Source organism: Dermacentor silvarum, chromosome 1 (genome assembly GCF_013339745.2).
Source record: "Dermacentor silvarum isolate Dsil-2018 chromosome 1, BIME_Dsil_1.4, whole genome shotgun sequence".
In the NCBI taxonomy this organism is placed as follows: domain Eukaryota; kingdom Metazoa; phylum Arthropoda; class Arachnida; order Ixodida; family Ixodidae; genus Dermacentor; species Dermacentor silvarum.
This window is the reverse complement of record NC_051154.1, coordinates 328,760,964-328,833,052: the sequence shown is the minus strand read 5'-3', so window position 1 is coordinate 328,833,052 and position 72,089 is coordinate 328,760,964. Positions and strand designations below refer to the sequence as shown.

At 45.3% G+C, this 72,089-nt stretch overlaps 2 protein-coding genes across 3 annotated transcripts; both read right to left on the bottom strand.

The window, feature by feature from the left end:
- Window positions 1-36,628: 36,628 nt before the first annotated feature.
- Window positions 36,629-51,454, bottom strand: LOC125942293 (uncharacterized). 2 transcript variants are annotated; one of them, XM_049660462.1, is made up of 8 exons: window positions 50,707-51,454; window positions 50,066-50,195; window positions 48,284-48,416; window positions 47,516-48,204; window positions 39,878-40,084; window positions 39,269-39,331; window positions 38,487-38,648; window positions 36,629-36,836 (listed from the first exon to the last, which is right to left on the bottom strand). In XM_049660462.1, exons 2-7 carry the CDS (start codon window positions 50,186-50,188, stop codon window positions 38,520-38,522), a joined length of 1,344 nt encoding a protein of 447 aa, XP_049516419.1. In that variant the 5' UTR covers window positions 50,189-50,195; window positions 50,707-51,454; the 3' UTR covers window positions 36,629-36,836; window positions 38,487-38,519. The 2 variants fall into 2 exon arrangements, with proteins under 2 accessions (XP_049516419.1, XP_049516418.1); XM_049660461.1 differs by having other exon boundaries at window positions 50,066-51,454.
- Window positions 51,455-52,233: 779 nt separating this feature from the next.
- Window positions 52,234-55,806, bottom strand: LOC125943242 (uncharacterized). Its single transcript, XM_049662019.1, has 2 exons — window positions 55,671-55,806; window positions 52,234-54,640 (listed from the first exon to the last, which is right to left on the bottom strand). Exon 2 carries the CDS (start codon window positions 53,983-53,985, stop codon window positions 52,234-52,236), a length of 1,752 nt encoding a protein of 583 aa, XP_049517976.1. The 5' UTR covers window positions 53,986-54,640; window positions 55,671-55,806.
- Window positions 55,807-72,089: the final 16,283 nt, after the last annotated feature.

Sequence of the window (72,089 nt, the reverse complement as noted above, 5' to 3'; positions counted from 1 at the left end):
GCACTTTGCAGAACAACAGCCACACGCGTGCGTGTTCCCTCTAATAGTGGTACCTAATCTGACCTACGTCCTTGTGCCAACACTGCTTGTATATACAAGGCAGGGTACTTGAAAAACGACACAGCCGGAGGTGGCTAATGGCAGAATAATAGCCGACTTCCTAGGGAGCACATTTTATCAGGGTCCTGTTCATTACCCAAGAGAGAGTTGGTAAACCTGCACCTTCCTGCACCATTACGAAGTTAGCACGTGGGACATACACCGTCGCACCCATAATTAAATTCAATATATATAGAGCAACACAGTCCTTTTTTGTGCTACATCTTAATCAGTGAACTGGCTTTGCGCAAGAGTGGTAATCTCACATTTGCCTTCCTATGCCCTATGTATGTTTCTTGTGAAAGTGACACTTGTTCTGTCGTTGGTATCTCTAGAAGATAAAATTTCTTATTTGTTTCCTCTTTCAGATGAACCTGGAAAACCTGAACAGCCCTTCCACGAATGTCAACAGTGTTTAATCGAGCGAGAATGAAGCTGATAATCCTAGGCGAATCAACTCTAACCTTGCTTTAGAAATGTATGCTTGTGCATGCACGAGTGCACATGTCAGCGACGTAGAAGGCATTAACCAAACTGCAAGTGAAATAGGCACTGCGTATGAAGATACAGTAAAGTTTAGTTGCGACGAATTCAGTTCTGCCTTTGAGTTGAGCGATGATGGTTCGGAAGTAGATGGATGAAGGGCACATGGGTGATGCAGACAGTGAACCAGAGAATGGTGCTGAAGAAAGTGAGCATGCAGCCCTTCAAGATGATGACTTTGACATGTACTTCACAAAGCTCTCGGAGGAGTACCTTCAAAACCAGAAAACAACAAGGGCACAGGCTCTGCTGCTCAAACTGGCGCATGTTGTTACTTCACGTGTTACGTGGGCACAACTACAAGGACTTCTCACTTTAACAAATGCTCTGTTTGGGGAGAAAGTTGTGCCATGCACTACATATGCTGTGAGGAGGCTCCGGAAAAACAGAAAAGCACTCAGGATCCATTTATACTGCCAGACCTGTCATCAATATCTGGGAAGATAAAATGATGCCAAAGACGAAGACACCATCAATTGTGCTTCTTGAGGCAGTGAGAAGTAGAAGCTGGAACATTTAATTATTACTCCAAGTTGTTTCTGATATTTAACATTAAGCAGCAGCTTCTGGTACTGCTAAAACAGGTTGGCAGTACCTTGCTTTCCAATTTGCAGAAGATTGCATCTGCTCCTCATGTGTCAGGTGTTTTTGCTGACATGACGGATGGCATTTTCGACCGCAGTGTTAGAAAGCAGAGGAACATGACATGGAGCGACATCACTTTAACCATGAACACAGATGGAGCACCTGTGTTCAATGCGAGCAAAAACTCCATATGGCCAATTCAAGTGATGATTATTGAACTTCCAGTTTTAACTCTGTGGAAAATGTGCTAGCTTCAGGTGTGTGGTATTCAAATGTTCTCCCTGAAGCAGTTTGTCGAAGAGATCAACAGCGTTGGAAAGCTGGTGTGGTCACACACTGGAAGAACTGTTCAGTCAGCAGTGCACGTTGTTGTCTGTTGTGTTGACTCCCCAGCAAGAGCAGCTATCCTAAACAGGAAGCAGTATAATGGGTACTTTGGATGCAGCTGGTGCTTGGAGCAAGGTATGACTATAGATGGTAAGTGAGCTCAGTTAAACAGCATTTTGCCATTAATTGTAATGGCTATTGTCTATGAGAGAAGGAATGTGGACTCTTTGCTTATGCATGCTGGTATTCTTTGAATGTGATGTGCACACACTAAAGCACAGGCTGCCAAAAAAGCATTATGTCTCATGTTTCTGTGATCCGTGTTTTAGTGTATGCGCGGCAGATTTGAAGGATACAAAATAACTTGTCAAACCTATTTACTCGATTTTACATACAAAGGAAAGTTTGTAGTGATTAACAATTAAAGCTATCCACTTACTGTTTTTTGTTTTAATTGTTTGGTGCATCAGCAGCTCTGGTTGACCATGCCTGATGTATTTTTATATTGACTGCACACTTTCCACACTATTTCATGATGCAATTATGTAATAACTTTCAGTGGCCTGCCAATTAATTGTTTTAACATTTGTTGCAAATCTGACAAAACATGTAATACCTTAATTATATCGTGTTTGGCATTGGCAGACAGCAGCCTATGATCGTATTTAAGTAATGTGCCTGGATGTAACGACACAGATTTGTGCAGAAAGTGCCCCTAGCTAGCAGCTGATACTGTAGAAGAAGCGCAGAATTAGCTTTTGCACTTTCCAGTTTGGCCGACTGCTGTATTTCCGAATCTAAGAAACAGCAATACAAAGCTGAAAACCAGCAAAACTATTTCAAGCACTATTAATTATGGCAGTTTAGCTCACGCGCATCACTTTTTTGTGTAATTTTTTCTATCGCTAGAAAACTTGCAAGAAAAGTTTCTGCTGTATGGTGGGAAGGAAAAAAATGGAAAAAGTGATTTTAGTGTCGCCATGAGGTGAGTGATGTTTCTCATCCAGGGCCAGTAGCATAAAGACGTATGAATTCAGGATACAGTACACACAGCAGCTGCATTGCACTAACTTGTTTTCCATTCTTCTTGGAATTTGACAATTAGCATTTTTTTACTATTCAGACGTGTGGTTTATAAGTAGCATTTGGCCCAAGACACAGAAGCTGACATCTTAGTTGCTCGTCTAACAGAAACTGCATGGCAATGCCGCTATAGACCTTACGCAAAATGCGTGCACCATATTATAGGACTGTATTCGTCACAAAGCTTAAAGAACCTGACTAGGACCGTCCAAGACGTGCAGTATTTGTGAGCCATGCGAAATAACCTTAACAACTCCACTTGCACTGGAGTGATTGTGTTTGTTGAAAATTGAAATTATTTTAATCAATGCTCACGAGCCACTCAAAACATTACAGTGCACTGATGTGGACATTGTAATTCACACCTCAATTAAGTGTAGTTCAGGATGTCGTGCAACTGTAAGTTTCAAAGATACTTGTCAGAATCACAAATGGAAAAAATAGCAAGCATTCACTTCCTTGCATAAAATGCATAATGTAGTTAAATTATACCTATTTTACTTCAACAGCAACTATACTTCTAGAAAATTTGGAAAAATAGGCTGTGATAAATTGCTGCTCATGCTGGTTGTCTTGTGGCGTATATGCGCAAGAAAAAATACTTGTCCTTCGTTTCTAGCTGGTATCTGAAATTTCTCTTTCGTTGCCCTTTTTGTCGCGGTAAAAAAAGGGCTAATGGCAGAATAATAGGAATAGGAATGTTAGAAATATTTTGCATGGCTCATGCAAAACTGCACGTCTTGGACGCTCCTAGGCAGGTTCTTTCTCTTTGTGGTGGGTGCAGTCTTGCAACATTGCGCCTTTTCCCCACTTGTGCTGTGCCGTCGAGAGATGCCATCAATTTTGCATGAGGGCCATCTGTGAAATGTTTGACTACTGGAAGTGTTTTAAAATCTTGCATATTTTCACTGCAGTGTCCATCTGAACATTCTAAATGCAGATATCATCCTGATGTTTAGTACAATTGATGCTTTGCCTGCAGGCACAATGAAGTACCCTTTCAACAGCCAGAATGCACCTGACAGGACACACAGTGTTGGGCTCAAAGGAATGGTTCAAGCAGCTCAGCTTAAGGAACCTGTTTGTGGCATCAAGGTACCATCAACTCATATCAAGTTGCAAGGCCTTGATCTTGTTTGAGGGCTGCCACCTGACTGCCTTCCCAAACACAATTCCCATTGTGTTTGGGAAGGCATTACAAATAAATGACTGAATTGCGGCTATCATGTACTGGTTCTTCGTGGTACATAGGCAGGCACTTGAAGCTTAAATGTGGATGCAAGATTACGTTCAGTAAGGCCACCCATAATTTTGTCAAGGTCGGGACGGCCCTTGTCAGATCGGTCATGTTGGAAGGCTGCTGTATGGCGCTCTCGGCTTTTATTTTATTGTCGGCCATGATGCATACTTCGTCCAGCACACGTGGCACATTTTGTGCTACTTACACAAGCAGTCTTTTTTTTGTTGAAAGATATTGTCACAGAAGCTCAAATCTGTGCCGCTGAAAAGTTGCTCTTAGCATTTGTTCAGCAGACTGCATAGCTGTACGGAGAAAGTGCAGTGACATTTAACATGCATCACTTGTTGCATCTTACAAAGTCAGCACAGATGTTTTATCCCTCTTTGGGGTACCTCAACATTTCCATTTGAAGATGGCATTGGTAAGGCACTCCAGCTTGTAACAGCTGCCAAGCATGTGCCTGTTCAAATTGCTGAACGGTGCATCATGCGCCAGGCCTACCGAACTGCTTCAGAACAAGTGGAACTTTCCTCTTGTCTGTTTGTCTACAAAAAAAGAGCTGGAGCACATGTATAAGAGGTGCTTTCAAAATGTGCTCTTGGACAAGCACGGCCAATTCATGATATTCCACAAAATGTTAAAAGGCTTTTCGTATCACGATTTGGAACCCTCCAACAAATGTGCAAGTATTTGAGGTGCCAGGTTGCCCCGATTGTCTTCACAGTTATGAGTACAGTGTTCCAAGAAAAACGTGCTCTTCCTATGTAAAAATGTCCAATGGCATGTACTGTTATATCTTAGCCATTTATGTTGTTTCGGGCACTATGTACTTTCACCGCCAACAGCTGCTCACTGCACCCAGTGCATTTGATGTGCCACCGTCATCTGCCTCCATCTGAGAACCACGTCTTGTATTGTGTTGGTGACATAAGATTGCAGTGTGTTTTCTTAAATGTTGGTAACGTATAATATTTGTGTGAGTTACCTAATAAGGTGCAAAAGCAAAAGAACTAATCGAAATTTGAATGTTTATTTCATATTTCAAGATTGCAGGTACAATTGACTCTGAAAAGTGAGTTATAGAGTCAATATTAAGGTAGAGCAGTTGCGTTTATAAATTCCGCATTGTGTCATCCGTCAAACTGTAGCAGGCTGCCACAATTTAACCGTATGTACTTTCTTCAAAATATAGGCTTGTAACTGAAAAATTATGGTCCATCTTTCCGGGGCAACTGCTTTATGTCTGAGTGAAATGCATAGCTATCACCAAAAGTGTTGCAGTGGACTGAAGCTCAAACTCATTCATCAAGTCACAAAGACTAATGCATCAGTTGATCTAATTCTGTTGTTGAGCACATGAGAGGTGTTCAAGTCAAGCTTGGACTTCTTATTTTTTATGATTATGAAACATGTTTACGTGCATGGAAGTGATCTCATTTTTCGAGGTAATCTTTTTTTCATTATGGCAGTACAAAGATGCCAGCCGCGTAGGAAGATTTCTTTTATGTTGCAGCCATGCAGGGACAGCCTACTATATTTCGTTATCCTAGTGGCCCAAAGAAATGAGCCTTGGAGTGAAGTTGGGCTTTTATAGCAGATGCGGCAGCACCTCTCATCCAAGAAAATTTGTAAAGTGCCCATTGTGTGGTGCACTGTATGTGCACACATATTTTCATGGATGAAGAGAACCCCCATGGTATTTAAGCAGGGCCGTTACTTCCTAAGTGCACTGTGTACACGTTGGAGAACCTCACAGCTCACTACTAGTGTACTTGCTCAGCTGTCTCCTACTAGGGAGGAAATCAAAATGATGCTGCATCTATCCGCGCAAAAAACCCATGACCATGAGTTCACCTGCCGACTGAGTTGCTCGAAAGTCCTTGTGATGGGAGGCTTGCATATGTGTTAATTGTATAAACAAGTGTAACTTTTATAAATGATTCACCCACATCTTGTCATAGGTGATGACCTGGCAAAGAAACCTCTCAGAAAACCTTTCCTGTCACAACATTTTTCAAGCTTTATTCTAGTTTGCAGTCTACTGTGCCAATCAAAGACTGCCAGTTGTCTTGAAATGCAGTGTGCACTGACATTTCGGAACATCAGGTGTTTGTGAATGATAGTATTCAGTGTCCCTTAAGAGAGATACATCTGTTCTACAGTTGAAGCGTCAGTTGGCGGTTTTCAAGGATTTGACACTTCACTTCACAGATCCTCACAGGATTTTTGGAACTTGACTCGGGCTGGGGTCGCTTCCCGTTTCTGGTGCACTGTGAAGCTTCCTCCAGCTGAGGAGCAGTGGTGCGTTGCTTGTACACACTTCCCTTCCTTCTCGGATGGAGTCGCTGGAGTGATTTCGAGGGCGTCATTCCCGCTGTGGGCATAACGCTGCAGTCGTGTTCCGCTCTGTATCCACAATTGCAGGATAAGGGACAGTACCGATGTCTAGCACGGTCACTGGTGTTCCAGCTTCCTGAGAGGCTCCAGTGTTCCTGAGTGGCTTCCAATGGCGTCGGGTTATCTGCTCGTATCCCAAATGTAGATGGGAGTGGCACGCTGCTCATGGTTAGGGTACAGCTGTTATCCTATATCGCTAAATCTTCTATGTTGTGTCTCAAAGTGCTGGGCTTTATGTGATGGCAATGTTCTACTAACCTGTTAGGACCTTTAATGAGCCGCACTCTGTGCCCTAGCTTTCTCAAAATTGTTTCCTCCGTCCAGATAAGGTTCCCTCTTAAGTTTCAAAGGAAACTGCTTGTCCGACAGTGAGTGCTCTCTACACTGTGTCCCTGTGGCAGTTTGTATGGGTTTTGTTCTTGCTTTGGGCTGAATGTGCAGCTGGTGTTTGACCACGGTGTGAAAGGAACGGTGTGAAAGGGTTAAGTGGCCTTAGCTCTTGATTTATGTCTACTGGTCGTTCTACTCATTGGTTGCTAACCACGTGCCACTTGTGCTCTCAGCCTTGGCAAAGACGGCATAGCTTTGTTGCATTGGTGGACAAAAGCAGCTGCTTGAAACAAAATTCAAGATGCCTTTTGTCAGTTTTGCTGCTGTTGTGGTATGAAAGTTTATACCCCATGACTGGATGCTGTGTAAATGAGGGAGGGATAATATTAAAAATAAATATTAAGAAAATAGTACTGCTTCATTCTTGTAACATGCATTTGTGAGCCTCGACTTGCTTAGAGCACGCATGGCAGAAAACCAAGAGAGTTGACTCCTATTAGAAGCGTTTGTATTGTTAGAAAGGGGGCTGCAGCAGCGATCCAAATTCACTTCCGTTAGTCAGTTATTTTAATGTTCGCTTCCTGTACACAATGCATTTTTTCTGTTTGTTTTTCATCGTGCCGTCAACTGTGTCTTGCACACTAGCAGAACGGGAACATTTACTGCAAATATGTATGGTTGTAATACTAAGTCATGCAAGTCTTAGCACTGTGCTTCACTTGGTGGCTATTGTGCACAGTGCTAGGAAGTGCCATTTTCATTTTACAAGTTCTTTTTTCTATGCATTCACTTTTGTGCAATGTGGTCAAACTTTTTCATGTCTGTAATTAACGAGGAACATTTATGGCATAAATCTATACTGTTCCAGCAGCAAACATTTGGGCAGTGTTTTGTGATGCTTTCTACAGCTGCTTCTACATGTTGCAGTCTTGTACTTTGGGACCCTGGTGTAAATAACCTATGATGCAACAATAAAGTGATTGATTGATTAATTGATAAAAGAATGAAATTAAATTTGTATTCATTCTTACAAGAGGGAGAATATCCACACACAAAAAGGTATGTGTAAAAAAGCTTGAATGCGCTGCCACAGTACACGCAGACTTGGCACGAGAGATGCGCACGAAGTGAAAGTTAAGCATAGTACAATCTCCCTGCGGTGATCGACTTGCACCGAACGAAACATTGATACGCTCCCGATAACATCGAGCGCGCATACGATCAGCTGTTTTAGCTGAGCGCTTGCTGTCCACCCCACTCACACCGGCATTTGCCAGCAAATGCAACACAACCGCTTAGCGGGAATGATATAATTGCGCTTGCGCACGACGCTCATACCGGCAGCGGAACGAAGACCGCATCCCTCGCTCCGCTCCAAAGCCCACTGAGCGGAGCGTGATAGCGTGTCTACTTGGCCTCTTCGTCGTTTTGCAGCCGAGTTGATAGCGCGTCGCTCGCGTCTCGGCAAGACGCGCTTAACAAATGCGAAATCTACACAGTTCCCTGCAGTATCTCAGAGCGTGAAATCTTAGCGGCGCGGAGCGTAAGCAGCGCTCTTCTAAAACTGCCTATAGTCTCTACCGGTGCTCGCATATAGTTGCCGCGCGCGCAGCTTTAATCTTCTGAAATACGCCGGCATGCAGGCCAACTGAAAAGACAACTTTGGTCATATGCGCATGTACCCGTAGACTCGCCAAGGTCGATCTAAATGGTCGCGAAGCTTCGGGCGAAAAGCGGTTCAGAACGAATTGTCACCGACATCAGCAAGGGTGGTTAGTGGGAGCAGCGATTGAAGCGCGACTGTGCTTGGAGGGAACAAACATCTGGAAAGAAAAAAGCGTTTTTTAATTAAAGCGACACATTCGATGAATATAAAATTCCTAATAAATTTTATGCACGCATGGCGAAAAAAGAACAACTCTATTTTACTTGATCATTATCAATAAATACCTTTTTTCAGCGCCAACCAAAGTGAATGGATGCTTTAGGTTCTTGCACTCAGTGTTCCTGTTTCCAGGTAAACATGGCCAGCTGAGCAATCTCTTTCATAGAAGCTAGCTTCAACAATATCCTGATGTTTCAGAAAGGAAAAATACTCAAGCTTTCCGTTTTTTAACTTGACAATTCATGTCTTGCATGGCAGACATTGTTGGTACCTACATTTACCGTTATGTGTATATATTGTTACGGTGAGGAAAACAGACCAGTTCCCGATGGTGATTACATCTCCGCTCCAATAACTGCCATCGTTCTCAGCCATAACGTTACTGTCCCGCATACAATACTGAGAGTCAAAGACAATCGCACCTATCTCCCTGTGGTGAATTTCGGGCTTACGAAGCAAATTCTGCCTAAAGATATTACCCTGGCTACGATCATTGCTTTAGAAGTTCACTGCGTTGAAACTTTTGCCGTCGACACGTCCTGTGAACCTTTCCGGTCTACCAATTGTACTGACCACGACATTACGAAAATGATCGCCCCGGGTCTTACGCATGTGGAGGCTCAACAGCTCTGCAGTTTATTGCTTTCGTTCAAGGATATATTCGACCTAAACAACCGTCCCTTAGGCCAAACGTCTCTTGTCAAACACCGTATACATACAGGCGATAATCCTCACATCCATCGGCGACCCTACCGAGTTTCAGCTTCGGAGCGCCAAGTCATCAAAACGGAAGTGGACAAGATGCTCGCGGAAGAGATCATTGAGCCATCGTCAAGTCCCTGGGCGTCACCTGTTGTGCTAGTAAAGAAGAAGGACGGCACATGGAGATTCTGCGTCGACTACAGGCACCTCAACCGCATCACGACGAAAGACGTCTACCCACTACCTCATATAGATGACGCCCTTGATTGCCTATACGGGGCACAGCATTTTTCATCCATCGACCTACGGTCCGGATATTGGCAAATCGCTGTGGATGCTCTCGATCGTGAAAAGACCGCCTTTATAACGCCTGATGGTCTTTACCACTTCAAAGTTATGCCTTTTGGGCTCTGCAACGCTCCGGCTACCTTTGAGCGTATGATGGACTCATTACTCCAAGGATTCAAGTGGTCGACTTGCCTCTGCTACCTAGATGATGTTATTGTGTTCTCGCCCACTTTCAGCACACACCTTGAGCACCTTTCAGCTGTACTTGCTGTTTTTCGCAAGGCCGGTCTGCAGCTCAACTCGAAGAAATGTAACTTCGGCCACCGTGAAATTACAGTCCTTGGCCATGTTGTCAATGTGTCTGGCATCCGACCGGACCCGGAGAAAATTCGAGCCGTGAAAGATTTTCCTGTCGCACAGTCCGAAAAAGATGTCCGCAGTTTCGTGGGCCTTTGCTCCTACTTCCGTCGCTTTGTTAAAGATTTCGCCACCATAGCACGCCCTCTGACGGATATTCTGAAGAAAAATGTGCCGTTTTCATGGGGAGACTCTCAGGCCGCCGCCTTTTCTCGCCTTACCGCCATACTCACCACCCCACCGATTCCAGGACACTTCGATACGTCAGGCCCTGCAGAGGTGCGCACCGATGCCAGTGGCCACGGCGTCGGTGCCGTCTTGGCACAAGTTCAGCACGGCCGTGAACGTGTTATCGCGTACGCTAGCCGTCTTTTGTCACCTGCGGAGCAGAATTACTTTATTACCGAGCGCGAATGTTTGGCACTTGTGTGGGCAGTAGCAAAATTCCGCCCCTATTTATACGGCAGGCCCTTTTCTGTTGTAACGGACCACCACGCCCTCTGTTGGCTTTCCTCCTTAAAAGATCCCACAGGGAGGCTTGGACGATGGGCTTTGCGGCTACAGGAGTATTCCTATTCTGTGGTGTACAAGTCTGGTCGCCTACACAATGACGCTGACTGCTTGTCCCGTTACCCTGTACCCACGCCCGCCAACGCCGACACGGATGCTTCCGCAAGTGTTCTTTCCATTTCCCAGCTTTTGGACATGGCCCACGAGCAACGCCATGCCGCTACCTTGAGGACCCTCATTGACCGAGTGCAATCTGCTCCCACTGATCCATCGTTACGGTGGTTCGTCCTCAAAGACGGGATATTGTACCACCTCAATTTTCACCCTGACGGTCCTCCCCTTCTATTTGTCGTTCCCCAACACCTCCGCTTAACCGTGCTTCAGGAGCTGCATGATGCACCTACTGCCGGACACCTTGGGGTTGCTCGCACGTACGACCGCGTGCGCCGCCGCTTCTACTGGCCCGGCCTCCCGCGCTCCGTACGGCGATACGTAGCTGCTTGCAAGTCCTGCCAACAACGGAAAAAGCCAGCAGTGCTTCCTGCCGGGTACTTACAGCCGATCGAGATTCCAACTGAGCCATTCTTCCGCGTGGGTTTGGATCTCCTTGGCCCTTTTCCTGAGTCCAGCTCCGGCAACAGGTGGATCGCTGTGGCTACTGATTACGCGACGCGCTACGCCATCACTCGAGCGCTTCCCACGAGCTGCGCAACTGACGTGGCCGATTTCCTACTCCGGGATGTCATTTTAGTCCATGGCGCCCCGCGACAGCTCCTTACCGACCGTGGCCGCACTTTCCTCTCCCAAGTCATCGCCGATATCCTACGCCCCTGTTCTACCAAGCACAAACTCGCTACGTCCTATCATCCCCAGACCAACGGCCTTACTGAGCGACTTAATCGGACCATCACTGACATGCTATCCAAATACGTCTCACCCGACCACAAGGACTGGGATATTGCGCTACCCTATGTCACGTTCGCCTATAATTCGTCACGCCACGATACTGCTGGGTATTCCCCCTTTTACTTGATCTTCGGTCGTGACCCTGTATTACCATTGGATGCTTCGCTCCCCTTGGTACGGAACTCACAGACCGAGTATGCCCGCGATGCCATCGCCCGCGCTGACCATGCGCGCCAGCTTGCCCGTACTCGTTTGTTAGCATCGCAGGAAACTCAAAAGCACACTTACAATTGCCGCCATCGTGAGCCATACTTTGCACCAGGCTCTCTCGTACACCTTTGGTCCCCTTGCCGACGTGTGGGGCTCTCTGAGAAACTCCTTCCGTGCTACAAAGGTCCTTACCGCGTTCTACGTCAAGTGACCAATGTCAACTATGAAATATTCCCAGTGACATCCGTCGTGCCAACCGGTTCCACATCACCCGACATCGTACACGTCTCTCGGCTTAAGCCCTATTATGCCCTTCCCGATGGCCCCATCTGAAGCACCGGGACGGTGCTTTTTCCGCCGGGGGTTGTGTTACGGTGAGGAAAAGAGACACGGTCGACGAAGGCGAAGAGGACGAAGTGGCAACAGCCTCTCTGTGTTCTCAGCTGCTGTCTATCTCCTGTAAATACATTCTGTAAATAGTTTATACCCGTGACAATATTAAGACTTTTTTTTCATGGCAACGGGTACTGCAAACGACGAAAACGAAGAAAGAAACACTGGATCAGCACTGAACTTCGACTACATTTTATTCAAAGGCATCGCTTCCTTGAAAAGTAGCGAAAATTGTACTCCCAGCTTTTGCATGTCCTAATATCAGAAAAAGAGTAGACCGAGAGAGAAAGAATAAAAATAAGATTAAACGGATCACAGGAATAAGCTAAATATAACAACCTTATACGAAGACATTATTGGGGACATGGTACTTACAAATCAATTGTGGAACGCTGTGCGCCTGCCTAGCCCTTTTCTAACCGGGTTAACTTTCCATAAGTAACACAGCTATTAGGCTACTGCACGCATTCCCTGGTTTCTAGCTGTGGTATGCTTCTACCAGCTAACGTGCTCTCTGATTTTCATGCTGGAAAGCACATCAGCATCATTAAAAACCAGCGCGCAACGACAACTCTTGCAATGCAAGGCCAAAGTGAGAGGGATGGAGTGCATGCTCCAGCCAGACATCTCTGTCACTCTTGGATAGTGAAATAACGTTAGAAAAAGCTAAGCATGTGCACAGTGTTGCATAATTGATTTTTAAGTAGGATGTCACGATAATGTCAGCAATAAGGTACTAATTTTTAGCTTATTTCCTTGATCCATTTTTGGGGATCCATCTTTTTAAAATTCTTTCTCAGTGTACTCTTTTTCTGTTATGTGTGAAAACCGGAAGCACGGTTTTTGTTACTTTTCAAGGAAACGATTTCTGTGAGTAAAATGTAGCAGTAGTTTAGCACTCTTCCTGTGCATTTCTTTCTCTGCCTTTATCGTTGCCGCCACCTGTTGCAATGAATCGAAACCAACTCGCCCAATTTTCCCCGTTCTCTTTACTTTTTTCCCCAGAACTTGACAGGCCTTCTCCTCACCTTGTATTCCAGTACTGTCGGCATTGCCCTTACACCCTTACATGGCTTTCGTAGACTTGCATGTATAAGTGCAAAATCCAGTGTCATTGTAATGTCTATGTCATGGTTTCAATTTCAAAATGTTGAAAATCTGCAGTTGCTTATCACCACAGTTATTAGGCCTTGAAAGAGCCACAAGTGCACATGCCCGCTGTGGCTGGCTATGCTGGTAGAAAGTTTTGTCATTTCGCTTTAGTTTGGAAAACGATGAAGAGCAAAGCAAGGAATACAGCCATGCACCTTTACACTGTGGCATTCTCTTGTTGTTCTCATTGTTCGTGCATGCGTACTCATTTTTTGGAGGGGTGCAGAACAGAACAGTGCTGTTGGTCAAAGTGCGCAAGTCCTTTTTCTTCCATGTTTCTCAGCCACGTTGTGAACTCACCTCCGAGACGGATGCATTACAACAGTGGTTGATACCATAGCTTTAGAAGTACTGCCAACAGTTAACAGCGCGCACCTAATAATGCTGCACGTATACACAACCGTACTCCTAGTAAGCACTCCGATCTGTCAAAGTTATTTTTCACCTTTACAGCAGAAAAATAGTTTACCTGTGTAAAGAATTTTAATATTGCAAAAAGCAGCATCACCTTAAACATCATTCTCTATAGAATAGGAGACAAGTACTAGTACACTTTTCATGGTAACATATCATTAAGGCAGCCCCATCTACCAAGCTTCTTACCTGCTTAAGGTCACATTTTCCAATACAATGATGACACCCTACGGCATCGATGTCTATGTTTAACAGGCTTTAGCTACAAGAGCCACTCTTGAAAAGTAAAACGACAAAATTAAAAGATGCATGTAAAAGCTAGTGCAATAGACATGAAATGTATTTGACGTAAAAAGATTTTAATGGTTATTCAACGGGGGTAGAAATATAAATAACAAGAGTTTAAAATGTTGCAAGATGATGTACAAGCTGTCGCCATAGGAAACCTAATATAAAACGTAGCATATTAATTGAGGGCTCATTCTGAATAAACGAATTTTGCTAGTAGAAGCGCTATACATCAGAGGTTTAGAGACAATTTTTTGTCTTACAAAATTACATACCGACTAACACGAAAATATTGAAAATATGGCTACAGAAAAGTTGCTATTATTACAAAATAACAACGACGTTACATTTGCATTTGGTGAACTGCAGACTTCTTTTTCTTTTGCCTGAACAAGCACCTCTGCTGAAGTGGTAGCTTGGGCCACCTTTTTCGCCACTTCATCGCCACTCCAAATTTTAAAAAGTGGCATAGTGGACTGTTTCCTGCAGTGCAGTGGCGAGAAGCTTGTTGAGGAGCATCAAGAAACACTTTTGTGTAGCGAAGAAACTACATTATTCACTGCACTGGTCAGTGATAACACTTCTGCGAGCTGCCACACCAAATAACTAGAACTTTCAGAACTTGTAAGTACCATCTAACAGTATAAATCACAAAACACCAGGTAAAAGACAAATTCAAATGTGTTGCAAAGCAAACAATGCAACTACATGCTCCAAGCCCAGAGGCATGGCAAAGAGCACAGACTGTACAGTACATCTAACATCACTTACCGAGCAGCTGATATCAATATTGCCTTCTTGGGCAAGCAAGTTTCACATATGGCAATTCACACAACAAATTAAACTTGGCTTAACATAGTAATTGAAAACAGTTTTTTACGTAATAACAAGCCTGCCACAAAGCTCGCTTTGCTTGAATACAGCACTATATCAAAGTTTTCAGGCTTCAATTTATATTTGAGGCTGACAGAGCAACTATAAACTGATACAAATATTGGAACATTGACAACAGTGGCTGTCTTTCTAGTATGATACAGCAGAATCTTGATACAGCAAAGCCGCATATAGGGAACAACTGTATTGAAGAGAAAGAGAGGTTTATCTGCAGAAAGGCAGAGAGGTCGGCTTAAGCGTTAGTTTGCTCTGGCCTCCTACTCTACACTGGGGAAGGGGGGGATAAAAAGAGCGATGAATGATAATGATAAGATTAGGAGGTGCGTATATACATGTCCATCACGTTGAGGTCATACTAGAGTCGTGCATCGAGTCCAGTGGCTTGAAGGAAGGCTATAGTCGCTTCGATTACGACAGCTGCGCTGTTGGCGTCAGGCCAAGAAACTACTACAATCTCGTCAGATATTGGTCTTTTAGTCACTCGTTGAATAGTAGACATGAGGCTCTGCCGTTCTCGCGCGTACGCTGGGCATGAGCAAAATATGTGCTCAAGTGCTTCTGGCACTGGGCAGTGATCGCAGTTCGCACCAATGTCACTGCAGCCGATGATATGCGTATAACGCTTCGTGAGTGCAACACCAAGACGAATCCAGTGTAACATACTTGTTATGCTCCTCTTCAGTTTATGAGGCATGCGGAACTTCATTTCTGGATCCCATTTGTGCAGTCGCCTCTGTCGTCGATCAGGATTGGTCCAGCACTCAAGTGCAGAGTTCCGCATAACGCACCGAAGCAGGGCATTCGTGTCTGTTCGTGATATCGCAATGCTTACTTCTGGCGCATTATTTACACCTATTTTAGCTTCAGCGTCTGCTTGTTCATTTCCTATCACGCCACAGTGTGCAGGTATCCACTGAAAGGTGACGTGGTGGCCGTTTTTGGTCGCAATGTCGAGAAGCTCTGCGATTTATAGAGCTAAAATATAATAAGGGCCTTGTCTCATCACGCACTCAATGGCTTGAAGAACGGGTTTGGCGTCGCAAAATAAAATTCATATGCGAGGAGGCTCTCGTGCAACGAATCGTATTGCCTCGTGGATAGCAACAAGTTCTGCGGCAGTTGAAGTGGACTTGTGGTCTAATTTAAACCGTCGAGCGATGGACATTTGCGGGATGACAAATGCTGCGGCGGAGGCACATGGGGTAACAGAACCATCGGTATACACGTGTGAAATACCACTGTATGCTGTAAAATATGCGATAGGGTAAGTTGATTAAGGCCAATGGATGAAACACAGGGCTTCCTCGTAATATCAGGGATTTGAAGTTTAACAAGCGGTGTAGGCAGGACCCACGGACATGCTCTAGGAATGCATGGGGAAGAGAATCAAAACGGCAGAATGTTCTCATGAAGCAATATAGTTCTTGAAAAACTGCAGTTTGAGTGTGTGGCAGGAAGTGCTGATTGCGGATGATGCCTATGTCAGGTCAACAAGCGTAGGTGCACTCGAAGAGGTTCGCAGAGCATATATATGTTGATGGGACAAGCCCGAGCTTCCGCGACGGTTCCATTGGTTGAGGTGCAGCGTGGTAGGCCCAAGCACGTGCGCAATCCTTGAGCTTGTATGCTCTCTAACGTCCGCACACAGCAGGGTCTCATGTTCGAGAGCACCGGCATGCTGTATCTTATATAGCCTACGAACAGGGTTTGGTACAGTTGAAGAAGAGACGATTCCGACAGGCCCCATCTTGCTCCTGCCACCACCCGAAGCACAAGGACAAAACTCTTCAGTTTTGACTTCAGTGCAGTGACGTGCCTTGACCAGGATAGTTCATGGTCGATGGTTATACCAAGGAACTTGTGGTGTGTGACGTAAGATATCGATGTTCCTTTAACGAATATCGGGTATTTAGTCATTTTTTTGCGCTTGAAGGCAAGCACTGCACATTTTACAATTGAAAGTGTGAAGCCATGACGTCGTAAGTACGTGGCTGTAATTGTCACTGCACGTTGCAGACGCGCACGCAGTTGCGGTCGCGTAGCTCCAGATGCCCGTATGCATATGTCGTTGGCATATGCGCTAATCTTTACTGTGTTGGGAAGCGCAGACGCAATTCCAATCAATGTCACATTCAAGACAGTCGGACTCACATTCAAGACAGCCGGAACTCCTCCTTGGAGGTGCACCGCGGTGAATGTTGTAGTGACCGGTGTCTCCATCGCTTGTCGACATAGATACGGTACGGCCATTGATATAACTAACGATCCAGTTATATATTCGGCCACCAATGCCTAAATCGTCTAGCGCATCAAGGATCGCGTAATGCAGAACATTTTCATAGGCGCCCTTAATGTCAAGGAATACTGCCCCCACTAATCTGCGTCGACTTCTTTCTTGTTCAGTATCGGAGATCAAGTTGACCATACCGTCAATGGCAGATCGGCCTCTTCTAAACCCATGCATAAATTGGGCCAAGCAGTTATAGTTATTGCTTTCTAAGAACCGCTCTAATCTAGACAGTACCATTCTTTCCATTACTTTGCCGACGCAGCTGGCTACGGCATTCGGTCTGTAGGATAAAAGTTCATTAGGGCCCTTCCCTGGTTTGAAAAGTGCAATAATGCGGCTGCATTTCCAATTGGCAGGGACATTTCCTGATTCCCACGAGATGTTATAATAGGACAACAGGATTTGTCGTGTTTCTGTGCCAAGATGACGGAGTGCGGCGTACATGATTCCGTCTGGACCAGGAGCCAATGAGCGTCGGGAGACAGAAATGGCAGCGTCAAGTTCTTGCATCGTAAAAGGCATCTCGAGACGCTCATCAGGTCACGGGAGCGCAATGGTGGCAAGAGCTTCAATTTCGGTATTAGAGGTAGCCAACACAAATTTACAGTAGTCATTGGCCACCTCCAATTCGCTCCGGCCTTGATGTAGAGCCACGGCACGGAATGGGTGGCTTTGTTGTGGACTCGTCTGCAGACTTCGTACTACCCACCAGATCTTAGATAAAGGCTGTCTTGGGTCCAGAGAGCCGCAGAACATCCGCCACCGCTGCCTGTCAAGCTTGTCGAGATGTCTAAGAACGTGTCGTTGCGTTCGGCGACTGGCTGAAAGGTCTGACGGAGAAATACTGTGTTGCTTAAGCACGAGTAAGCACATATCTACAAACAGAAACTTATTTATATAGAAACGTTGCGAGGCGAAAAGGTGGTGCCATTGCTGGTGCTGCTACAACTGCTTGGGATTACACTCGGACAGGTGCCCATTTATTTTTTAATTGATACAGTGAAGATGGTCATAATGAATAAACTGATATATGAAAACGTTGGTAGTTGTGCCATAGACAAAAGTACAGTTTTCAGTATTCCAGCGCACTATTTGAATTTGAATTTACAATTTATGCCTGAATTCACACACTGGCTGCTTTGAACTTTGAAGTCTTATCAGAGTGGTAACTATGCTTTCCTATGACAGAAATGGTGGCAGAATCCATACATACAATGATAGCCTCCAAATATGGGGCTGAGAAAGCTTTCCTTTTGCAAGTGATTTTTTCTATTGTCTGGTCACCTTGAATAACGATTTGTGCATTAACAGGATTGCTTAGAATTAGCATTAACAATTCTTTCTACAGTAAGAACTTTCTGTAAATATGGGCACTACGTTTCAACAAATAGGAAACTTGCGCTCCTTTAGAACTCACTGTGTAGCATAGAAAAGCTTTATCGTAGTCACAGAAAAGCGAAATGGTGAACTAAAGCTGTAGTGAAGATACCGATATAGTGAAGGTCTTCCCTGTATTAACAACTGCACTGTAACAAGGTTTTACTGTATAAAGTACCATACTGTGTGGCTTTGCTGTATATCGAGTGACTGCAGTAAAACAATGTAGGACTAAACTACTATATGAAGCCTTATCAATAAGGTAAACTTTTTTTGCTATCGCAAGGCATGCTTTTTCATTCAACTTTTATAACAAACTTCACACTAAGGTATAACAGAATTTCGATACACAATTGAGCATGCAAAACCAGCCTGTTAGTGCTCACCGCTTTTCAAGGAATGAAAAGTTCAGTCTAATAACAGTGGCACCATTGAAAGGGTAGGGCTGGTAAGCTGTCCTGTCTAGCAGCTCAAAAGAGCATAGGAGTTTTGTTGTGCAAGCTGAACTTTGCAACACTTACAAAGAGAGACCTGGCAAGCATGCTGAACGAACACACTTGACTAACACAAATGTTTCTACAGAGATGTTTTTCGCAATGGCAATTATTAAACCAAACACAGGATCAAATCTTGTTCCCGACACAAGAACATAGTCATCGACTGCATACATGCAACCATCCACAGTGGCTTTCTTTAGCAGGACACTAAGCTCACGATTCTGACAATGCTCAACCTCACTCTGAATCCTTGTTTGCTCATCCTGGCTTATGTCTGTGAACACTGGAGAAGTACGGAATAAACCTCGGGCCGCCAGGAATTATTGATAAAGTTGGTGTCGTTCGCTCAATGTCTTTGTGACATTCTTGAAGTTTCGTGAACTGCGCATGCATTGTTTAAAATGTTAATGTTTGCCTTGAAATTTCATAGTCCAAATGTGGCAGAGTGGGCCTAACTCCTGAAGTGAATAAGTTCACTGAAATGTAGCATGTAGTGATGCTTTGGCCGTAGTTTGGCACTGGGAAACAGGATACTTCGAGACACTATGTAGTCTTCAGTCAAAACTTTCACATATGCAACTTGAGCTGCAGTTATGTTTGGTGCCATAAGGAGATCAGTTACCTCCATGAGTTTGACCATGAGTTCCCAAGTGGGGTCATTTGTATCGGCCACTTTTGTGCCTATATACAAAGGAAGCACTCTTTAACAGCATCCAATTTTGAATTGCATGGCCCCCAAGCTTGTCACTTTGGCTGGGTACTTTGGCTGGCTTGTTTCGCAAGTCATGAGTGCTGCATTTCGAATTAGAAATCCTGTTCCTCAGATATTAATATGTAAATGACAATTTCTTGGTGAAAAAATACCGAATGTATAACGGCAAGTCATGTCGAACTACACCTTCAAAAAGATCATGTCCAATACAAGGAGGTAATCCTGACCGGCACACATGAAAGTGCCTCAGTACATGAAATGGGGAGTTATTTACAATGCCATAGTCGCTCTGTTAATTACTGCTTTGCAGCAGTGTTGCCAGGTCCGACAAGGCGGCGTAGCCAAAAGCTAGAGAAGTTGTAGCCCAAATGTAGCCAACACAAAAAGTGCAAAAAATTTCGTAGCCAAATATAAGCCTTTTTATTTGCAGTTTTATTTGTTTATACATTTTCACATTCTTCTACAGCAATCCTTTTTTGCACAACCCGTCGTAGCAAAATGTCCGTGTCGCCGTGACGGTTGGTCCTTGACATCAACAACAGCGACATTATGCTTGCACAGAACACTTTTTGGTTGGCCTCGGAAGCTTTTAAGTTCCAGCCGTCGCTGCAGAGGGCGAAATTAGTGCTTTTATTTTATGACAGATAGTACTACGTTATTATTTTGAGTTATTTACAGTAATATCAACTACGAACTCTGCTTTTTAGCTGTCGTGAACGCAAAATAATGTTTAGCATCACCAATCTCTCACGTCATCTCTGCCTAAGGCGTATAAGTACAGCTGCCCAGCGATCTGCGACGGCGACGTGCTCACAGCTTCTTTTTTTTATGAGCTAAAACAAATTTTTCGCGCTGTGATATCTTGTGTTCATTGTCTCATCGTCCTATCTTGTTTTCTCGTTTTTTTTTCAGTTAGCTTAGCCCAGGTTAGCTGGTACATGCTCTACATACTGTCCATTTATATCAACCTGGCCGCCATCTTAGGTCTCTAGCAGGGGACGAACATGCGTTAAAATAAAGTGACAGGCAGCAGATGCCACTCACTGTGTGAATCGGTGTAAGCGAAGCTTTAAAGGATTACTGTGCAAAACGGCACACCAGTGTAAGAAGCGCGCAGCCGTTTTGGGTGACGAGCACGTCCCGAACCGTAACTCGCTCGAAATGGTAAAAGCCGCGATGGCGCACAAAGAGCAAAGGTAAACAACAAATTGATAACTGCGGTTATGCTGTCAAAATCGGTTACTGTCAAAAAGCAAACCATGCTGATGTACTAATAGTGTTTTAGAATAGATGCCTCCACAGTTTGGTACCCCAAAGAGCTTTGCGGGTGTTAGTGTTTGGGCATGCAGGAGTGAAGAGTTTTAGAACAGGCGTTTTGCGTAAAGCGTGCTGCGCTTGCAGCGTCACTACGGCGTCAAAGAAAAGCTGTTATAAATATTAAAATAAATATACCATTTTATGATAAGAATAATAATTTAGATTTTCGTGTTCTCGCGTTTAATTACGATTTAGAACTTATTCTATTAGCAGCAAGCAACTTGTTGCGCTTAGTTTTGAGTAACCGCCTTTACGTACTTTCACCCAGCCAAGTCAATCCGTGTTAGGCCTACGAGTCATGAAATCGACAATTTATTTCGGAATCAGCGGCGTCTAATGAATCAATCTTCATTGCATATGTTAGTTGAGAGAAAGAGATAACTGCATTCATTTCTCCTATAGCTTACGAACTTTACGTGTTACACGAATCAAGCCCAGTTTGGTGCTAGGTTACAGCCGTCGCTTCGATGGGCGCCGCCATGTTTGTTAACGAAAGCTTTTGGGGCTCCCGCTAAACCCAAACACAGTTTGCGTCTTGCGCTTGCGCAGTGGCTCGACGCTATTTCTTTGGGGCCCCAAAACGTTTGAGCCCCTATTCTAAAACTCTCTAATAATTGCTGGGGTTTTACGTGCCAAAACCACGATATGATTGGGAGGCATAATGCGGTGGGAGACTCCGGATTATTTTGGTCACTTCGGGTCCTTTAACGTACACATAAATCAAAGTACACGGGTGTTCCTGCATTTCGCCTTGATCGAAATGCGGCCGCCGTGGCCGGGAACCAAACCCGCGTCCTCGAGCCGGCAGTGCCACACCTCAGAAGCTGAGCTAACACGGTGGGTGAAGTTCATGTGACGCGGTGGACTGATATCATCATGGCAAACATGTTTCGATATTAGAAGAATGAGTATCTGCATCCGTGACGTTACGGGCAAACCATCTATAAGTAAAAGCACCAGAACCCACCTTTGGCTCGGGGTCTTGCTCCCATTCTTTTTTATGTGTTCTCGCATACTTGACCCACTTCCCCTTGTTTGTATTCTCCTCTCGGAGGAGAATCCGATCTTACGTCCAACCGATCGAAATGAATCTCGAATGTAAGCATGAACAAAAATTCATCTAGCAGGAGAAGAAAAATGGCAGTAAATCTTCGCGCGAGAAACGTGGAGTAGGTCGAAAGCTGTGCCCAGCGCGATACTTCACCCAGAAGACATGGTCATGAACACATTGGAGCGTGTCATCCACCCGTGCTTCCCTTGTTTCATGTCGACGCTACGATCGCCCTACAGCCCCAACCCTATGTTATGGCTCTCTCTTCCTGAGCATAGCCATGTTAGTACAGAGTACTGTGAAAAACCGACTACTTCCAGGTTCATCCCGATGCCCGGGGATCGGGTGCATATATAACGGTCAAGCGGGGTGTAAGTTTAAGTGCATCAGAGATGAAAGCCACCGGCTCAGACAACGGCGCAGACAGGGAAGGGGAGGCGCGGTCATTTCGCACACGTACACACGCACAGCCACGCGGCCGGCTCAGCCAGCTAAAATATAGCCTTCGAGATTTGCTTCTACCCGATCAGAGCCACGTCTGAAGCGTACTGGAGCGTGGATTAGGGTGCCACTTATAGCCCAAACAAACCCAAGTCGCAGATTTTCAGTACCCCAAATATAGCCACATAGCCAACTCGTCCAAGTCAACGCCAAAATGTTTTTCCTGTAGCCCAATTTGGCTATATATAGCCAAACCTGGCAACACTGCTTTCAAGCCGTTCAAGTGACTACATATGCTTCTCTGGGGTCCGCCTTTCCCCAACAACTAGAAGTGGTTTCTCATGAAATTCTGAACGAGTCAAAAGGCATAAACGGCAAATAAATGCGGATGTGCTGAAGTTCTGGGTGAAGCCGCCAATCATGTGACTTCCAAGGTTATCACCCACTGTGAATTCCAACCATACATGGTGGTTCACTCCATTAATTGGCAGTCCTTTCTGTTCCAGCATCACTAAAGTTTCGATTAATGGCTGCAAAACCTTCTGGAGCCCAAATTCTTATACGTCTTTCTGGCGACAAAGCATCACTAGCTGCATGCTCTCTACACGCGACCTACAGTACGGTGGCAAATTCCCAAGGGTCATATACACCGCAAGCAACTTGAAATGGCCCTTTGATGAGCCTAGTGGGTTCACAATTTCAAACTCGTCCTGATACAGTATTATGCGTATGACAGTTTCCTCGGACTGTTTGAAAGGCTGGCAGAAAATATAATCATGGTAGCACTCATCTGACGCACTGGGTTGACCAGTAGGTGCATGACAGAGCAAGAAACATATCAGGTCTTCAATTGGAACATAATATCCAGCCGATGCTACATTCTGCTTGTTCATGCCCAGGGTGATCTCTACAGGCGGCATGAAACACAAGTTTGCTTTATAATATTTGTGCCTAGAATAGGATGAGTTGAGGATGAGAGATGTAGTTCGAAAGGGGTCTTTAGAAAGCGCCGAATTTACAGCAGCGAGGGTATCATTTGAGACAGCCTTTGAGACCTCTTGTAAAGCCAAAGTATGATTCAGGCTATGAAGATTCTGCATCTCTTTGATAATGTTTTGCACAGTACTAGAAGGTAAGTGATGCTGGCTCTCGAGTTTTCGAAGAAAGAGTGCAAAATTATCAGTAAAAAGGTTCTCATCGAAATGGCTGCTGCTACTAGGCTCTACATCATGGCTTTGCACTACTCTCATGGATAGACTTGATTCTCCAGTTTCAGCAGTTCCTGCTTCCATTTCAATGTCAGCATCTGGCCCTTGCAAGTGCTGTAGAGCATCTGTATTGCCACTGTGGTATCATGACACATGCGTTCTGAATGACTGAGCTGTCCTCAGCACACTGACACAACCTGTGAAAGAGCATGTGACAGTCTGTTCCACAACCAAAGTGTGTAGCAATGTGCGACAAAAACATTGTGCGGGTCAGTTCACTTGCTTCACACAAGATCACCGGGCAGATGTAAGCTGCATTTTCTTCGTTTCGTCGTTTCCTGTGATGTCTGCAGAGATGGCTTTTCAGGCTTTCATAGTTCTTTAAAACTGCATCGTAAGGCTCACTAGTGCAGAGGGCACCACCCAGCACACTGCTGTGGTACTTGTAGTGATTGAAGTAGGCTGCCAACGTGGAGAAAGTTTGTACACAAAGACGGCATGCCGACATTCATCGTGTGGCTGCAATGGAGATACAGCAATCAACTTCGCAGTTCAAGAAAGCCATTCTCTGAATGATTCCCAGTTTAATAGCCTGAAATATTTAATTTACTTGCACATTGAACGAACACACTTGCTATGCAAAGGTCCCAATTTCTTTAACGCAACACGTGGATCAAAAAATTGGAATTTCTTGGAAATCTACGACATGCAAGTGCAATGTGGAATCTACGACATCCAAGGCAATGCATTCGCATTGCCTTGTTGAGGCTGCAGTTGTGAATTGTAGGATGCACACCTGGGTAGGTAATTCCGCATTCCTGTGGAAGCTGCGGTTCATGCATTTATGTTCACCTCTGTACACAACTCTTATGTACCCATCTTTGTAAATAAAACAGCATGCATTAATAAACTGACTCTTTTTGCCCATGGCGCAATTCTTGATTGGGAGTAAAACGCTATAGCTGCAACGAATAAGGAAACAAACTCGAAGGTAGAAGCTGACCTTTAACTGTCTATGTGCCAAGTGCATAACCCAGCATACTTTGACACATTTTAAATATTGACGCGAGATAGGCTGGTACCTGCGGCCGCCGGCCGCTGCAACGCGAACGACGAAGTGTGTCCTGGAACGAGCGCTCCCCGAGTGTCAGCCTAGATTAAAAATAACACCGTTTTGCCAAGACCTCGACTGCTAACTTCATGACATTTTCTGGTGGAGGTGTTGGGTAAATGCTACGATCGCCCGAGACGCAGCGTACTCCTCACTCGTCGCCAGTGTGTAGTCCGACAGAACTCCCCCCAGTACACGTCCGTACCAGCCGTCGTCTTCAGGGGCTCCAGCCACAGCACGGTCTGCTACCTGATCCTACCAGGACGATGAACCAGCCGTCTACTGCTGCGCTTACCACGCCGACGCAGATCCTTTTGCATCAGCCGCAAACACCCAATGTGTTCCACGGAGATGCTCTTGAAGACGTCGAAGACTGGCTTGACCACTTCGAAAGGGTCGCCGAATTCAACGATTGGTCACAAGAGCGCAAGCTGCATAATGTGTACTTCGCTCTGAGGGATTCCGCAAAGACGTGGTTCGAAAACCACGAGGCGACACTGAAATCGTGCGACGAATTTCGTCGGCAGTTAGTTGCCGCCCACACCAGCGCCGACAGAAAGGAGAGAGCGGAGTTGGCGATGCAGGCAAGAATTCAAGCCCCTAATGAGAGCGTGACGACGTATATTGAAGATATGGCTTGGCTCTTCAGACGTGCAGACGTTTCAATGCCCGAAGACAAAAAAGTTCGACACCTAATGCGAGGCGTAAAGCAAGAAATCTTTGCCGGCCTTATCCGCAACGCACCGACTGCGCTTGCGGCCTTTCTCGCTGAAGCCGCTACAATAGAAAGGGCACTACAACAGTGCGCCACGCAGTACAATCGAAACGTGACTGCAATTTCGAGTGGCGTCCCTAACGTGACACTGGGAAGCGACGTCAGCGACCTGAGAGAATTAATAAGAGCGGTCATAAGAGAAGAGCTAAAAAAATGCAGGTGGTCGAGTCCGCGGTCGCGCGACTTTCTTTGGCGGAGATGGTGCGAGACGAGATCAGGCAAGCCATCCAAGTTCCTGAACGCTTCAGGGCACCACAGCCGCAGGAGCAAGTTAGGATGAGTTATGCGGAAGCCGTACGACGTCCGTCGCTGTATAATACCTCAAACGTCGTGCGCACCACGGAACAGACAGAAGTCGGGTTCAGCCGTCGTAATACGCCGTTTATGAACGAGTCCAGGCCAAGAAAGAGTGATGTCTGGCGCGCTCCTGACCACCGTCCGCTCTGTTTTCATTGTGGCGAAGCCGGCCATATGTAAAGGACGTGTCCCTACCGACGCGTGGGTCTCCGTGGGTTCTCTCCGAATGTGCCGCTTCCACGACCTGGTGAGCGTCCGGTGGAAATCGAGAGCTTCCTGGCGAGTCGTCCCAATTTCTTCGAACACCCAAGGCACGAGCCTCGCTCTTCGTCACCGGCTCCGTCACGATACCGGTCGCCAAGTCCTGCCTTCCGTCAAGACGCCCCTAGGCGCCGTTCACCCAGCCCTGCAAACCGGGAAAACTGAGTTCAGCGACCTCCGGAGGTGAGGCCGCTGACGCCGAGTGTACCAAATATCCTCCATTACGACGCAAGCGACGACAGCGACAACAGACCGACGTTCAAACGCACTCGGGTGATCCAAGGCACGTCGTAACATCGGATATACCACCAGTCAGCATAGACGACGAAGTCACAGCTTTAGTCGAATCTTGCGCGGACACCTCTGTTATGAGCCGAGAACTTGCCGCTAAACTGAAAAAAGTTTACACGCGGTGGACTGGGTCGCAGGTCCGTACTGCCGGAGGACACCTCTTAAATCCCATGGGCAGGTGTACGGCACGAGTGAATATTCACGGCTTTACGTACGTCGGAGATTTCATTATCCTGCCAAGTTGTTGGAGATAGTTGATCCCTGGAATGGACTTCCTGCAGGCTAATGCAGCCAACATTAATTTGCAAGAGTCGCGGGTAACGTTTTCGACGGCGCATGCCATAGTAAGCAACACGTACGACCGTCATGACAACGCCTTGCGCATTGTCGATGACAACCTCACGTTACCGCCGAGGAGTAGCATACTAGTCCTTGTAACCTGCGACGCGTTCGACGACAATGAGGGCATTGCCGAGGTAAACATCGCAGTGTGACGCTGTGGCACGTTATGACGTTATGCCCGTCTGACGTGAACACCGTGAGTCTATCTCCCCCTGTTTTTTTCTTCTTTTTCCTTCTATAAAAGAAAAAAAGCTCGTAACAAGCTCGAACTACAACACCGAACAAATAGAGTATATGTAGAACTAGCTGCTGGCGGACCCTATGCTTAATCGCAAACAAAGGCACAGTACAGCGAGTCTAGAGTTGTCCAGCACACTAACGACAAAGGGAGCACGAGGTTTTTCTGCCACTGTACGGCTTGTGCAGCGATGTCGTTGAGCAACAACGAACTTGCACTGTACCCATCGTAACAATTTGACAGGAAACGACAAATACACACATTTCGCACACGACGCGCCAGATATGACAAAGCTGAAGTCAAGCTTACCTGCAATCGAGCGACGATCTCTTGTCAAAATCTCTCCGACTCCGATGCCGGCACAAAATTGTCCGTGGTCGTCCGCAAATAATTAGAAAATGAAAAGGGAGCCGAACAAATCGGCACTAGCATATATAGTTACACAGCCGCACCATAACATGCAGTGGATGCTAGCACTCGTTTATACCCAAGGATAAATACAATGAAGCAGTATAGTAAGCTCGAGAAAATGTGGCAAGCAGCGCAGCAGCAGCAAGAAAAGTCCTTTTTTTGTTATTCGCCGGCGGATTCAAAGCGAATCAAATAAACAAGCATGCTCTGTAGATCTTTATATAGTGTCCAGCCGAACATGCACGCTGAGCCTCGTTTTTCATGCGTGTTTCTTTTTTATGGACACGCTGTTTTTTTTTTTTCAAGAAACGGTAGTAGCGTCCGTTTTTTTACGTATGCTCCCTCCATTTTTTGCGAGACAAAACTGGAGCCTGTATTTTTACGTAGGATTCGTCTGTAAAATTACGGAATTTTTTTACAGTGTGTAAATAAACGTGTCTTCATAAATAGCCCTTTGTTGCTACATTGCTCGAATGCTAATCGCATTAGCACCGAAAGACATCATCAAATGGGTTCTATCTAAACTTTTCACATTATAAACGCGCATTTTCACACGAAACGACAGTGCTTCTTTCTATAGAAACGTCATTTTTTCAATTCCTCAATAGCGAAACAAAAATGAAACCAGAATTCGTGACTTGCTATTGCATCTAAAATTATGCTTACCTATGCGTATACAGACCAGGTTATAAAAGAACAAATGTTATCTCTTGAGCTTTATCACCGCAACAATAATACGGACCGAAGGATGTCACTGCGAATCCTCTGAATGACTGAAGACCCTTCAGAAACTGGCATTATATATCGCGCGTGCATAAGAGAAGTCTCGCTGTCTTACTACAAAGTAAGCCCGCCTCTCTCTCGAGTAAGCTGTGCACACTGTAAAAAAAAATTCGTCCGTTAGCGGAGAAACCTGCTGGCAATGCGTTGCCGGAAAGTTCTCCGTATTTAAAAGACGGAAGACCTGTGATACACGGAGAGACCGTACTATGGGCTCCGTAAAGCTAGTACGAAAAGTTCCGTCTTCTACATACATAACTTCCGTTAATGAAGTACAGAGAGACCGTACTACGGTGTCCGTAAAGCTTTTATGAAAGGTTCCATAATCTAAAGACAAAGCTTCCGTTAATTGGTTACAGAGACCGTACTTTTACGAAAAGTTCAATCCTTTATACACACAAAATTTCCGTTAATTAATAGGCAAGACCTCTGAAAAACGGACACCGAAGTATGGTTTCCGTGAAATTAGAGCGAAGAGTTCACCTTATATATATGCATAAGTGCTGATAATAAAATATAGAAACATGTTTAAAAAAACTGGTATGGTTGTTGTACAGCTATGCAACATACATTACATATTTATCTCAACAATTTCATTAAACAAATAGGGAGAACTTTTGTAATGAGCACAGCATAGTAGATATTTCATAAAGGCACTTGCAATGAACAGCTCTCGATGCATTGCAGCCATCAATTTAAGTCTCCGGACCACCACAAATTACACATGCATTGAACGGTCTGAAAAGATTCTGTCACTTTAACGCAACTTTTTTTTTGAGAGTACTTGTTCATCTTTTGTGAAATATGTTTTGATGTGTAATGTGTCAGGGGCACAAAGGAATGAACTCCTCTTGTGAAGAAATTTTTGAAAACAATGCAAGCTTGATCACACATAAGCAGCTGTATTGACAAAATATACATGTGCTGTCACTCCTTCCCTCTGGGCGTCGCTGTGAAAGAAAGCAAACAGTACAAGTTAGTGAACCAATTTTGAAATTTATCTGAAACACTGACATACTGAAAATATAACTAGCAATCAAGATTGTGTAGAAGATTGAAATTATCCAATACTAGTTTATATTGTTACGTAAAACGGCACAAGGCGGGACTATTTACACTGTATTTACAGTATGAGAGAGACACAGTAGCCAAGATGGTGGACAGCCACCAGCACCAGAGAGAACCGTCTTCTTCGTCGTCTGCCCCAGGATGAATGTCTCTCGCGTAGCATTACCCCCGGCGGTGCAAGCGCCGTCCCGGCGCACTTCACACATTGTCGTTAGGAGGAAGGCGGTAGGCTTTCAGTCTGCTAACGTGAACTATGTCACTGGGAGCGATCGCCGGCGGTAAAGTCGGAGAGACGGGAACAATCTCGTAGGTGACGTCCGTGACCTGGCGGACGATTCGGTAAGGACCCGTGTATCGAGATAGCAACTTTTCGGATAAGCCAACACGGCGGAATGGACACCACAGGAGAACTAAGGCACCGGGTGAGAAGCGAACGTCGCGATGCCGGCTGTCATAGAAGCGCTTCTGGGTCGCTTGCGAGGCCAACAGCCTAGAGCGGGCGATCTGACGAGCGTGATCGGCACGAGCGATGGCATCACGTGCATATTCGCTAGGCGGCGCGGCAGCAGCCGGTAGTAGGGTGTCCATCGGTAACGTTGGTTCACGGCCAAAGAGCATATAAAAGGGTGAATAACCGGCGGTATCGTGACGCGAGGAATTGTACGCGAAAGTCACGTAAGGTAACGCCAGGTCCCAGTCACGGTGGTCAGATGAAACATACATTGAGAGCATGTCCGTGAGGGTGCGATTTAGTCTCTCGGTGAGGCCATTTGTTTGGGGATGGTAGGCAGTGGTCAACTTGTGCTGCGTTGAGGAGGAGCGCAAGAGATCGTCGATTACTCGTGATAAAAATGCGCGGCCTCGATCTGTGAGCAATTGGCTAGGGGCGCCATGGTGCAGAATAACATCGTGGAGCAAGAAATCGGCAACGTCAGTAGCAGTGCTGGTGGGGAGCGCTCGAGTGATTGCATACCTGGTCGCATGATCGATAGCAACGGCGACCCACTTGTTGCCGGATCGTGACTCAGGAAAAGGACCGAGAAGGTCCAAACCAACCCGGAAGAATGGTTCGGTCGGGATGGAGAGCGGCTGAAGCAGTCCAGCCGAGAGTGCGGCAGGACGTTTCCGACGTTGGCATTTGTCGCAGGAGGTCACGTAACGTCGAACAGACCGGGCGAGACCGCGCCAAAAGAAGCGGCGCCGGACACGGTCGTACGTGCGGGACACACCAAGGTGACCAGCAGTTGGTTCGTCGTGAAGCTCACGCAGTACCGTTGAACGCAGCTGTTTAGGCACAACGAGAAGCAGCTCAGGGCCATCTGATTGGACGTTACGACGGTAAAGTGTGCCATTCACGAGGGCGAACATGCGCAGTGAGGCGTCGTTAGGTGCGGATTCCAGCCGATCAATGAGCGATCGCAAAGCATCATCACGGCGTTGTTCGTCACCAATCTGGAGAAACTGAGACATAGACATAACGCAGGGGTTAGGTTCGATGTCCGGTCCCTCTGGTTGGTCAACAGGGTAGCGGGACAAGCAGTCCGCGTCCAAATGGAGGCGGCCAGCCATTTAGGTAACTGAGTAAGAGTACTCCTGAAGGCGCAGCGCCCAACGTCCAAGTCGTCCAGTAGGGTCCTTCAGTGAAGAAAGCCAACAGAGAGCGTGATGATCGGTGACAACACGGAAAGGGCGGCCATACAAGTAAGGACGGAATTTCGAAACCGCCCAGACAAGGGCAAGACATTCCCGTTCCGTAATAGAGTAATTGCGTTCAGATTTCGATAGGAGACGACTTGCGTACGCAATAACACGGTCAACGCCTTGTTGGTTTTGGACTAAAACTGCACCGATGCCGTGACCACTAGCATCTGTGCGCACTTCCGTGGGAGCAGCTGGGTCAAAATGGGCAAGAATAGGTGGTGTCGTTAGGGCGGCGATGAGCTCAGAGAAGGCGTCAGCTTGTAGAGGACCCCAACAAAACGGGACGTCTTGCTTGAGAAGATCAGTGAGTGGACGTGCGAGCGCCGCAAAGTTTTTCACAAAACGGCGAAAGTAGGAACAAAGCCCCACGAAGCTACGGACGTCATGGACAGACCGTGGAACGGGGAAGTTCGTGACAGCGCTTATCTTTGCTGGGTCCGGTCGGACACCGGAAGCGTCAACGAGGTGGCCGAGGACAGTAATTTGACGAAGGGTGAAGTGGCACTTCGAGGAATTTAGCTGGAGGCCAGCTCGTCGGAAGATTGCTAGAATGGTCGAAAGCCGCTCAAGGTGTGTTGCGAAAGTGGGGGAGAAAATTATCACGTCGTCCAGGTAACATAAACACGTCGACCATTTAAATCCTTGAAGCAGTGTGTCCATCATTCTCTCAAACGTGGCTGGTGCGTTGCAGAGACCGAAAGGCATGACCTTGAATTGGTAAAGGCCGTCAGGGGTCACGAAGGCGGTCTTCTCGCGATCCAGGTCGTCTACAGCGATTTGCCAGTAGCCAGATCGAAGGTCCAGGGATGAAAAGAAGGTGGCACCATGGAGGCAGTCGAGGGCGTCGTCAATACGAGGAAGAGGGTACACGTCCTTCTTGGTGATTTTGTTGAGTTGCCGATAATCAATGCAGAAACGCCAGGAACCGTCTTTCTTCTTTACTAATACGACGGGAGAGGCACAAGGACTAGAAGATGGTTCGATGATGTCCTTCGCAAGCATTTTAGCCACTTCTTTTTGAATCACTTCGCGCTCTGATGCGGATACACGGTAAGGTCGACGGCGAATGGGCAAAGAGTCGCCAGTGTTGATACGGTGGGCGACAATCTTAGTCTGGCTCAGGGGTCGATCACGAATGTCGAAAATGTCGCTGTATGAGGCCAAAACCCGGCAAAGAGCGTCGGCCTGGTCAGGCGAAAGGTCTGATCCAATCATGTTGCGAAAAATGCTGTCGTCGGAACTTGGTGACGGGGAAACTGCAGCTTCCGCAGGTGCAGTTATGGCGACAACCTCGACGTCATATTCTGTTATCGCGGTGAGGTGGGCAAGCGACATCTTGTGGGGCAACACTTGGGGGGTCAGACCAAAGTTTAGTAGCGGGAGAAACACACACTTATCAACTAATGTGGCGATGGTATGTGGCACAGTAACATTGCGCGTCAGGCGGACGTCTGTAATCGGAGAGACGATATAGTCGCCGTCAGGAACGGGAGGGGTCGATGACAAACACACGTACGTGACGGCTCGCGGCGGTAGGCGAACAAAATCGGTGGGGCTTAAGCGGCTGACGGGCGTATCGCAGACATCTGATACAAGAGGAAGATCGAGGCAGAGCGTTTCAGAAGAACAATCAATTAAGGCCGAGTGTGCCGAAAGGAAGTCAAGGCCAAGGATAAGGTCATGGGGGCAGTGAGCAAGGACGGCAAAAAGGACAACAGTGTGACGACCGGCAATGCTGACACGGGCGGTGCACATTCCGATCACTTGAACAGCACCACCATCGGCAACACGTATTGTCTGTGTCGTAGACGGCGTCATAATCTTCTGCAGGCGGCGGCGTAAAGAGGCGCTCATAATAGACAAGTGTGCGCCAATGTCGATGAGGGCGGTCACAGGAACATTGTCGACTTTGACTTCAAGAAGGCTATGGTGAGTGGGGAGCGTCAGTAGAGGATTTGCAGGGCACGATGGCATTGCAGCTTCACCTCCATAAGCTGCACTATCTAGTTTTCCTGCGGCGAACGTCCAGAGAAGGACGGCGAGGAAAAGAGGCGAGGCTGCGGCGAGCGGGATTGGCGGCGTTGCGGCGACGGGGAGCGGGAGAAGCGGCGAACAGGAGCAGTGGCGTCAGATGGAAGAGGCTCGTGGGAGGACGACGAGTAGTAAGTAGGGGAACCAGCGGCTGGACGTCTGAAAGGAGTAGGGTACATGGAGGTCTGGCGAGATACGTAGGTCCAACGGCGACGGCAATAACGAGCAATGTGCCCGGCCTGATGGCAGGAGAAGCAGATGGGCTGATCGTCGGGCGTTCTCCATTCCGCAGGATTGCGGAAGGAGCCGGGAGAGGTGTAGGAGCGTCGAGTGGGTCCAGAGGAATAAGGCCGAGCGTCAGGACGAGTCAGTGGGCACGCTGATGGAAGGCCAAGATTAGCAAACTCCTGCCTGACGACAGCTTGGATGAGGGACACCGATGGCTGCGATGGGTCGCTGGCGTGGGTTGTAAACACGGGGGGTTGAATCGGTGCAGGACAGGCGGCTTCAATCTCGTGACGAACAATGCGAGTAACGTGGTCACAGGTGGGCGGCTGGCGAACGGCATCACACGATGAAGTTGCAGCCGTATTGGGCAGCCGGGTGAATTTCTGGGTAATACGGCGGCTCTTCGCGTGTTCAAACCGTCGGCACTCTTTGATGATTGTGTCGACGGTATCAACGTTGGTATAGACGAGCAGGTTAAAAGCATCGTCGGCGATACCTTTGAGCACATGAGAAACCCTCTCGGACTCAGACATGTGCTCGTCAACCTGGCGGCAAAGAGCAATAACGTCCTGAATGTACGAGACGTATGACTCGGAGGATGTTTGTGCACGAGTTGCAAGTTCATTCCGCGCAGCAAGCTGCCGACCAGTGCTGTCACCGAAAAGGTCACGGATCTTCTCTTTGAAAGAGTCCCAGCTGGTAATTTCCGCCTCGTGCGTCTCGAACCACACCCGCGGTGGGCCATCGAGGTAAAAAAGCACGTTGGCGAGCATAAGGGTCGGGTCCCACCTGTAGCCGGTGCTGATCCGTTCGTAAAGGTTGAGCCATTTGTCGACGTCAACCCCATCCTGGCCGGAAAATACGCCAGGATCACGAGCAGGAGGCAGAACGATGTAGTTCGGAGCGACGGGAGGGGCAGGGGGTGAAGACGATGTGCCTGCACCGACTGACATGGTCGCAAGCGTGATGAGGCGGCCGTTGCGAAGCTCCGTTATCGAAACAGGGAACTACCCCGCACTTCCACCAAAAAGATGTTACGTAAAACGGCACAAGGCGGGACTATTTACACTGTATTTACAGTATGAGAGAGACACAGTAGCCAAGATGGTGGACAGCCACCAGCACCAGAGAGAACCGTCTTCTTCGTCGTCTGCCCCAGGATGAATGTCTCTCGCGTAGCAATACTATTTGCATAATGTATCAGCCTAATGAGGTCTGTTTGAAGAACTCTAGGCAGTAATATGTTAGTTTGCTAATGCTTTTTGAACAAGTATCTAGCTGTGACTGACATGATTCTGGCAAATGTAGTCTGAAAGTTTCTAGGGATCATCCCAGACTGAATGCCTTTAATATTTTGCAGCTGTCAAATTTGTCAGTTGGTCCTTCAGCAAATCACAAAGAATCACTTACAGGTCCCAAAGAATCACAACTCCATTGTCACATTCATTCTGAGAGAGGAAAGAAATGCACGCTAGAAATGGGAGTATGAGCGCAAGATTTAAAAAATTCCACAATGATGCAAAAGAGTACCTTGCCCCTTCATTCTTCAGGGCAACCCTTCTGTCAACACCTGACCTATCCTGACAAAGACTCGCATACGTAAGTGCCACAACAATGCACAATATCTGCATTAATATTCTGCAAGTAAAAAGATCTGCAGAACCCATCTCTCGATTAATGTCAACACCGTATTGCCACTGCCAGCATACAGTACTGCCAGGCTTCTCTGTTGCACTTTAATGATGATTTATTGGCATCTGTTCAAACCACAATGGTTAGACTTAGCCTGCCTAATCTAATTGCGCAAATGCCAGCTGCCTGTATATTCTATAGTTGCCTACTATTGTAGTAGATCTGGTCCTATTAATCTATCGCTGCTTTTTCTCCGCTAATGCTCTAAACGTTCTTGCTTATTTAGACTGGTAACCAGTTAATGTGTCCCTCTCGGCAAGGGCGTAGCCTCCAAGACACAATAGCCAGAGCTTTTCTTTGAAGCGCGGCACATACCCAGTCACCGAAGCTGACGTGGAGCAGGTTAGGTGACGAGAAGCATGCTGCGGTGCAGGTTTGGTTCTGCCCACCAGAAAATTTAGAAGTTTATTTTCTCAAGAAGCTGGGGAAACAGACAAATACCTAAAAGTGCATGAAGCACCCAAAGAATTCTATTCACATTAAATGCATGTGAGTGAACACACCTATACCTTGCTCGCATTGTCTTATTCCAAGGGTTGGAAACTTTAGTTGTAGCAGAGTTTAGTAAACGTTCAGATTTGCAGAAATTTGCAAATATGATGGTTGCACTTTCAACTTGTTTATCGATACTCCCGCATGATATTAATGCCGAGAGGATGGTCTACGGGGAACACATAACTGACAGGCAAGCCAAGACAGACTATGCCCACCAGCAACCATGAAACTACTTTTGGGGGCTTGAAACCTAATCTTTAAAGCTGTCAGTGACAGGTCAAAAATACAGCAACTAGTGACCATCAAGGGAGCACAGAACACCTCCAAGGACACTGCGTATAATTCAATCTGGTTTGATTCCATATTTGGTTATATGGTTAGCACTGCAATCACCATGTCAGACTACATTGCAGGGTGTATGACTTGCGACATTGTTATGAAAGAAATTAAGTAAACTTCTTTGTGTTTCACACAGCATTGAACAAGCAAATCAGTTAATTCCCGTTTTTATCTTGGGAAACTTGCACGTGCGGAAGTTTCGAAAAGGTTCAGATAGGCATAGTTTATATTTCAAATTATCAATATAACGAACTATTTCGCAATCTCCTTTATATTTCATATATCCGGGATCAACTATTTGGTCAATGGAGAGCACCTATACATATGGGAGAAGCTGAGTATTTTATTGCATAAAGTCAATGAACTCCTAATCCCCTTCAAGCTGTTTGCAGGGTGAGCTGTTCGTTAGTTCACTGTTAACAGCTGGGGCTGCTGCTCTTAGTGCTGGTGGCATTGGTAGGGTAACTACATTTTGTGAAATGGAGAACAGAATAAATCACAAGTGCAACATGTTTTCTTGGCAGGAGCCTCTCCCATCTTCTTGACTTGTCATGATTGTAGGAAGCTACTGGTGAAAGCACATTTTGTTCCGCAATTACAAAGATTGCAAGAAAGTATGCGTTGGGATACTGTCAAATGCTATACCTGTTTTTTTATCATGCAATAATTGCTAGGTTATACAAACAGGCAGGTGTATCATGAGTGGATGGGCAAACATGCTAACTTAGCACATGTGTACCTTGACAGTAATTTGGCTAATCACTGCTGTAAGTATATGTGCTCTTTGCGTATTTTGCCACAGTGTTGCACAAGAGAGGTGCGGGGCCTTCACATCCACAGCACTGGTAATTTACATATCAGGTCTCTCTATCACTTATTGAAGGTGGTCCTAAAAACAACACAGAAGAAAATTACAAGTTCTTCTACTGTTGGAGCTTTGCGAGTATTCTATGTCACCCCTATCAGTCATCTGTTCTATACTGCCTGGGCAATTTGCCCATATGGTCGGCAATAAGAATTATCCATTAATCTACTTTTTGCTGGTATAACCACACATAAAAGTTGATGATGAGATGCTTTCAGACTTTGTCAAATGCACAACTAGCAATGCTAGACATTATGCAGAGAAGACATGCTGTCATTAAAAAAATGTACTCACATGTTCAGATGTCTGCACGAAGGGCTTGTGCCAATTTCATTATCTTCGAATGAACTGGAGTTCGGGACTTTTGGCCCCCTTCCACTTGGTCCCCTTCACGGGATTTATGTCGAAAATTTGTCTGCAATATAAAAAGAAAAACAGCAATGGTATAGTTCTTTTCTTTAAGAGTGTTCAATACAAATTATGAGCTTTATTTGCTCGGTGCCTAGGCGACGTATACTAAACGGCACTCAAGCAGCAGTTTAAAAAGCAACAACATGGGCTCTGCACAGCCCTTTTGCAAGTTGGAACTTGTTAAATTTGTGGGGTCTAAAGCACCAAAACCATGAATTTATGAGGCATGTCAGAATAATTTTGACCTCCTGACCTTTACCACGCACCTATATGCAAGTACTATCAGCGTCAAATGAAAGCCGAACAGTGGAGCGCGTGCCACAAGCATTAGAAACAGCATAGTGGGCGCCGTCCAGTCATCAGCGCAGACAGGCCCACACATACGGTTTGGTAGCACAGCGCCACCCCACTGAAGTGCGATTTTTCTGTTTTGCCTGTGTTCCCACTCGGATTTTTGAAAGGAAGAAAAAAAAGAAAACAGAAGCGAAAAATTCTGCAACATTCAGAAGCGCAGGTTTCGCTTCTGTTTTCTTTTTTTTATGTTGCAGAATTGTCGCTTCTGTTTTCTTTTTTTTTCTTCCTTTCAAAAATCCGAGTGGGAACACAGGCAAAAAGAAAAAAAATCGCACTTCAGTGTGGTGGCGCTGTGCTACCAAACTGGATGTGTGGGCCTGTCTGCGCTGATGACTGGACGGCGCACACTATCCTGTTTCTAATGCTTGTGGCACGCGCTCCGCTGTTCGGCTTTCATTTTACGCTGATAGTACATGAGCATTTTTGCCCATTTTGGCACTATCGAAATACGACCACCATGGCTGGGATCGAACCTGTGACCTTGAGCTCAGCAGTGCAACATCACAGCTGTTGGGTTACTGCTGCACATACATGTAAAGTATATCGTAGTATACAGCGTGCCTCAACTATCATGCACCAAGATTCCAAAATATGCAAACATTCTTTTTCACATTCCACCTAATTAGATAATTAGTCGTAATCAACATCTGAAATATTATAATTAGATGAAAAGTATGAATGACAACATTGTAGTGCAACATGTGAAACTCCCGACAGCATTCTTGTGCTCAATACGTGCTACATAAAATTGTTTTTCTGAGCGCGAAAGAAGCCTGCAAATACATAAAATTGCCACACCAACTGGCCGCTCGAGCACTTCGTGTGTATTCACGGGCTTGTTTCACGCTTGGAAAAACACTTATGTAGCACATATTGAGCACCAGGAAGCTCTGTCAGGAGTTTATATTTCAGATGATTACGACTAATTATCTAATTAGGCGGAATGCAAAAAATAACCCCAGTATCTACAAGTGATGCCAAACAACATTACCTTGGTTCTGTCCAGTTACGTGGCATTGGCATATTTGGTGCACGATAGTTGGGACACCCTGTACATATTCTACTTTTGTAGCTGGTAACCTGTCATACATGGGACATTCTCAGAAAAAAAATTTCGCTGGAAATTTCAGCTGTTATACCATTAAAAGGGCTAGTTCTGCAATCAAAAAATGAGCACCAAGAAAGTGCTTGCTTAAAACTTAAAGTAACAGTTCTGAAAAGAAAATGTGAAAGCATCTTAAATAATTTAATTGCTAACAAGAAAAAACATTAATGCCCATAAGATGAACTTGAATCTTACCTTTGCAAGAATTCGAGTGATGCTGCAGCTGCATCAGGATATGTCCATGTTAAAAACATAGTATATTAAAAAACACAAGCAAGCTGCTTCAGAAAAGCCTATGGCCTGTGAGAACATTTCTTCTTGCTCACAAATGACGTGGCACTTGTCATATATGGATCCTGCAAGTACAGAGCAAATACATGACAGTTTGTTATTCTAATGAATGGAGCATTATTGCTCTGAACATGAAACAAAGCTTGTGAGCTGAACTAACTTCGTCATATTAGAATTTCTGGCAATAACTTTCCTAAAACACGAAGATAACATTTTATCGTGGAAGTACTTCTATGCATTTAATAGTTTATGCTTAATAGATTACACCATTCTGCACTATCAGAGCTTTACCCGTTTATTGTACCAAACTTCTCGCATGGCTAGAACACAAGTCACTCAACACACCTGCATGCAGTGTTATTTTTATCACTTGAATTCAAGGAAAATATTCATGTACCTGAGTAAGCATCAAATTATTTGTGAGGCAACTTGAAATAAGGTCAACATGACTACATTTACATATTAGTTCAAGAAGACATTCCTGGCAATGGATAAAATGTGAAAGCTTTGAATTCAGTAACCAGATAGAAAGCTTCAGAGGTCTCAATTCCTTTATAAACAGCATACATATATTATGGTGCATAGGTTACATAGTGCCATGGATACCCGGTATGCTGCATGGGCTGCGAATTACAGCTTGCTACAACACAACAGCACATCCAACAGAAGAAATGAATGTGCTTAGCGATTGCAACAATGACAGGGGTAGAAGGCAGCTCCAAAAGTATGTCCGACAAGCTTGTACCTTCCTGTGAAAAGAAAGAACTGTTTTATTGAAATAATTTTAAGTAGTAGTGAATTGTTAGGTGTTCAGCAATTTAATGCGATGCTGTAAGTTTGTTGCCTTGGTACATTGCAAGCACTATTTTGGCACATGGAATGTTTCACATTATGGCTAATTAATGACTGTGGTACATTGCAGCACAGATTTGTGCGATTGGTGCCCTCCTGTGACTTCGCGAGAGCCAAGCTGTGCAAAGTAATGTGGCTTGTTTCTTCGATTTCTATTATCTCCACCAACAGAGATTGCCAACGCAGTGAAGCTCTTGCCGACTGTATACAGAGATGTCACTCTTGCGCAAATCCAAGCAAATCTGATCACCTCCAAGTGTAGTACGAGGTAGTGCATTAGAGATGTTTTATGCCAATCTAAGCCTACTTTTATTTTTGGGGGGTGAAAGTTTTTCGGACTTTTCGGTCCCCGCAAGGTGCGAAAAATCGGTAAGCGACTGTATTAAGGCACCAATCAGGTACTTGGAAGAGTGCTCCAAAAGAAAAGCAGCATGACAACTCACCGGAACAACCTTGAACAGAAGCCCTGAATTATCCTTAAAGAACGCTGCTAGGAGAGGAAGAAGGGCAGCTTCGTTGGCCTTGCTGTTGCCCCTCTTTTCTTGCTGTTCGACGTCCAGCAACACATGTATTATTTCCCTCTTCTGGACATTCTGAAGGTGGCGAACAAGAGAAGGACCAATAATCCTCACATTCTCTTCAAATGTTTCCTGAAATACAGTAAAGAAACAGTATTCAAACTACTGTTTCAAATTGCTATTCTAATGAATCTGAATGTTAAAAAATGCTTGAGAAACAGTACAGGAATAGCCCAACATGCTTGCCCTGTCTTTCCACCAAGTGGCAGGTTCATATGCGAGCTGGAAACTCATTTCAATGGCTACAAACAAGCCCTCCATGGCTCTGTACTGGGCATGTAAGCTTGAGTTATCCGTCGCAACTTTCTGCATTTCTCTTTGTTAAAGGCCTTTTAAAGGTGCTCCGTGAGCAAGGACTTAGAAATGCGATTTATTGCTTTAATGCTATTTGTTCAGTATACGCCACAACTAGGTGGGGTGATGAAATCTGCAGGTGGAAATTTGAATAGGCTAGCGCAAGACAGGGGTAATTGGATCGCAGAAAGAGGCCTTCGTCATGCAGTGGACATCAAAATAGGCTGATGGTGATGATACGCCACAAGAAAACACTGGGATAAAGCTTTGGCAGGAGACCTTTGTTTACGGCATTGTTGCCATCAATTATCAAATGCCGCTTGCGTGCTTTGGCTTTTCTGAAAGCTCCCAACTGTTCTGTCTTACGAGCACCTTGCGAAAGTGGATGTGAAGTTGAGTGCCGCAGAAAATTCCTCAGCGAAGGACCCAGAGCAAATGTCTTAACTTGTACTTGCCAAAATCACGTTTCAGCACACCCTGTAAAACTGCTGTTTTCTACCATTAATTTGTTTCACGGTACAATGGTCAGCAGAAGGGGCAATAAGAATTGCCAAAACAACTGTGAACTATGTATTCCTTACCTCCTGTCTATTTGTGCTGCACAAACAGAGTTTCCAAGAACAATGTACGAACTAGATCATGAAAGAAGTTTTTCAACCTTTGAGGTCTCCGTGGAAAGCACGAACAAGAGGAAGGTAATGAAAAATGAATTGATTGGTTTTAAGAAATAAGCAGAAAAGAAATGCGCGATATTACGCTGCAGTGGCATTCTGGCCCGACTTCTCTAAAACAAAATTTAAATCTAGTTTTGGTGGGAAGCACACCTCTGAACATAAGGAAAATTTTTTCAGAAGCACTAAACGTCCGAGAAGGATTTTTCTTGGTCTTGTTTCTTCATTTCTCTCGCATCTACTGAACCAAAGGAGACTTTAGAACAATTTTCAGCTATGTAACTTACTTTTGCAGAAATTTTCTTTGACAAAAGAAAAAAAAGCTTTGTTTGATATCCAAATATGGTAAAGAAATTTAATTATTTCTGTACAATATTCACCACATTACTGTAGTAAAATTAAAAACAGCCTGGAAAAGCTGAGCTCATTTGCACAAAAAACAGCAAACGTAGAAGCAACCACAGTTCAAAACATTGATGATGATGTGTTGTGCTTTATGGCGCAAGGGCCAGGTATGGCCAAAGAGCGCCATGACAAGTGTTAACGTTATCGATAAGCTGTTGATGATGTGGGCAATGAGTTTCTGATGGCAGATGTGACCTGGCTGTAAAAGGGCCTAAAAACAGTCGCTGTAAACGGCGTAAAACATATACGTACTAAAATAATGAAATTGATTAGTTAGTGATGTGGGCTATGGCAATTGAGTTTCCTTAAAGAAGCATGATGTAGCAGATATAAGACTATAACAAATGTGACACTAGAGCTTGAAGAGTGGCCTTGAATACAAGGGCTATTAATAAGATGCTAAAAGTTACCTGGCCAGATAATTTTCAGGGAGTCTGTTTCACTTAAGAATTCCAAGACTGTTTTCAGATTAAAAAGCGGTTCATTGCTAAGGAAATATGCCGGGTGGAGAGGTATGTTTTCGCGATATGCAGAGGGGAAGTACTTTTTCCTCTCTGCTTCTATTGCAGGGCATTGAATAAGAACATGGACAACTGTCAGAATATTGCCGCACTTACTACAAGTCGGAGGATCACTCCCAGTCAAGAGGTAAGAGTGGGTACTGTAAGTGTGTCCTATTCTTAATCGACAGACAAGTACTTCCTTATATCGTGCCGTTTTCTCAGTTATCCAGTTACCTAGTTTTGGTTTTATCATGTGTAGCTTATTTAATACTCGGGTATCCCACTCTCCTTGCCAATGCTTCCTCAGCTTACGGCGTAGAAAAGACTGTAGGTCTGTGGCAGGGATGGGGATATTTGCGTCCGTGTCACTAGAGGCTACTGACGTAGCGTTTTCATCTGCAGCTTCATTGCCTTTTATACCTTTGTGGCCAGGTACCCAGCATAAAACAATCACTTGGTTGCACTTATATGCAGAGCACAACAAGCTGTACAGTTCATTAAAAACAGAGTTCTTATGTTTTCGTAGACTAATTAGGGCTCTGACTACACTTAATGAATCAGTGAACACAATGGCCCTAGAGAGGTTTGTGAGCCTTATGTGTTTAACAGCCGATAGTATAGCATACGCTTCTGCTGTAAAAATAGATGTGTGTGGATTTAGTGCCCCAGATGTAGAAAATGAGTGTCCGAGAGCTGCGTAAGAAACACCAGCAGAGGACTTCGAAGCATCTGTATAGTATTCTGCGCAGGAGTACTTCTCCTGGAGCTCAAGAAAATGGGAATGTATATGTGCCTCCGGTGCTTGTTTGGATATTTCTATAAAAGAGATGTCACACTGAATAGTCTGCCATTCCCAAGGTGGGGGCAGGCGAGTAGGAGCCATGATGACATTTTCTAGTAGTGGGATGCCTGTGTCCTCTGCCAGTACCTCTAAACGAAGGTTCAATGGAGCCCTAATAGCGGGGCGGTTATGGAACAGCCTGGCAGTGGAGATGTCGCGAATGGTAAAATGACATGGATGCTGAATATCCGATTTAACCTTCAGGGCGTAGGAAAAACTTAAATATGTCCTTTGTAGATGTAGAGACCATTCGTTAGAGTCCACATACAGGCTTTCTACAGGACTAGTCCTGAAAGCACCTGTAGCAAGGCGTATACCCAAGTGGTGAACGGGATCTAGCATCCTTAAAGCACTAGGTGCAGCGGAGTTATATACTATAGCTCCGTAATCGAGGCGTGACCGTATAAGACTTTTGTAGAGACTCAAAAGGCATCTCCTGTCACTTCCCCAGGATGTCCGAGACATGAGCTTCAGTAAATTCATTGTCTTCAGACACCTCATTCTCAGATACCTGAGGTGAGGAACAAAAGTTAATTTGGAGTCTAAGATAATTCCTAGAAATTTATGTTCGTGGCTGACAGATAGCCGTTGTCCATTAAGATCAATAGCAGGGTCAGGCAGTACACCTCTCTTGTTCGAGAAGAGAACGCATGTGCTTTTTTGGGGGTTGAGTTTAAATCCATTCTCGTCCGCCCATTTAGACAATTTATTTAAGCCAAGCTGTACTTGTCGCTCGCAGATACTAAGATTACATGATTTGAAACCCATTTGGATATCATCCACATATACAGAATAAAACATTGTACGTGGTATGACAGTTTGGAGCGAGTTCATCTTGACAATAAATAAAGTACAGCTCAGGACACCACCTTGTGGTACACCAGCCTCCTGCGTGAATTGTCGAGACAGGACGTTACCAACTCTAACACGGAACGTGCGATCAGAGAGGTAGCTCTGTATCACATTTAATAAGTTGCCTCGGACTCCCATTCCAGCCAAGTCACGAAGAATTCTAAAACGCCAAGTTGTGTCGTATGCCTTCTCCATATCTAAAAATACTGACAAGAAAAACTGTTTATGGACAAAGGCATCACGGATATTTGTCTCGATGCGAACAAGGTGATCTGTTGTGGATCTACCTTCTCTAAAGCCGCACTGTAAGGGATCGAGTATTTTGTTGTTTTCAAGATAATAGATGAGGCGTCGGTTAACCATTTTCTCAAAGAGTTTGCATATACAACTTGTCAGAGCTATAGGCCTATAACTACTGGGTGAGGAAGGGTCCTTGCCCTCTTTGAGAATAGGAATTACGATGGCTTCTTTCCAGGCGGACGGAATATAGCCAGCAGAGAACATGGAGTTAAATAGTGAGAGTAGTGTTCTGTGGGTTTCTGGATGTAAATGTTTGACCATTTCATATATTATTCTGTCACTTCCGGGAGCGGATTTCTTACAACAATTTAGTGAAGCCTGGAACTCCGCCATGCTAAATGGACGATTGTATGCATCATTTGCTGTGGCTTTTTGACCCAGAGGCTGACGCTCTGCTTGTCGCTGGTATCTTAGAAATGTATCTGTGTAATGTGATGTACTGGAAATGTGCTCGAAGTGTGCTCCTAGACAATCAGCCTGGTCCTCAAGAGTGTCTCCTTGTGTGTTTACTAAAGGTAGAGGATGAGTTTCGCGGCCTTTTATTTTCTTAACCCTGTTCCAGACTTTTCTTTCATCTGTATAGGAATTAATGCCGGAGATGTATTTTTGCCAGCTTTCCCTTTTGGCACGGCGGCGCGTTCTTCTACCTTCAGACTTTATTTTCTTAAAGCTGATCAAGTTTTCTGTAGTCGGAGAGTTACGGAGGTGACACCAAGCCTTATTTTGTTTCTTTCGCGCTTTCCTACATTCATCGTTCCACCAGGGAACACGTCGTTTAGAAGATGATCCATTTGTTTGTGAGATGTATATTGACGCTGCACCCAAAATAAATGCTGTTAAATATGCAACTGCATCGTCAATACTAAGCATACGAATGTCATTCCAGGTCAAATAAGTCAACTCTCTGTATTGTTTCCAGTCCGCTGAGTCGACTTTCCACTGGGGCACATGTGGTGAGCATTCTTCTTGTTTTGTTAATTTTAAGATAATGGGAAAATGGTCACTCCCGTATGGATTGTTAACCACCTTCCATTCCAAGTAGGGCACGACTGTGCTTGACGCAATGCTTAAATCTATGCATGAAAATGTTTTGTTTGCGACGCTGTAAAAGGTTGGTTGTTTCTTATTTAGCAAACATGCACCTGTAGATAACAGGAAATTTTCTATCAGGTGCCCTCTGGCATCACATCGAGAGTCACCCCACAAGGTATTATGTGCATTTAGGTCTCCAACGAGAATATAGCGCTCCGGAAGTTGAGCAATAAAGCTTTCAAATTCTGTTCTGGAGAGTTGATAGCTGGGGGGATGTATAAGGAAGTAATTGTTAACAGCTTATCAAAAAGCACTGCTCTGACTGCAACTGCCTCAAGGGGCGTTTGCAGCTGCAAATGTTGGCAGGCGACACCCTTATCAACTATTATGGCGACACCGCCCGATGAAACCAAAGCGTCGTTGCGGTCTTTACGGAAAATGGCATATTGCCGCAGAAAGTTGCTGTGTGTAGGATTGAGGTGCGTCTCTTGCACACAGAGCACTCGTGGATTAAACTTGTGTAGGAGTTCCTTTATGTCGTCCAGATTGTGGAGTAGACCTCTCACATTCTAATGCATGATCTGTGTAGCCATATTGGAAGTGTTTTGTGGTGTGTGTCAAGAGAAATAAGGTAGTTCACGAGACCTTTCCAGGCCCCGTGATACGGGATTTTTCTTTTCTCCCGACGCGCTCCACGGAGCTACGCCGTTCCTTCGGCGCCAGGGACGCCGGAGTAGTGATGCTTGCATCCATCACCTCGTCAGAGGCGCTGGATGCTGCCCGCTCCACGGGCACACTCAGGGGTTTTTGGGGCCGATCTGCACGAGCAGTGACCCTGGGGCCGGCAGGTCCGGAAGACTGCTGGCCCTGCGTTGTAGGGGGCGGAACAGCACTGGCTGCTCCTGCCAGGGGGGCTGAAGGCGTAGCCGCCGTCCCACTCTGTGTGACTCGGGCGGCTGCCGCAGGATGTGACGCTGCCCCCCGGCGCGCCACATCGGTGTAGGAAGGACTGGACTGATTATGGGCAGCAAAACGCTTGCGCGCCTCTGGAAACGATATGTTTAGTTTGACTTTGAGTTGTATTATTTCTTTTTCTTTCTTCCATGACGGGCACGATCGCGAATAGGCGGGGTGGTCTCCGTCACAGTTGGCACAATGGGTTGTGGAAGTGCAGATGTCTGAGGCATGTTCTTTGGAAGCACATTTCGCACAGGTAGCGCGCCCTCGGCAGCTCTGAGACCCATGCCCAAAACGCTGACACTTGAAGCATCGGCGCGGATTGGGGATGTATGGTCGTACAAGGAGCTTACAATATCCGGTCTCGATTGAATCTGGTAGGTCGCTTGTTCCAAAAGTGATAATTACATGTTTTGTGGGAATTTCTTTGTCGTCACGCCTTAACTTAATTCTTTGAACCTTTACTACATTTTGGTCTTGCCATCCATCCAACAGCTCGCTTTCACTGAGTTCTAGAAGGTCGTCATCAGAAATGACACCGCGTACAGTGTTCATTGACCTGTGAGGGCCCACTGAGACGGGAATGTCACCAAATGCAACAAGTTTCGACAATTTGTTGTACTGTGGCTTATCACGCACTTCCAAAAGAAGGTCTCCGCTTCCCATCTTAGTGACTTTATAACCTGGGCCGATTGCTTCTGTCAGACATTTTGCTACAACAAATGGGGATATTGTACGGACAGTCTTGGTTTCGTGTTGGCTATGTACTACGTGGTATTTGGGAAAAATTTCTTTAGGTTTCATAAAAAAGTTGAATGTTTCATCGGTGCGCCCCCTTTTCAGGGAGCGATCAGGAAGTAGGGGAAAAGCATTTGCCATGTAAAAATGGAAAATTCGGCGGCGATGGTAGCCACCCACCACCGAGCCCAACAAGGGGACGCTACAAAGTTAGAATACTTGCAGACGCCAGCCATGCATCGCCGCTATAACCTAATATAAAATACCCAAGGTTGGATAAGTACACCAGGTTAACCCTTGCCGCCCAGAAATTCGGAAGTGAGTAGAAGTGACTAGAAGACAGGAAAGATGGAAAAGTGAGAGAGAAAGACAAAAGACTAAAGAGGGGGACAGGAAAAGGCGACTGCCGATTTCCTCCAGGTGGGTCAGTCTGGAGGTGCCGTCTATGTGAAGCAGAGGCCGAAGAGGTGTGTTGCCTCCGCCGGGGGGCCTTAAAGGTCCAAACACCCGGCATCGGCTCAACCCCCAGGATCCCCCTTTCCCCAGACACGGCTGAGCCGCGCACGGCTACACGCGGGAGGGTCCAACCCTCGTGTGCTCGGGTCCGTGGTGTCGCAACACACCAAACGCCTGCTTACGCAGACGCCCCTGCGGGGTAGTTCAAAACATTGACCGATTGCTATGTAATGCTAGAAGGACTTCATTCAGGCATTTCATTCTTGTAATATACCAGCTTTAGCTGATGAGAAAGCAATCAGATTACAACTATGATGAAATTAAGGCAAGTATTTCACAGTGAAAGAACATTTTCATAGATAGCAGTTAGCCGTCAATTATGAGCTGTTCCTGTGGTTACTGCATGCGAGTTTAGAGAGCACCTTTTGCGATACGTAAGAACAAAAGTACTTACTTTGACATTCTTGCCAAGAAGCCGGTTCGCGTGAGCATAAAAGAATGGTCTCTTAAAGAGCACCGGCCACTCCTCCTTGACAACTGCAGTGTGCCGGGGAGGCTCAGCGTTGACAAATTCCCGCAGTTGGCAGTATGTATCTGCCATATATCTTGTGGCCAGTGGGAAGTTAATATCTCTAGGAGTTTTCTTCCCCTCCTGCTTTAAAAACTCAATCTTCTGGTTGATGTCCTCAGCACTCTCAGCACTTGGCATTGGTTGCCAGTTCAGACAGCCATACGAGCTGTACCTGGCAGCCTTAACATTTTGCCGTGCATTCTGTGCACCTGTGGCTGGCCGCTTCCCACGATTAATGTTTTCGATTCTGTTTTCAATCTGCTGAAACACCGAATCATATCCACGACCTAGAATTTGGCCCCCTACACCACGATCTTGAAGTGCATTTGGGTACATGTTGACGAGCTCTTCCGATGTACTACGAATTAATTCCCTCCGAGGCCGTGATGTTACCCTAGTCATTTTATCTACTACTGACCTCACAAGCTCCCGCCTCTCTCTTGGAGGGAGGGAGCTTTGCGAGCCCAGGGCTCCACGCACGGCCTCTAACAACAGGCTACCATCAAACTTAAAACTGTAGCATGTGCTTTCCTCCATAGTGCCCACTCGTTCCTCCAGACTATTTGAGGAGCCTGAAAATACAAAAATATGCAATTAATAAGCATGAACACAATGCAAGATTTTAGGGTATGCTGCTATCAAATATCACACCTGAAGGGGTAGCGTCTACTTGCACTTGTGGAGCCCTCTCAGCGACGATAAAAATCCTTTCATCCAAGGGCAGTTCGCTGACGACTTCGGTGAAGGTTTCCTCCTCCACTTCAGTCCAATCTCGAAGAAAAACCTGTATACAAGCCACATATTTAGAGACAATGATGCTCCATACCTGTTTCTATACACGAGCCATAATTTACAAAAGCTTTTCTATCGGAACTCATTTTGCTTTAGCAAGATCACTTTTTTATGCATTTGCATCTGCAGATATACAAGTGTACAAAACTGTTTAACAGACAGTCTGAAGTTATTGCATCATCCTACTATGTGCTTGCAACATCCTACAACCCAGCAATTGCTGTCTAGTCAAGCAACAACTGTCATGTGCTTAGGCTCACTAGCAATGTAATGCTTGATGCTGTAACATACTGCACACTATTTTTGTAAAGTGTCAGAAACAAGAAGAGACAGAAACAAGAAGACACGAAGACTTGCGCCAACAGTGTCATGAAGCTGCTCAGCCTGCTCAGTGAGGCTGATGTCCATCTTGCGATTTCAAGATTAGCATTAGTAAAGCACGTATGAATGATCACATCTGCTCACAGTAAACTAAGAGCGGCATTCCTCACATGTGCTTTGCAAATGGGTTAGACAACTCTTGCCATCATCAGAAGATAAGCAGCTTCGCACTGTGGGAAACACGGAACTGCTTGTTTCAGTAACTGAAAGGATTCACAGAAAAATGAGAGCTCATCGAGCCAAAACCGAGCAAGTAGCTGCACAGGGACACCCGTAAGCATGACAAGGTTGCGGTCTTCCCATACATGTATTGCATCTCGCGTAAACTGGGGCAGCATTTTGGTGTTCAGGTTGCTTTTTTGGGCTCCACGTAAGTTGTAACTGACAAAGGGAAGCTGTCCTGTTAAACAGGCAAGTATGAATGCAAAGTTAAGCATCGTGCAAAGTATGTTCACGGCACGAGTGGAATCGTATGCAAAATGCTCGTCTCCTGTGGTGCCTGTTATGTAGGTCAAAGCGGTAGGTCTCAATTTTAGCAAAACAATTTATATGGAGTCGTCCGATGTTTACACCCCATTAAAACAATGTATGGTGCCCGTTGTATTACGCCAAGTTCGTTCAACAAACAGCACCCATCTGACGATGTGCTGTTCCCTTGCAATTGCCATTGTCATATGCACCAGATAACTGAAAGCAACTGTCTATAACTTACAAGCTGCTCAGCGACCAGACGTCATTATAAATGGCATTAGATGCATGTACGAAATAATGAGCCTTTCGTTTACTACACACAAGCTTCACAATTCCTTTTGTAAAAATGAAAACATACGTGGTATTCAGTTCTATACTCAAAGGACACCTTTCCCAAAACCGATATTTGATTATGACGTTTCACCATTCAGTCAGCAGCTAAACAGGCTCCCATTGTGCTTAGTACTAATTCAGCTTTCTTCAGACCGCAATTTTTCCCCATTCATCATGAATTTAAACGAAACAACATTCCACTTCCTAATTATTCATAGAAAATAATTTGTTGAAATGCAATTCATTCTCAGCGAGTCATTAGCCTGGATTACACTTGTCACACATTTCCCATACAAGAGCACAGTGGCATCCCTAACTAAAAGTAAAGCAACAGGGGAAAAGAAAGGTTTTTAATTTTCCATAACACGTATCAGGCATAAAAAATTCTCATGCATCTTCTCTATATGACAACTAATCCTAAGTCACTTTGGCAGTGACAAGGGGGCAAGAACTTACTTTGGCATTTTCTGACGAGCAGACACCTTTCTCCGCTGCCTGTTTTAACACATCTGCAAGTGTGCTTGCACTGGCAATCTTTTTGGTGCCATGGTCTGAACTCCAGAGCTTTAGTAGGGGCATCTTTATCCTGCAATGTAGAACTGTGTACACCAAAATACTACACATTCAGGCACAAGACAGCACTAACAGTGCATCCACAAGTTAATGCTAACGACAAAAAAAATAATGGTAAAAAAGAAGATTATACACGCTATTTACAATAACATACAGTGAAAGAAAACTCATTGGCAATAAAAATGGATGATTGCTGCACAAGAATATACAATACAAGTACAAAAGCTGGTGCCACACTTTACCACTACTGTTTATTAGTGTCATTATTCCTGTTGACAGGTGCCCCATCTGCAGGTGCCAGATCAATATGCCCTTTGATGGACAGTGGGGCATATCAGTACCACTTTTCAGTGCCACTTCTTTGTGCTGTAGTCTTGCAATATAAATAATACAAAACTTTTCTGCATGATTTTGTATCCGAAGCTCACTAAAATTTTTTTTCTTGCAGCAAAGCTATTACTGCGACTAGATACACTGGAAAACATGCATCTTTTCACAATGCCCTGCAAAAGTAGATTACTCACGGAGTTTATACTTACAGCCAATGTGTGGCTATTAGACATAACCTGCAGGGGAAGTTTTGAAGTGTGTTTTATTTGAGAACGAACAAAAACTGTTCAACCCTGATGTTCTGCTTGTATAGAAGTTTTACAAGAATACTTACAAAATTGCCACTACCTTGAAAGAAGCAAAGGTTGCAGCAATTTCGTACTTAGGGAGTTTGGAGGCCATGCTATGGTGATGTGTGCCAAAAGTCCGAAATGTGTAGGTCACTCGAGAACTTGGACTAATTACTGAATACATGTTTTCTCCCCATTTTCAAGCGTTACAATATACGTGGTTGGCTTTTGCCATCTTTTCAGAGAAGTAAACACACGCACATTGTTCATATTTGGTTGAAATATGAAGCATGTGTACATGAACCTACTCGGAAGATTACCATCGTCCTGAAAGTACTCAACGTGTCACAAAAATAGAAGGCGTCATTTGGCTTATGTATGGGCAAAGTTTTAAAAAGCTCATCAAGTAATATGGGCTTTGGAAAAAATGTAAGCACTGGAATGCTTGCTATGGCCATTATTCACAATGTTTGCATGTCCCAAAAACTGCACGTGGTGCGCAAACAATGAAAGCACACAACACTATGCATGCTGCTTCCGATTATTTTACAGGCACCCACAAGCAATGAGGCCATTCATCCTTAATCAAATGGGTTGGAGGGATTTACACACAGTGCGAGCTATTGTGTCCTCTAACGGCTAATGAAGATGTGAACGACCGGCCGGTGTTGGGCTGCTGAGCACGCGGTTGCAGGATCGAATCCCGACCACAGCAGGCGTATTTCGATGGGGGCGAAAATGCAGAAAACACCCGTGTACTTAGATTTAGATGCACATTAGAGAGTCCCAAGCAGTCTAAATTAATCCAGACCCCCCCACAATGGCGTGCCGCATAATCAGATTGTGGTTCTGGCACGTAAAACCTCACAATTTTTTTAAACAGCAGTGGTAAAGTACACATACTTGGTTGCTCTAATGAAACTAACGAACAAAGTTTTGTACAGCACAAGATCAATTCAAGCATGTTCCACTCATTAAGCAGTGAACACACGAAGGATCCAATTTCATCTCTACAGACAGTAAAAAAAACAGCCCAATGTCATTACATACAAAAATTTGCAACAAGAACTGCTTTACATGAGGCACATATTTCTTATTGCTGCTCTAAACTGTCTTTTGCCATTAAATTCACGCAGCGATAAGCATTTGTATAAACACAATGCTCATTCCACAACCAGCAGCCCATACCAACATATGTTATTGCATAACCAGTAACATTAACTATTCATAATTTTCAGGAAAGGAGTACTTCAGCCTGATTACAGGGGTTCCCTGGAAATCATACGCCTGATATGGTGTCAAATCCAAAAGTTCATAAGGACTCACAACAGTAGTTTCAGATGTTTGGTTTTGCAACAGGTACAAGGAGAGCTGCGGGATCAATGCTGCAGGTGTGCTTTTCAGCAAGAACGATATTGTTTCTGAATCGTTCTATGCAACAGCAATCAGAAGACCAAATGTCACATCATACTTCGTATCCGATATAAGAACATAACTGCCAACCATGCAGACAAGCCGATTCACTACAGCTTTTTTCAACAAAACATTTTTGTGAAGTATCTGGCTGTGCCTCCAACTGATATTTAATGCATGTTGCTCATCCTGGCTCATATCCACGAACTCCCCCCTACAGTATGGAACAAGCCTTGCGCTGCTAAAAAGAAATTGGTACAACTGATGCTTTTCACTCAAGGTCTTCGTGACATTTTTGAAATTCCTGACGGAGCGAATGCACTCCTTGAAGTATTGGTGCTTGCCCTCAAACTTCATTGTCCACACATGGACAAGAGGCCCAAACTCCTCGATCAGCTCACTGTAGTGCAGCATATAATGATGCTTCGGCTTCAATTTCTGAAGAGGAAATAATTCAATTCGAGAAGTTAAATACTCTTCAACCAGAACCTTTAGGTATGCCACTTGAGCCAATGTTATTTTGGTTGCCATGACAACGTCCACTATTTCTGCAAGCATTCTTACAAGTTCCCATACGGGGTCATCTCGATCCGCAATTTTATTGCCAATGTACAATGGCAACAATCTGAGAAATGTCCAGATTTGAATGGCATGACCAGTAAGTTTGTCACCCTGACTGGACACCACTGCCGGCTTGTTGCGCACATCATTTGCAGAGTATTTCATTGCAGCAATTCTGTGGTTTAAATAATCATATGTAAACCAATGCCTTTGCTTTACAAAATATTTGAGATAAAGCGCCAGGTCAAGCCGTACGACACCTTCAAATAAATCATGGCCAATGCAAGGCGGCAAGCCATATTTGCACACATGGAAATGCTTTAAAGCATGAAAGGGAGAGTTGCATACAATACCCTGCTCACTATCGCCAGTATTGCGCATTGCAAGGCGTTCAAGAGCTTCATTGTAGTTTTCTGGTGTTCGTCTCTCACCAACTACATGAGGCATCTGCTGAAATTCTGACCGTCGAACTAAACAATACCTACAAAAATACACCGACGTACTGAAGTTTTGAGTGAAGCCTCCAACTGCGTGGCTCCCGAGGTTATCCCCAACTATGAAACTTAAGCGCACATTGTGCTTTACTCCATTTATTATCATGCCAGTTGCTTCTAGTCTGACCAAGTCCTCTGTCAAAGGTCGCAGAACTTGACCTAAGCTGAACTCCTTCACATGCCTTTGACGGCAAAGCATCACAAGCTGCATGCTTGCAGTTTGTAGCCTGCAGTGGAGAGGCAAATTTCCGAGGGTCATATATACACCAAGCAATTTAAAGTTTCCTCTAGCAGAACCCAAAGGATTTGCTATCTCAAATTCATCCTGGTACAAGACAACTTGTATTTCGTTTTCCTGTGACTGTTTGAAAACCTGGCCCGAAATTAAATCAAACGAAGTCTCAACCATGTTTGGCTGAGGGGCTGGTGCGGATGACATTAAGAACTGAATGAGGCTTTCGATAGGTACATAATGGTACACAGAGGCCAAGTTCTGTTTGTTCAAGCCCAGACTGATTTCACTTGGTGGCACAAACTGAAAGTGTGTCTTGTAGTACTTGTGCCGACAGTAAGATGACCTCATTGTCACAGAAGCTACATCATTATGGTCATCTTTGATTAAGTGTGACTGGATGGTGGCTAGCACATCAGCCGAGACAACCTTTGCAATTTTCTTCAATGCCATCTGCTGGCTTAGGTTGTGAATGTTCTGCATCTCTTTCAGTAATTACTGTATTGTACTTGCTGGGACATGCCGTTTTGATTCTAGCCCGAGGAGAAGAAGAGCGAAGTTATCTCTGAAAAGACTATCATCGTTATCAGTGCCATCAGTGCTTTGTTCATGGCATGCACCTCCAGGTGTACAAACTAGCTGGTCGCACTCATATTGCTGCAACGTAGCTTCAACCTGAGTTTCAACATCAGCACCTGGCACATGAGACAACTGTGGGCACAGCAAATTGTCCCTAGTTTCCCGGTGATAACGACAGACATGTGTTCTGAAGGCAGCGGAAGAATGAAATATTTTCACACAGCCTACAAAAGGGCAGCACACATTTGTTCCCTTGTCTAAATGGTTCGCAATGTGCGAAATAAACTTAGTGCGCGTAGCCTCAAGCACAGCACACGATGGCACTGGGCACACGAAAGAAGAACCATCTGTACGCAGCTTGCTTGTTTTCCTATGGTGCCTGAACAGATGACTCCTGAACGCTTCATATGTCTTCAATACTGCCGTACATGGTTGAACTGAACAAAGAGCACCAGCCAGTATGCTGCTATGATACTTGAAGTGCTCAAAGTACGTCACCAGCGTAGGAAACTTCCGTACACATGATTCGGCATTCTGGCATCGTACATCAGTAATGGTACTGTAAAAAGAAAGAGCAATCCTTTTAATTTACGCAGCAAACGAACCTTCGCATTAGTGATGTGGCGCGTATGTGCTGAGTAAAATTAACTGCACTAATCACCTGATGAGGCAGAATATCAAATCTGAACTGAGGAGTACTGAATGTATGTTTATCTAACTAACACATGTGGATAATATGAAAGCAAGAAGAGATTTACTGCTCCTCTTACTAGCTGTGCCCAAACGGTCCAAGAACACAAGCGTCCACAAGCCCACACACGAACAAAACTAATGCTGCACACGCGCGCGCGCGCGAGCGAGCGAGCAGCAAGCAAGCAAGCAAGCAAGCACGGCATCATGCACATATAAAAATGTGCCAAGGGTACGCACGCATGCAAGCGAGGGACGAGGCACTGGCGCATGTAACATGCGCGCCATGCAAGTAGATACGTATTAACCTACGCACGCGCGCCGGCAAGCAAGCAAACATGCACGCGAAGGTGCAAACACAAACGGGCAGCAAGTTGAAGCTGACACACGCATTGACAGGAAAACGCAAGCCCACATGTGCGCATGCAAGAACACGCTAGCAGCCCCAGGCACGCACGCGGGTACAGGCGCACATAAACGAACGGACGCATCGAAGCTGAGACATGCACGTTATCTACAAAAATGCAAGCACACATTTCCACATGCACGAATACGAACAGCCGGCCCCCATCGCGCGCGCGCGCGCGTATACACACACACACACACACACACACACACACACACACACACACACGTGCAAACATGATCGACACACACGTGCAAACATGAACGACACACACGTGCAAACATGAACGACACACACGTGCAAACATGAACGACACACACGTGCAAACATGAACACAGGGCGAGCGCACTGAAGCACGACACTGGTTAACTCGAACTGCGCGAGAACGCATGGCCCTGCTTTGTACTAAGCAAACTGAACCTGTCATCACCACGACCTAAACGTTGCATGACATAACTTCATCGAAACTGGCGAAAATGAAAGCAACGCTTACCTGAGTACGGCTGAAAAAGGCGTAGCAAGTCCCACGCTGTCAACAGATCACACCAAATGGCCGCACGTTCGGAATCACGGAAATTAGCAGCCCGGCAACAGCGACGAAACTTCGAAGCATGGACAGCATGGGCATGACAAGGGCTGACAAGGGCTTTTTATGATATTTTAACTACTTCGAACTACTAGAGAGATGTCATGGTTATCAATACTGTGGAGCGCTAGGTGTGAGAAAGCGTGGTAGACAGCGCCACGCTCGTCCATTTCTTGATTTTAGCAATAAAATACGGACGTTACGTCCATTTTTTAGAAAACGGAAACGGCGCTCGTTTTTTTACGTAGAGTACGTCCGTACGATTACGGATTTTTTTTACAGTGCACGCAACCTACAAGAACTAATCGCAAAATGTAGCATCACTCGTATCAACGAGACACTGTGCCTCACAGATGAGTTTTCGCCGAGATTCGGACAGGCTAAAGCAATATTATTTATATTACAGCAACATATTATCTTTTACTTCTCTAAAGCAGTGGACATTATTCAATGAAGCTAAACGCAAGTGTACTGGCAGCCGCATTTAAGGCCCTTGTTGCTATCCCCGTTCAATCATCCAACACAGCGTTTGTTATGTCCCAGTTTATCGGGGTTTTTTTCGTTTATCCTAACCCGCCGTGGTGGTTTTCTGGCTTTGGCGTTGCGCTGCTAATAAGCCAGGGGGCGCGGGATCGAATCCGGGCCACGGAGGCCTCATTTCGACGGGGGACGAAATGCAAAAAGACCCGTGTACCATGCTGCGTACACGTTCAAGAACCCCAGGTGGTCAAGATTAATCCGGTGTCCCACGCTATACGGCATGTCTCATAAATATATCATCGTTCTGGCACGTAAAACCCCAGAAAAAAAACGTAATTAAGGCCTTTGATCTTATAGCAGTATCTATCGGAGCCTGTAAGCGTCCGCGATAATAATATTGAACTTCTCACAAAATAGTTCATTTAAATTAAAAAAACAAAAAAACTACATTTTGAACTTTATCACGGAAACTTCAAAATATACAAGCTTTTTGGATATGGTTCAATTACGGTGCGATCGGCAAGGCATTGCACGAACAATGCATAAGTTTACAATGCACATAAATTATTCTTTAATTGCGCCAGAAATTGCATCTGCGCAATTCTTCCAGCGGCACACGACCGTCACAAAGCAAGGTGCGGCGCTGATTGTAGCTAGATTCTTTCTTTTCAGCATGTCGAAAAGATAAGATGTGGAATTACGCGTGGTTATAGTAGCTCTACCGATAGTTTTCTTCGGTCGTGCGACGAGCCACAGCATCATTTATCACGTATTTATACCATATTTTTGAACATGGGAATTTCTTTTCAGTCACTCGACTGTTTTGTTTCTCTTAAAACTTGAACATTATTCACAAAAATCGAATGGAGTAATTTTTGTTTCTACCAAATTGACAGTTGAAGTATTTTACTTCTTTTGAGTTTAATGATTTGTAACAAAGAAGAAAAAAAAGTAAAGTATACTCTAGGAGCCGCTTTACACAGCAACAATATCAGCTTCCCCATTCTCGTCATCAACATTGCATTGGAAACTGTTTTTTTTTCATTAACACATTTTTGAAATGATTTACCGCCTAAAGTTATATGTTAACAAAAAATTGCTCGCTCTTCCGTAATCGCGAGTAGATGTAAGCATGAAATGGCTACCATATGGCGTCTTTTGCCGCCTATGGTGCCGCCGCTTTAGACCGCATTTCTTCTTGCAACAATACAACACGCTCAGCGTTAGTCGCCACTTTTTCTTCTTCTCTCATCAAAGTGGTCGTCGGCAAATGTGCGGCCTTAGATCCCCTGTTTCTTATAAAACTTCAGCGTACTAGAAGTTACAGCTTGAGTGATATTGTGAAGAAGCCTTAGGATCTACTCGGAAGCAATATTTTTTGTAAATTGTTTAGAGAGTAACTAGCTTATGTAATGCTGTCCTGTACAAAGGGTTGGGAGCCAGAAACCGCATTTTGTTTAGCTTTGACTGCTTGCCCGGATCATCTCGTTTTGTTCTCGCAACTTACCGGCATGTTATCGTTTTGAGTCCCCGGATAACGGCTCTGACTTTTGGCTCAAGGTCACTCGAAGGTCGCCTACAACTGGAGCTAAAAGCATTTGATGCTTAAAAATCGTACAATTTGAAGGAATGATTCGACGCTCCCAAGTCAATTCACGGGTATGGCAATTTGGGGGGGGGGGGGTGATTCACATTGTATGCTTTACTTTTTCAGGACGTTTAAGCGGTCACAGAAGATGAAGGTGGAGACCGTCTGACGGGGGCTTCTGTTTCCCTACGATATGGCATTGCAACATCCACAATTAATGACAGCACCTGCGAGTTCGTAGTTAAGAGACACCTCACATCCCAACAGACGTCACAACTAAACGTACCTTGGAGTCGCAAGTGAACGAGCATACAAGTTCGAAAAGGTAGGTTTGCAAAATGCTATATATATAATATAGTTCACAATATGCCGGTTATGCAAAACGGACGTTAACCAAACACAGTTCGATTGGCTACAAGGTAATGCGCCCATACTATCAAGAAAGACTTCACAAAAATATGCAGCCGCCGCAGTTAAATGAAGAATGATGAAACTTCGTCCATCGAATTGAATTTTTTAATGCAAAGATGACCTCCAGCTCCCTGTTATAGCCACGGGCACCTATGTGCTTTCCGCCGATAGAACAGAGCAAAATATAGAGCTTGGAGGAATCTTGCCGACAGTTAGCCCTACCTGAACCGTCATTTCTAAGAAAAACCATAGCAGTCCGGACAGTACTGAACTAATTATAATAATTACCTTTCTTACAACATTTACGGTTGGTGTTTATATTAGAAAGTTTAACGGAATACGGTCATAGAAGTTTATCGTTACAGGCTTTTGCATTTCAAAATGGCCGTGTAAGCCGAAACAAATGCTTCAAATTATTGGTTGACCCGCCGTGGTTGCTCAGTAGCTATGGTGTTGGGCTGCTGAGCACGAGGTCGCGGGATCGAATCCCGGCCACGGCGGCCGCATTTCGGCCACGGCGGGCGAAATGCGAAAACACCCGTGTACTTAGATTTAGGTGCACGTTAAAGAACCCCAGGTGGTCGAAATTTCCCGAGTCCCCCACTACGGCGTGCCTCATAATCAGAACTGGTTTTGGCACGCAAAACCCCATAATTTAATTTAATTCAAATTATTGGTTTATTTACCCGATTACGCATGTGGCACCGCAAAGCGTGGCTCTACGTCCATTGTCGAAAATGTCCTTATCAGTTCCATGTGCGCCCTTATAGTGCACTTCTGCCTCATGGGTAGAGCACTTTTCTCGGTCAAAGCGGTTTTCTGTTGGGAGCACGTTATTTGACGCAGAGTTTTTTTTTTCTTTCAATTTCTATGAAGAAGCTGCTTAGCGCCTCGCTAAAGGAGGTATTAAATGTGTTCCGGTTGTTTGCACTGTGCAGCATTTGGCTACATTACAGACTAGTCCGTGCCAATTCTAAGCAGAAAACGTTATGGCTATGCACTCACTGCACGCTATCTTGCTCTTTCGACAGAACGCTTGACTGTAAGCGTATTTTTTAGCGCTCGGTAGAACAAACTTTCTTTTTCAGAATTAAAAAAACAATTCGAACTCCAAAAATTTACATTGTGTTTGCTAAGATAATTCGGTGTGAGTTTTTCTGACCTGTTTAGGTTCGCACAGAATGTCTTGTATCAATGCAGAACACCCGCGTGTGCATGCTCGAAAGTATGATCTAGCTCTACCAAATGGGCACGTACCCGGCCGGCGCTTACCAAGCCTGAGTCCGACCCGGGGCAGCCAAAAAAAAAACGCTTTACCTGGCCCGTATCGAGGCCTGGGCTGGGCCCGCCGGTTTGAGTAATTCCGGGCCCGTGTAATCCTCTGGTGCAGACAATGATGCCGCGAACATTTGAGAGAATTATTCTTCTGAATGCAACAGAAAACCTACTATCTCGCACAATAAATACCTTGCTCTCGCGGGCACTATTGGAGGCTTCCGCTTTTTGTCCGCAGTCCGTACATCAGTGATAACATTCAAGCCAGCGCGACTAATACCCCTGACACACGGGCAAAAGTAAAGTCCTTTGCAGGAAACCCCTTTTCTTACTCCGAAGGACCCTTTGCAGAAAGTAGTTGCGCCGATGACACACAGCAGCGCACTGACTTCTTTAGGTGGTTCCTCAAATGAGCGCCGCAAAAAAAGAAAAAAAAAAGCTGTGGTTATTAGAGCAGCAAGAGAGAAAACATTTACAAGCTGTGCATGTAGATTACATTTAGTGATTCTAGAACCTAAAAACATTTTCGTCCCATTTTGATGGCTTATAATGCGCATATTCGAAATTCAACATGGCGGCGCTAGCGATGTGGTGCGGGCGTTTGATAGTATAGCTAGAGTTAATGTTCACTGTTGAACAAATCGCATTACCGCTGAAATTGAACACATTTCCCAAGGTAAAACAAAATACTTACGGGGCAGCGTAGTTATGTAACACATTTTCGTCTATTGATGAGTTTTGCACGCTGTATGCGAGAATACGCCTTTCCGCTCGAAAAGTAAATGCCCGATCTTCTTTCCCGCAAAGGAGCTTTGCCGGGAGGGAGATATTCCTTTGTCGTGTGTTAATGCGCTTGAACGCATTTCCGGTAGATGTCTCCTTACCTAAAGGACTTTAGAGTGCCCGTGTGTCAGGGTATAAAGTCCCTATATAGTAAAAGTACCGCCATCTACTCTTTCCTCCGCCGTCTCCTGTCCTAAAGCGCTTGTTTTTTTTTTTTCTTCACTTTTTGCTTGCGAAAGCGAGTCCGCGGTGGCGCTCTTCAAAAGCCTCAGTTGAAGCTTTCAGGCCGGGCGCGTGCCGCTGCCGCCGCCGGCGACTGCGCAGAGTGACTTTAACATGGCTCTGAGGCGGGAAAAAAAACAAAATATAAAGAAGTGAAAGCGCGTGCTATCATTGTCTAATCGGAGATACAGGAGAGAGAGAAGCGGCGTTGTTCAAAGAATGGCGGTACTTTTCCTATATATGGACTTTAAGCGCGACCGCCCGTGGACCCCACAAGTCGGGCCACTGTTTATGATCATCAAAAACTCGCGAGCAAAAGCCTCCCAGTACACGCTCCCAGTCACCCATACACGCTCCCAGTCACCCATATTTTCTAGAAAATGATGACGCGGCAGCTCTTTATGCGGTCACCGATTACTGTTCTGTGACCGCTTCTTTGTCGCTCTCGAGAGCCTTTGCAAGACGCCAGCCTTCAAAACGTACGCGCGCCGTAAAAAGCGAAATGCGAAGGAGTGGTACATGGGGCCCTTATATATGGATGATGGCCCGAGAAGGGCCGATGAGCTTAGAGGGAATGAGGAAAGCAAACATTGCGCTTATTAAGTTGTCTGCCATATTAGGGTTTTTCCTGGAATTTTTTTTCGACAGACAGACAAACAGACAGACAGACAGACAAAGAACTTTAATGAAGGTCCTCAGAAGCTCCGTTGCCCCCTCTCAGGGAGGCGACGAAGCCGCGGGCCGCACCCACGTTGGGCAGTGTTGCCAGGTCCGACGAGGTGGCGTAGCCAAAAGCTAGAGAAGTTGTAGCCCAAATGTAGCCAAACACAAAAAAGTGGAAAAAATTTCGTAGCCAAATATAGTCATTTGCATTTGCAGTTTTATTTGTGTATACATTTTCACATTCGACTACGGCAATTGCTTTTTGCGCAACCCGTCGTAACAAAACGTCCGTGCCGCCGTGACGGTCGGCCCTTGACATCAACAACAGCGACATCATCCTTGCACAGAATTGCAGTTTTTGGTTGGGCCCGGAAGCTCGTAAGTTCCAGAGAATCGCTGCAGAGGGCGAAATCTGTGCTTTTATTTTATGACAGATAGTACTAAGCTATTATTTTTAGGTGTTTACAGTAATATTAACTACGAACTCTGCTTTTTTAGCTGTCGTGAACGCAAAATAATGTTTAGCATCATCGATCTCTCATGTCATCTCTGCTTACGGCGTAGAATTTAAGCTCTCCAGCGATCTGCGACGTGCTCACGGCTTCTTTTTTTTATGAGCTAAAGCAAGTCATTCGCCCTATGATGCCTCGTGCTATTTGTCTCATCATCCTATCTTGTTTTCTCGTTTTTTTTTCAATTAGCTTGGCCAGGGTTAGCTGGTATATGATCTATATACTGTCCATTTACATCAACCTGGCCGCCATATTAGGTCTCTAGCACGGCAAAAACACGCGTTAAAATAAAGCGACAGACAACAGATGCCACTCGCTGTCTGAATCAGTGTAAGCGAAGCTTTAAAAGATTACTGCGCAAAATGGCACACCAATGTAAGAAAAAAAATTATGGGGTTTTACGTGCCAAAACCAGTTTTCATTATGAGGCACGCCGTAGTGGGGGACTCCGGAAATTCCGACCACCTGGGGTTCTTTAACGTGCACCTAAATCTAAGTACACGGGTGTTTTCGCATCTCGCCCCCATCGAAATGCGGCCGCCGTGGCCGGGATTCGATCCCGCGACCTCGTGCTCAGCAGCCCAACACCATAGCCACTGAGCAACCACGGCGGGTATTGTAAGAAGCGCGCACTCGTATTCGGCGACCAGCACGTCCCGCACGTAACTCGCTCGAAATGGTAAAAGCCGCGACGGCGCACAAAGAGCAAAGGTAAACAACAAATTGATAACAGTGGTTATGCTATGAAAACCGGTTACTGTCAAAAAGCAAATCATGTTGATGTGCTAATAAAGTTTTAGAATAGGGGCCCCCAAACTTTGAGGCCCCAAAGAGCTTAGCGCGTGTTAGCGTTCGGGCATGCAGGAATGAAGAGATTTAGAACAGGCGCTTTGCATTTGCGGAGAGCGTGCTGCGCTTCCGCGTCACTGCGGCGTCAAAGAAAAGCTGTTATAAATATTAAATAAAATATACCATTTTATGATCAGAATAGTAATTTAGATTTTTCGTGTTTTCGCGTTTAATTACAATTTAGAACTTATTCTATTAGCAGCAAGCAACTTGTTGCGCTTAGTTTTGAGTAACCAACTTTACGTACCTTCACCCAGCCAAGTCAATCCGTGTTAGGCCTACGAGCCATGAAATCGACAATTGAATTCGTAATCAGCGGCGTCTAATGAATCAATCTTTATCACACATGTTAGTTGAGAGAAAGCGGTAACCGCAATCACTTCCAGCTTACAAACTTGACGCGTTACCACGAATCGAACCCAGTTTGGTGCTAGGTTAGAGCCGTTGCTTCGATGGGCGCCGCCATGTTTGTTGACGAAAGCTTTTGGGCCTCCCACTAAATCGATGAAATAGCGTGCCCGACGCAAAACCCAAATACAGTTTGCGTCTTGCGCATGCGCGGTGGCTTCGACGCTATTTCTTTGGGGCCCCAAAATGTTTGAGGCTACTGTTCTAAAACTCTCTAGTGATTGCTGGGGTTTTACGTGCCAAAACCACGATATAAACTGCCAAAACCACGATATGAAAATAGCAACAGCAACCCCTTCATACGCCACTCCACAAGAAAAGATGCTCTTTGTGCAACATAGAAGCAAAGACAACAAATGACACGTGGATCCGCAGGATAAGGCGGAGAGGAAGAGGGATGCAGCTAGGGCACGCGTACCGATTGTGCCACTGCGGCTCCTCGCCGAAGCGTAACAGAAAGCGTGCACGCACAGCGCGTGTCAGGAAGTCAGACGAGACTCGTGCCGCGCTCCGGTGTCCTCGTCAAAGTGGTTGGTGAACCAGAGAAAGGAACAGAGAGCACGTGGGTTCCTTAAACGCCTACCTTTCGTTCAAGCAGTGGGTATAGATATACAAAACAATTCCACAGAGCAAGTCATATGAGACCCTAGCGCCGTAGGAGTCTTAGACAGGGTATAGGCGTCTTTTTAAGACATCGCGACACACACTGCTAGCCGCATCGAAAGTCTCAGTGCAGCGCTAGAACGCATTCTCGCAGTTTCCAGAAGACCAACAAGCGGTGCGTACTTGCTTTCTAGAATCATGCGGTGTTTTTCTTTTGGTTTACTTCGAACACATTCTTAAAAAATTCTACAAAAGTTACTCGAGTTACGTCTCTCCAGGCGAACGTAATGTACAAGAAAAAAAGCAATTCATGCAGTAATTAAGCTAATTATATTGGTGAACGTTCTAGTTATTAACATTACGGCACATCTTTACAGCGTTGAGTTTATGGGAATCGTCATAAATGTCTAGTTCCATGCTTTTACGTTTCAAAATGGCCACGTAGAACGAAACCACTGCAGTCAAATATTTCATTCAATTTACCTGTTCACGCACGCGGAACCAGAAATCACGGCTCTCTGTAAAATCCCTGTGTGGGGTGAATGCGTGGCGTAAAGTTAAGCTACCGTCGCACTTCACTTTTCCCGCAAACTTATTGCCGACGGGTGCAGTACGATGCACGCGATTGGATGCTAACCCAAGTCAGCAGCAGGGGTGAGACAGACCGCTTTATCGCGCCGTACGGCGAAGCTTCACTTTACGCCACCCTTACATCACAGGGTGGTCGTACTGCGTATTTATTTGTATATATTATATTCTCCCGATGATTTTTTTACACCTTTCTTCGGTGGCATTCTAGTGGTACTTTCACATGACCGCTTTCGAGCGCTGTCACTGTTCGGCTTACATTCGGCTGCTCGAAATCATGCACTCAAAACAGGCTCAACTGGTCTATTTAGGGCGCCATGCTCTCTCTCAGAGTGCTCGGTGGCGCTCTCGCTTTCGAGTTGGTACGTAACGCGTCTGAGAATCGACAGAATCCTGATCACGTGAAGCAGCTGAACTGGGGAACATTCAGCTGAGGCATGCTTACTCTGGCTCCAATCTCGAGAGGGCTCCGCATCGCTGCAAACCCAGTTGGAGCACCGTATAGGAACCAGTCGGGCTTATACCATTAGAATTCGGTGTATTAATTATGGACCTTATATCACACTGTACCTGTCCTCTGTGTCTCTTCAGTTCAAAACGAAGTTCCCTAGACACGTTTATATTAAAAAAAGTTCGGCTGCGCAGTGACGCCTGCAAATAAGTGAACGCGATTGGTCGGCGCATATATACACTTTTTTCCGTGAGTTCGAGAGCGTGTATTTAATTAACGACTTCATAGCCGTACTGTCTTACAGAAACTGATAAAGAGAATGTTGATTTTATTATGTTTCACATAATTTGAGCTGTTTTCAGACTTCCGCAAAGTTTTGCCTAAAAGATAACTTTTTATTGTCTAATGCACAACTCTAAGAAGTAGGTACTTACTAATTTCCTTTATTACATTATACCTCCCGTATCGGGCTGTTTTCTAAGAGCATTAGAGTGTAGCATGTTTTCTGGCACCCCAAAAATAGATTTCAATTGCTTGAAATTATTTTATGCACCAATATCTTTTTTGCGTTTATTACGGGCAATGCTTGGTCTCGGAGCCTTCCTTGTTGCTCTGGCTGGAGCACAGCAGATTTATGCCCAAGGAGCTGGTACGTACCACTTCAGCGCTAGATAGATCATGCGACACGAGAGTTCGTGTGTTTAGGCGGACGCACGCCTATACGTATATATGCAGGCGCGCACGCACACGGGAGTGCGTATAAAGGCGGGTATGTGTCTTTGTTCTTAGCGTGCGAGAGATAATCATGTTGCTTCGCTCTTATGTAGTCCTATGTTTGTCGACTTTCTTTCTTGTAACACCAGTCAGGAGAATGTTTGTGGATTCCTTATTTCACCCGCCTATTAATCTTGCTTTTTATATGCGCGGCTACGTTCAGTTGGGACCAATGCATGCGTTAGGTCCATTCCTCTAAAGTGAACCTATATGAAAATGAGCCTGGCCATTGGACACCGCTGTGCTGTCACGACCAGAAACACGAATGCCCGAGCGCATAGGTTTCGATAGTCGGACTTCAATACAGCAGGATTCTCTGGTACATTCATCATCATAATCATCATCATCAACAGCAGCAGCATCAGCAGCCTCCACCGCCACCTATTTTTACGTCTACTGCAGGGCGAAGGCCTCACCCAGCGATGCCTAATTACCACTGTCTTACGCGAGCTCATTCCAACTTGCACCTGCAAATTTTCAAATTTCATCACCCGCCTCATTTTCTGCCGTCCTCGACTGGACTTCCCTTTCCTTGGTACCCATTCTGTAACTCTAACGGTCCAACAGTTTTCTGCCCTGCGCTTTACATGGCCTACCCAGCTCCATTTTTATTGCGTTAGCAATTATATGGACACTGCAGGCGCATTTCTGCCGTCACCGTGAGGTTCCGTATTAAGTCCAACAGCGATAAAGTCGCCGCGCGCCGTATGTTGTATGTGCGGATGAAAGCGCGCAAGGGAACCGACTATCGCGGCTCAATTCGCGACCGTGCGCAAAGGGAACCAGCAATCGTGGCTCAATCGCGCGTGCGAAAGCCGGAAAGCAGGAGGCAGCGAGCGCGCGAGGGAGGGGGTGCGGGATCTACTACGCCAGCTACTGCGTACCCTGCGCGCGCCGTATCTTGAAAGCCATCTGCAGACGGCCCATACATTTGCGCGCGCTGTGTTTTCGCCGCTCAGTTTCCGTTGAAGCGATAGACAGCACGAAGGTCACTTAGCTTGTTGCTGCTGCGCGCTTAATCACGCCAGCGTTTTGACAGCGACTGCCCGCGGTCATCGAGTGTGGTGTGTTCATGTTTACTTGACGCGCTGATACCATGTTTGTTAATTCAGTTAGTAAGCGAATGTTTGCAAGTTTATACGGCCGATAAAACTGCTATCAGGGTCCTTCAATACTTTCTTCTGGTCATGAAACTGCCGCCGAAGTTTCATATAGGGACAAAAGCTGCCAGCAGAGGCGCCACCGTGAGTAGAAGGGCACCGATCTACCGCGCTTGGAAGGGCGGTCGCGCGTTCGCGTGAATCCTTGCCTTGAAAAACACCTCGCCCACATTTTTATTCCACTGTGTCCGCTAACTGAACATAGCAGTGCTTACTCTTCACCAAATACGATAGCATGCAAGTTGTTTATTACTTGAAGTCATTGATTGTTAGCAATCGTTCACCCAAGGCTGCCCGTCAAGTGTTGGAATTTCGCTTGTGCTCGTACCTATATTTACGTTTCTTGATTCCTGTGTAGGTGATTGAAATCGTGCTTAAATTATACAGTGCCCAATGACTAAGCTTAGCTGACCCACATATTAACGTTGCTTGCGCAAGAAGTTATGGTGCGCCCTACGGCGCGCTGGCGGTCCGCAGCGCTTATTCTCCTGTTAATTGCCTGTTTATTCTGGGGCATCGCAAAGCTGCCAATGGGAATTTCGCGCGCAGAACAGGTACGTCTGAATAAAGTAATCTTGGCACTAATTGCAGCAGCAGCGATGAACTGCGCATGCTAGATATAGGCAATATGTGCGGTTTCTATGCGAAAGTTCTTGCATTTACGCATACAAATTTAAACATGATCAGTTCAAACCTGCGCGAGTGTATTTTTTTTTCATCCATTCACATTTAATGTCGCAGTGACCATCAGTTCAAGGTTGGCGTTTCACTTAGTCGACTGAAAACACCCCCCGAGTCTTTTTATAAAAATACCAGCCCAGATTAAAACCATGCAGCTCGGAGATTCCATCGTCGTTAGGTCATTCAAGACTACATTTACCGATCAAACTGAATAAGTATATTATTTTTTGCATGTTTATCTTGTTTGTCTTTACATTCAGTTTTCTTAATCCAATTAGAGCCAAATTTTTTGTATTATTTTTTCCGCCTAACAGAAAACAAGTTTGTGCAGGTCTTTGTGGATAGCATTTTGACTTGTGCTAACCACGACACTGTCGTGGTTAGCACTTTTTACTAAGTCGACACTGTCCTTGCAGGACAGTGTCGACTTAGTAAAATGGCGGAATGGAGGGCATGGTATACGATTATTCGGGAGTAATTACTAGCAAGCGTCAAGAATGCAAACGTGCCGCAAGCACTAGTACACATATGGTTGCAATTAAGATTGCGTTCGATAGACTGGCAGAAAAGTTGGTGCATAGAGGGAATGAGACAAAACACCAGGAAAAATAATTTGTCACTGCTTTCATCTTTCCTGTGGCTGGACAGGATGAACGAGCACCAGCACGAAATAGTGTGTTCTTTCGCGTGTAAAAAATGCAAACGGCACTTAATAAAAATGTGCACAACTTCAGCCGTAGTGCGTACAAAATGTGTTGCGCAGCCAACACTGGCCGAGGAAGTACGGTCGTCCAGCAGGATGTCTTCAACAAGGTTCATGTAGACATTGGCACAGGCTATATGTATTGTCCACGGTGCACACTTCTAGATCTCGTCCACAATTTGCAGAAGGCAAAGCAGCTGGTCTGATGGCACTTCCAAAAATCCCCTAGTCTTTATTTCGGTCAGTTCACTTGGCTTTCGGGAGGTGCTCCTCAGTTTTGGGAGGCAGTCCTTGCAGCTTTATTTTAGCAAACTTCCTTGCAATCTAACCACCAAGGTAGTCCAAAATGCAGTCCTTCGTTGACTCCGGACGATTGATATCTTGCATGCACTCAGCCGGTTCCAAAAGAACTGCCAGGGTATCAATCTGAAACACAAATATCTTGCTCTATCACTCAGTGAATGACATGAGCGTGAAATTTTAAGCACCAGAAAGCATAATAGATCTTCACGGCATTTAAAACGAGACGTGTATGCCCATTAGCATCAAATGGTTAGACAATCATTATCACATTTCTATACAGTGCACAGCTACTCTGCAAGTTCTTTTGGTGTGTGTTATTAAAAGGTTTACCTGGTTAGCAATAGGTTCTTAATGCTGAAAGAGATCTTGCATTTTTAAGAGTGGGCGTGGCGCATCTTCATTTTAGTCAACGCTATCACTTTTTCGTTTGGATCATTAAGCAAAAAGTAAGCACGTTCATTGCAAATGCCGCGCTTCAAGTAAACCTCTAAAACACAGACACTGTCGCGATTTATACAAAAAAACCATCAGGAATGGGGGCTTACCGCACTGAATTTGTGGACTTCATATTTGACTTCATGATGCACTGATCTATAATGAGCATCTCGCGGCCCGATAGCTTGTGAATGGTTTCCTGCATGCCACGTTTTTCATTTGCCTGTGTCTCCGCTTTTGCAAGCTTCCGCTGACACGAATGAAGTTGCTGCTTCACACTGCGAAGCTGGTCCTTCACCATTTGCAGCTCTGAGGCAAAGAAAACGGCGTGCTCAGTTAGGCACTCTGCATCAGCCCCGCCAAGGCGATTTACAGTTCGTACTTCATCTGCAAAGAGTGACCAAGAACGAATATCGTAATGAGAGTGATGCCAGTTTGCCTGCGTAGTGAGCAAGTAGCATACTCCAAAGGTGTGCACCAGACTTACCGTGAATTTCTTCTTCGGCTGCATCGGTGACGTCTGCAGTTGCGACGGCCGCTACATCGGCTTCAGCGCAGTTTGAAGATACCGCTCGCAGCCTTTTCGCAGGTGGGCGCCGTTTCGATGCATGCGAACGTTCTGTAGGCTTAGACAAGTACACAGATACGCCTTGGAAAATTCTCGGAATGGTGTCTTCTACCAGTTTGGGGCAATCGCGTGGCAGTGACACAACGTTTCCATTCACTGTACACACGTCCACACGAACAATGTCTCCGGCATCAAAATGTTTTTCGCACACGCAAAAGTACTTCGATTCAAACGAGAGCCTGGCAGTCTCTTGTCGCGGGATTGCTCGCTTCCACCTGTCGCGTAGTTCCGGGTTGGCTTGTAAACAAAATAGGGAGACTTTTTCGTCGACGCCCTTGTATCCGGAGCGGCAGCCTGGCTCACAACAAATGTTAGTAATAACTGCTATGGTTAATTACGAAGTGTCGATGTCACTACATGCGAGAGACACGTTCCGGCGAAACAAAAAACAACACGCACAACAGCACGCCACGCCGACACTCCGCTTTCCGGCGGCAGCGGCCGCCTTCCCCGTCGCCCTTCTAGCGACGCCAGCGACGCGGCGCCGCAACTGCGGGCGCTATATGAAGCTCTCCCATAGCGTTACGCGAGAGTTTCATGACCAGGAGAAAAGTATTGAAGGACCCTGCTGCTATATTTATTTCGTATAGCTAATAATATGCTATCGCAATCAATGCTTCGCTTTTTGGACGAAACTGCGACTTTTTATTGCGATAGCAATTATATAGACACTCCAAGCGAATTTCTGCCGTCGCCGTCGTCTTCGTCGTGAGGCTCCGTATAAAGTCCAACAGCGAGAAACGATCTGCGATGGGTACAAAGTGCCCGCGCCGAGTGCCGGTAGCTTCGTATACGCTGTGCTTTCGACGTTCGCGTTGAAGCGAGACGAAAGACAGCGCGAAGGTCAATTTGCCCGCTGCTGCTGGCGCGTTTTCTCACTCCAGTGTTTTGACAAGTTTCTGGGGTCATCGAGCGAGATGTGTCCATGTTTGCTGTGCGCGCGTGACACCGTGCTTGTTTATTTCATTAGTAAGCGAATATTTACAATTTTATACGGCCGATAAAACCACTATCCTTACTTCGTATAGCTGTCTCCCAATTTGCTATCGCAATTGATGTTTCGTCTTTCGGGCGAAACTGCGATTTTTTTCATTTGATTTCAACTAGAATATCGGCTGCTCCCATTTGCTCTCTGATCACTGCCTCTATTTTCCTATCTCTTAATGCTACGCCTTTCGTTTCATCGCACTTTGCGCGGCCCTTGTTCTCAACCTGCTTCGTTAACTTCCAAGTTTCTGCCCCATAAGTTTGCACCGGTAGAATGCAGTGATTATACACTATTTTTTTCAACGACCGTGGGAACCTCCCCGTCAGGATTAGGTAATGCCTTCCGTATGCACTCCGACCCATTTTTAATCTTACGTAAAATTCCTTCACATGATTTGGGCCCCCTGTGAGTACTCCTTTACAGACTCGGAGGTTGACTGGTGATCATGAATTTTTGTTCCCTTGCCAGGCTATTGAAGATTACCTTTGTCTTCTGCATAATAGTATTCGACCCTACTCTTGCTATTTCTCGGTTAAGGTCTTCAATTATTTCTTTCAGTTCAACCCCATTGTTGTTGAACAGGACAGTGTCATCTGAAAACCAAAGGTTGTCGAGATATTCCCCGTTGATCGTCACTCCTTAGCCTTCCCAGTCTCATAGCTTCAAAACTTCTTCTAAGCATGTAGTGAATAGCATTGGAGAGATTATCTCTTCTTCCCTGACCCCGTTCATGACATGTAATTTTCTTCTTTTCTTGTGGAGAAACACAGTAGCTGTGGAATATTTGCAGATATTTTCCAAGATACTCCCTGTAAGCCTCCTTTACTCCTTGATTGCGCAATGCGGCCTTGACTCTGCTGAATCAAATGCATTTTCATGGTCTATGAAAGCAGTACAGAGAGGTTGACAATACTCCGCAAATTTCTCTATTACTTATTGATGACATGGATGTGATCCATTGTAGAACATCCTTCCTGAAACCAGCCTGTTCTCTTGGTTGGCTTAAGTGAAGTGTTGCCCTGATTGTAATAGAACTTATCTTGGTGAATACTTTTTACCAAACTGAATGCAAGCTAATGGTTCTATAATTCCACAAATCTTTAACGTCTCCCTTCTTAAGGATTAGTTTAATGTTGGCATTCTTCCAGTTCTCTGGTACACTTGAAGTCATGAGGCATTACGTATAAAGGGCAGCAAGCTTTTCAAGCATATCTCCTCACTCTTTTAATAAATCGACTCCCATTCCAATCTTCTCCAGCCTTTTTCCCCAAGACAGGTTTTGCAAGGCCCTTCTACCTTCGTCGTTAATTATAGAAGGAGCCTTTGTATGCTGTTAGTCCCTACTTCCAGTGAAGGTTGCATGGCTTCTTTGGGTACTATACAAGTGATTATAGAATTCTGCTAATTTTACTGTATCATCAACATTGCTTATGACTTTAACCTGCTGTTGTTTCACTGCATGCATCTTGCCCTTGCCTATACCAAGTTTTCTTCTCACGCATGATTTCATGCTGCCGTAATGTTTTAGTGCTTTTACTTTATTATTTTGAATGGCGCTTACTTTCTTGTTTATCAGCTTCGCCGGATCAGCGAATTCATTCTGATCTCTTGAGTTATATACTTTCACACTTTGTCGTCCTTATTAGGTTCTTTGTTACTTGGAAGAGCTTACCTACTGGTTGCCTTGGTGCCTCACCACCCTTTCAGTTGTTGTTTCTGAAATCAGCCTAGTTGCGGTTGCATTCATTACCTCTACATTATTTTCATCGTTCTCTTCCAGAGCTCCGTAGGTGTTTCTGAGCATGCGTGCAATGGCATCAT

Excerpts from the sequence above, each read along its gene's own strand:
- LOC125943242 (XM_049662019.1), bottom strand. The coding sequence starts at position 53,985 with ATGCAGAACATTCACAACCTAAGCCAGCAGATGGCATTGAAGAAAATT.
- LOC125942293 (XM_049660461.1), bottom strand. The coding sequence starts at position 50,233 with ATGTGTAGTATTTTGGTGTACACAGTTCTACATTGCAGGATAAAGATG. Across the intron at positions 48,417-50,065 it reads GCTCGTCAGAAAATGCCAAA|GTTTTTCTTCGAGATTGGAC; the intron begins GTAAGTTCTTGC and ends GCTTGTATACAG. Across the intron at positions 40,085-47,515 it reads TTCTTGGCAAGAATGTCAAA|GAAACATTTGAAGAGAATGT; the intron begins GTAAGTACTTTT and ends ACTGTATTTCAG.